The sequence below is a fragment of the Myxocyprinus asiaticus genome, chromosome 22 (genome assembly GCF_019703515.2).
Source record: "Myxocyprinus asiaticus isolate MX2 ecotype Aquarium Trade chromosome 22, UBuf_Myxa_2, whole genome shotgun sequence".
NCBI lineage: Eukaryota > Metazoa > Chordata > Actinopteri > Cypriniformes > Catostomidae > Myxocyprinus > Myxocyprinus asiaticus.
Window position 1 is genome coordinate 27,090,971 of NC_059365.1, and position 60,948 is coordinate 27,151,918.

The 60,948-nt window shown below is 37.9% G+C and overlaps 2 protein-coding genes and 1 pseudogene across 2 annotated transcripts; all 3 read right to left on the reverse strand.

Annotated features, from left to right (window-relative positions):
• The window catches only part of LOC127412666 (dystrophin-related protein 2-like), a 222,590-nt pseudogene extending 198,904 nt beyond the window's left edge, over window positions 1-23,686 (reverse strand).
• A 982-nt stretch (window positions 23,687-24,668) lies between these two features.
• LOC127413285 (centromere protein I-like) lies at window positions 24,669-54,321 on the reverse strand. The gene is made up of 20 exons (XM_051650288.1): window positions 54,074-54,321; window positions 52,150-52,287; window positions 51,156-51,274; window positions 50,943-51,050; window positions 50,390-50,438; window positions 50,218-50,264; window positions 49,991-50,080; window positions 49,762-49,893; window positions 49,189-49,314; window positions 43,713-43,833; window positions 41,874-41,968; window positions 41,520-41,637; window positions 39,786-39,850; window positions 39,411-39,520; window positions 36,001-36,136; window positions 35,081-35,205; window positions 27,381-27,429; window positions 26,035-26,253; window positions 25,044-25,085; window positions 24,669-24,909 (listed from the first exon to the last, which is right to left on the reverse strand). Exons 1-20 carry the CDS (start codon window positions 54,234-54,236, stop codon window positions 24,802-24,804), a joined length of 2,160 nt encoding a protein of 719 aa, XP_051506248.1. The 5' UTR covers window positions 54,237-54,321; the 3' UTR covers window positions 24,669-24,801.
• Window positions 54,322-57,616: 3,295 nt separating this feature from the next.
• Window positions 57,617-59,908, reverse strand: LOC127412943 (novel acetylcholine receptor chaperone-like). The gene is made up of 2 exons (XM_051649676.1): window positions 59,658-59,908; window positions 57,617-58,867 (listed from the first exon to the last, which is right to left on the reverse strand). The coding sequence occupies exons 1-2, from the start codon at window positions 59,775-59,777 to the stop codon at window positions 58,505-58,507; spliced, it is 483 nt and encodes a 160-aa protein (XP_051505636.1). The 5' UTR covers window positions 59,778-59,908; the 3' UTR covers window positions 57,617-58,504.
• Between the last annotated feature and the right edge of the window lie 1,040 nt (window positions 59,909-60,948).

The following is a 60,948-nucleotide window of genomic DNA, read 5'->3' on the forward strand; positions in this document are numbered from 1 at the left end:
GCCTTCTGCGCCATTAGCACTGTGACCTCCACAGTCTTAGATCAGATATTAGGTGCGAAACTGGAGGGGGGAAAAGAGGGCCTTATCACGTGCCATTGAGGTGCCTGGTTTTAAACCATCCTTGATCGTCCATGGCCATTCAAAAAGGTCAAAGACAATACGACAAAAAAGGTCATGCTTTGACATAATCACACAGGTGAATCATTTGGAACTGGTCTGTTGAACAGCTTGCAAGCTGTTCGCAATATAAAACTTTAAGTTAGATGTGAGAGAAGGTCAAATCTCTGTGCCCTGGTAAATATGGCAAAGGTTACCTGGAAAGATTGTGCAATCTCATAATTTTTCATACAGTTACATTAGCCCCAATAATAACTTTGAACCCTTGCGAGTTCACTGTTTCCATAGGAACATAATCCATATGAGCAATCAGTGCTCTCAAAATAAAGTAATAGGCATGATCAATCACCACAACACAATGCAAGAGAAGATAAAATAGGAAATAGCTGAAATAATTATGAAATGTAAATAGATATACCAAACGCATCCCTTATAAATCACATATATATATTTGAAACTAGGAATACACCAATACAAAATCTGTGTACCGATATGATATCCGATTATTTACATTGTTATAAAACGTCTGCCAATACTGTTACCAATACCGATAGTTTGGTGATTCTGCTTTTTTATGCTGCCTTGTTTTAAATTACTAATAGTTAATTAATTAACAAGTAACTTGGAAAGAAATGTAAATAATAACTTTATTTTCTATGTCTCTACATGTCTTCCCCTGCTTAGAGTAACTGGTCTCAATTATAAACAAAACAATCAAATTAAAAGCACATTAGCTCACATTAACATTCTTAGCTCTGAATAGCCTCATGTTCAAGCTCAGATTAAATTGTAAGATTTCTCACATTAACTGAACTGAATGAGGAACAAACACATCATATTCCTTGCTGTGTTTACCTTAAGGTGAGTAATCCAATTAGCTTTGTAAAGGTTTTAACAGTAGTTCCACCTCGTGAAATTCTAGCAATGCAACGCTTAAATATGCAACTCTGCTGTCATTGTCACCCAATTCAAAGCAACTCCACACAAGAGACATTTTCTTTCACACACAGCACAAGTTTTTGGCTAATTTTGCGACGCGTTTTTCCACCCCCTCAAGTGATGTTACATTTGTGAACGAATCTGTCTTTCTGAACAAATCTTTAAAGAGAACAAATCATTCTCATTCACCTCCATACACTGACTCACATTTCTCGTTCACTGAGGTCTCTCCCTCATGAAGCCAATGAGCTCAGCATGAGACTGGTTTGGTGGCTTTTCATGTCTTTAAAGACTGACTATAGCAAGAGCCAATAGCATTTGAGTGTGGACTGTGAAGAAGCATATCAATGGTTTCACCCGCTGAACGAATGCACCCTTCACTGAACCAGTCGAGTCAGTCGTTTGAGTCTGAATGAAATGAGACGTCTCATTCATGAACAAACTAAATGTAGTGGTATACTCATTCGCAAACTAAATGAATGAATCACTTAGTCGTTTCGTTTGTGAACTAAGATCCGCTGACTGACTGAACGAGAGGAGGAGGCAAGTAGTTCATTCAGTTCGGCATGTGAGTCAATCGCGTTCAACAAGGAGAGAAAGGGTTGAAATGCACTACAACCTATAGGTATGAACATAATCCTTAGTGTAAAAATCACTGAAAACAATTAAGTTAAAATGACATGAATTACAAATGGAATGTTGTGCTTTGATGAACATTGTAAGATATTTAGGCTTTTCTTGAACTTGATGAAACTGACAATATTCTGCCTTTGCTCTCTTGTAATGGTCAATAAAGATCAAACACGGTAAAGAGAGACGCAACTGAACTGAAACTGTAAAACTTAATATAATCATACGTTGATTCTGAAAGCAACATTTACCTTCGCATACCATTACAACTGATGCAGAGGCAATGGTAAGGTTTGTTACGTTGGCAAGCAAGTCGCCTCTGAACAACAGTTTCCAGTCTCACTCTAATTATTTCTATTCCTCCTGTTTTGTATTTTTTCCTCTTTCTCTTCTCTCCTGCTCTACTATGTGCTTTCAATGCATTCTCACTCTCACTCACACTTGCCACTCACGCTTTAGACAGCGCAATCTCAACAACTTGTGCTCTTTCTCCACTTCCTCTACTAAACATCTCTCTCTTTCTATCAGTCTTTGGAATTGCCAGTCAGCTGTAAACAAAGCTGACTTCATTCCTGTCATTGCTAGCTAATCAGGTCTCAATATCCTGGCCTTGGCTGAGACCAGGGCTGAGATCGGAATGGAATACTACCATACTACTCTTACTACTGTATATCTGCCATTTAAAGATATGGTAGAAGTAGTAAGAGTAGTATGAGTAGTATGCTATTCCGAACTCAACCCTGGATTAGAGCAGAGGACACAGCTACACCCTCTGCTCTCTCCACCAAATTCACTTTCTCCCACAAAGACTGGGAGGGGTGGGGGAAGAGGTTTGCTTATGTCCAACACATGGAAATGTATGCCTCTGTTCTCTCTGTGTAACAGTAACTCCTTGAACAGTAACTACATGCCATTACTATCACCCATCCTTTAAAATGTATTTTGAGTTATATATCATCCCCCAGGCTGGCTAAGAAACTTCTTGGAGGAGCTAGATGTGCTATTATCCTTCTTCGCTGAGGATGGCAGCCCACTTGTGGTCCTCGGTGATTTCAACATTCACCTGGATAAACCACAGGCCGCAGACTTTCATAATTTGCTTGCCTCGTTTGACCTCAAATGCCTCACAACTGCATCAACTCACATATCAGGTAACCCACTGGATCTCATCTAACAAGTAACTGTAACACTGACCATGTTCTTGTTACTCCACTACACACTTCTGCTCTTTTCTTCCTTAGGTTTAACATAGGGGGAAGTGATCCAATTAAGCCCACCCAAACCTAAGTTTTACATGTTTTCTTATAAAAAATGTTCCAATAAAATGAGTATTAAATCAAAGATTAATCTCTCATCTAAACACTCATGTAGTTACTTCATTTAATTGCAAATGTGAAAAGTCTGGAGAGGGCTTATAAGGAACATGTGTACCATTTAAGCCCACATGGGTTTGTTAATAACCCCACTATGCTTTTTAAAATGTAAATGCTTCATATTTTACTAAATAAACAACTCAATTTTTGATTATTTTTGTAGATTTAGACCTGAAACATCATAACCAGTAAATGAAATCTTTAATTTCTGAATCTGGCAGTCCTTATAATTTAGTTCTTTGTCTTTTCACTTTTCTCCCTGCAATGAAAACAGATTCAGTATGTAGTGCTGACAAGGAGTTGCGTTTAATATGAGGTTCAATGGGTTATTTGCTCAGTGGGCTAATTAGGAACAATACAGGTCAGTGGAAAATAAGCCTAAATAATTTAAAGTAGAGTCAAGGTAAACACATAATATTTTTTCATGAATAAAAACGCTATATTTTACAACATATAGCATGTTTGTTATTGTTGTTTAAACAAATAAAATAATTATTCCGCTTTTAAATTTTGAGGAAACAGGCTTTTCAAAGGCACTGTTCCTATGAAAACAAAGTTATATTTCTGGATTATAATTATAGACAGAGCACTAAATCTTGTTTGAGCTCAATAAGCTTCTTAAATATTTTCATTTAATGTGTTTATCTTTGTGAGCATCCTGCACTTGCTCCAGAAACTCATGATATCCATCTTTTCAAATACTAAGTATTGTTGTTAAATACAAAGAAAATAAATAATATCAAGTATCATTTGATCACTTAATTAAATTTTTTTTTATCATTCCTCGCCTGGTTTGTTCATCTGATTCCAGTAGGGCTGAAACGATTAGTCGACGTAACATTTTCACTGTCAAATAGTCATTTGATCTCATTTAACATAACATGAGATCACATTAAACTCTAATGATGACGTGCAAGAGCAGCACTGCAGTTTGCGCCTGACTGAGAAGAGGAAGAATTACAAAGCTCACAGTCCAGATGCCCTTTAAACTTTCCAAACAGCTTCAGGTGATGTAGACAGGGTTGTGAGGGTTACTTTTGAAATGTATTCCACTACAGATTACAGAATACATGCTGTAAAATTTAATTTGTAACGTATTCCATTAGATTACTCAAGGTCAGTAAAGTATTCTAAATACTTTGGATTACTTCTTCAGCACTGGTAGATTTTTTTCACTTGTTTTGACTATAAAAACTCTGCCAGTACAGTAAGACAAAATACACATGTTAAAAATACATTCTCTGAAAAACCTAAATATCTTATGCAGTGTTGTTTCTAAAACAAGATTAATCAAATTGATCTTGTTTTAAGGATTTTTAGATATTTTTACAGGAAAACAATACAAAAATTATTATCAAGAATACAATTTTTGCCCTAATATCAAAGGTCTTACTAGAAAAAAAGAAATTATGATCCAGCGTGAATTTTCTTGATAAAACAATATGATCGTGCCTTGTAACGTGCATGTAAAATGGCTAGAAATAGCATTTTAGCTTAGCGTAAAGCTGACAATTTACACAAGGTTTATTTCTATTTCTGCTGCTCCAAACTTACTTCAAACTTACTTCTCTGTCTGCTCGTATGAATGTAACACATCATAAGAAAGTGTTTCACCGCTGTTCAAATGCACTTTGGATCGCATCATTTATATGCATAAATGTTTTCCATCTGAAAGGACTAAATATTAAATGAAACAAATTACAATAAAATGCAAAGTTATCTCTTCAGTAATCAAAATACTTTTTGAATGTAACTGTATTCTAATTACCAATGATTTAAATTGTAACTGTAGTGGAATACATTTACTTATATTTTGTATTTTAAATACGTAATCCGATTACATGTATTCCATTACTCCCCAACCCTGGATGTAGATCACAAAGTATGAGGGAATTAAAATGCAAAAATACAAAATGAGTAAATACAGAAGCACTCTCATTGTGGAATAAGTGGAGCTGGAGCTCTTTTAAGGAAACACCCCGGCATCATTAATGCAGTTATATTTAATGCGTTATAGCTTTATTAAAGTTCAAATAATACAGAAGCAGATCATGTAAATAACTACAAACTCCGAAACTGGCATTTCTCTGTGCGGTCAGCGCCTCTTCTATGAGTTGCGCAAAGTGTCCCGATCTAAGGCGGAGAGATTGAGACTGCACCCGGCTGATGCACACTCTGTTGCAGGGATGCTCATCCCTCGAGCGCGCACGCTTAATGCAGCTAGATTATAACGTGATGGCTCACGACTTATTGAATCATAATATATGTGTCACTGTGCATTTCTTATCGTGAAGAAAATTGGCAATACGCAGCTTTATTAATAAGAGAGTGTTTGTTTTTTTGTGAGTTAAAGATGTATTGAAGTGAACAGAAAGGTGAGAGAGGTAGTCTTCGCCCCATTATACACTGCAACAAAATACGTTTTTGATTTGTTTTTGTTTTGGCTTGTTTTCCAATATAAATATCTAAAACTCCTTTAAAACAACGTACATCTTCTTTAGCAGCTTTACTGCAGAAGAAAAAATTGTAATCTGAGAATGTTGAACATAATATTAAAAATACAAATATTTTAAAATATCTAAAAATTCTTAAAAAAAAGATGCATTCACCTGAGAAGCAGCATATAAGATATTTAGACTTATAGAGAATAGATCTTGAATAAAGTATATTTTGTCTTTACTGCACTCGCAGAAGTATAACCAAGTGAAAAAATACACTTATATACAAAATACTCTTTTATTTAAGATATATTCTCTTAAAGCAAGTCTAAATATATTATATGTTGCTTCTCAAGTAAGTGTATCTTGTTTTAAGGATTTTTAGACAATTTTAAATGAAAAACAAGACAAAAACACTTGATAACAATGGGATTTTTTTGCAGTGAATTTCTTTACTGAATTAAACTTAATAGAAAGCATTTTTCCCACCTTTAATTCAGTGAATGTCATTTAGAGGTATTTTTAAAAGATGATTTTGTCCTCTTTATTGTTTGTAAGCACATTTAATTCAACCTTTTAAGTCGGGGCACAAGCTGAATAATCGGTTAAGAGCTGATGATTAATTGTTGCAGTAATCGTTGAATAGTCAAATAATCGTTCTAATAATCGTTAGATTAATCAATTATCAAAATATTAGTTAGTTGCAGCAAAATGTTTTTTGCTTTTTTTGACATCATCAAAAATAGTGAAGTTTTGGTGCCACTTCAAAAATGGCCGCCAAACAGTGGTAGCACATATTCCCAAATAACTCAAGAATGAAACATTTGATTGGCTCCAAATAAAAAGTAAAAAGATACCAAAAATATTTTGCATTTCCTCTACAAAAAAAAAATAGTTCTCTTGCTTTCTGTCTTTTTTATATATGAAAATAAAACAGTAAGTGGGTTTATGTGGTACGTGGGCTTAATTGGGTCGCTTCTCACTATATCTGCCACCTTTACTGCCACATACTTCTCCTTTCGACAAAGCCTCCGCTCTCTCTCACCTACCCGTCTTCCATCCTCTAACCATTTCTCCTTGCTTGATGTCTGTGATGCTACTAATATTATATGCTCCACTTTAACATCTTGTCTAGACAATATCTGTCCCCTCTCCTCCAGGCCATCCCGCGCCATCTCACATCTCTCCTCTGCCCTACTCTTCCCCCTCCCACATCCTCTCTAACAGCTAATGACTTTGCCACTTTTTTACAGACAAAATAACAAACACCAGCAGTCATTTCACCACACCACAAACCCACGGACACTCATCACCAACACACAACCCACTTCTCCCCTCTTTTTCTCCAATCACTGAGGATGAGGTCTCTAAACTTCTCCTCTCCAGCCACCCTAGTACCTGTTCCCTTGATCCCATTCCCTCCCATCTTCTCCAGGCCACACATTATTAATATTTTTCTCCTCACTGTTACATTTCCCACTACATTTAAGCAGGCTCGGTTAATCCCACTGCTTAAGAAACCCGCACTAGACCCTGCACTCTTAGAAAGTTACAGATCGGTCTCTCACCTCCCCTTCATAGCAAAAACACTTAAACAAGTAATGTCAACCAGGTCTCCATATACAGTACATGACATCACTGGAATCTGTAATTCAGGCACATGGATTTTTTCTATCATTGCTATGCTGATGACACACAACTCTACCTCTCATTCCAGCCTGATGATCCTACGGTAGCTGCATGGATTTCAGACTGCCTGGTAGATTTCTCATGCTGGATAGAAAAACACCACCTCCAACTCAACCTAGCAAAGACAGAACTTTTCATTGTTCTATCGAGCCCAGCTATACAATCTTCACCATTCAGCTAGTCTCGTCAACGATCACACCATCCAGGACAACCAGAAATCTTGGTGTTCTGTTTGAAGATCAGTTGAACTTCATGGACCACATTGCAAAGACAGCCCGATCATGTAGAGTTAAACTCTGTTCAACATAAGGAAGATCAGACCTTTCCTATCTGAGCATGCTACACAACTTCTTGTCCAAGCTCTTGTCATATCTAGACTGGACCACTGCAATGTTCTTGTGGCAGGACTTTCTGCATGTACAGTCAATCCAGAATGCGGTGGCGCGTTTGGTTTTCAACGAGCCTAAGAGAGCGCATGTCACACCTCTCTTCATCAAACTGCACTGGTTGCCATTGGTTGCTTGCATCAAGTTCAAGGCATTGATGCTCGCTTACAGAACAGCCACTGGTTCCGCGCCCCCATCTACACTAACTATTTCAAATCACTATAGAAATTTGAATGGCACCACGTGGTGCTATCTCACTGAGGCACAAAATCATTTTCTCTGACTTTCACTTCCACTGTTCCTTGCTGGTAAAACAACCTTCCGAGCTCAACCCGAGCACCTGATTCTCCAACTATTTTCAAGAAATATCTACAGACACATTGCTTTCATGAGCACTTGACCCAATCCTACTAATGTCTTCTCTCTTTATAAAATTTTTTTTTATTCCATTCTTGTACTTATCTGAGCATTTTAAAACATTGTATTGCAGCACTTTTCATATTATTGCCTCATAACAAATTGCTTTTGCTGTATTCCTCCTTTGTAGGTTGCTTTGTATAAAAGCGTATGCTAAATGAATAAATGTAAATAAATGTAAATATATTAAAGAAAGAAATCTCCTCTTAGGAGGTCTATTTGTCCTCCACATCAAAGAATGATGAACATCTTGATGGGAAATGATCTGAAACTATCCAATTTTAATGAATGCTGCCTCACCCCTACCATTCCAGCCCAGAAACTAAACAAAGTATGTGACATATGCCACTAATGAAGAACGTTCTCCTATGCGGGCTTCAAATAAAATGAGACAAAATTAATAACAGTAAGGCGAAGTGACCTTTTCAGTTTGATAAATTGTATAGGCCTGTGGACATGGAAAGCCTGGCTTTGATAAATAATCTCTTTCCTGGTTCCGGGGCTGTATCGACCCAAGAAAAGCACTGCACACGTATTACCAAACTTGAGTTCTCACTGATAGCTGCTGTCTATCCCAGCCACTTCTCTGAAGTATTTTCTTTCTAGACCCATCACATATATCATTGCATGCAGGAAGACATTCTCATTAGGTTGCAGAATTAAGCTTACATTTTTACTTCATTTCATCTAACATGAGCTCAAACAACTTCTCTTTGCATTTCACCATTTTGAAATTAGTATTTTTGAACTCTACATTTCTAAAGCTGCTACATGTTCTGTTTTTCTCTTCATTATGAATTCCCTTTTTGATGGGTACATTTCAATCACCAACCTATTCATAGAACTCATGACTGACTGGAGTGGGAATGAGATTGGGCACTTGACACTTGGCAAATAAAGATTTTACCAAGCCAGAGGTAAAATTAATAACTTATAAGTATTTTTTGCGCAATATGATATTTGAAGATCTATAAATGCCAGCTACGTAGGGACGTTTTGTCATTGCTTCTTTAATTGCAATAACATTGTCTTATTGTCTTTTAAAAGGGCAGCTTCTAATGGCAAAAACAGCATACACACAGCTTTTTACAGGCCTCTGCTGAGTTCACCTTCTCTACACAAAGGTCTATTTTTCTTATTTCCACAAACACACAGTTATGCATTGGTGGTTGACAAGTGACATTGAACTTTAAGCAATTATACTGTATATTGCATTCACTTAATTCATCTATCACAATCTAGAGGTAAGAAAGAGAAGACCACACTGATTCAAAGTAACAAAAAATCAGCTGCACCTTTTACCTAGAGTTAAAGTATTTCAATCAATTCACCTGTGAACATCAATCAAAATGCTCCCTGCTCCTTGACCTAAATGCAAATAACGTGAGAGGTGAATGAAAGAAGATCCTGCTCTGCGTCCAGCTTTTTCAAGTGCTAAGCAATTACATTCACAGTTTACTGATCACTTGATTTAGCACACATCAGCCTACACAAATTGTGGACAGACCATTTCAGAACATTTACACTTTACAACAAAAAGCTCTGTGAAGATCAGTGTAATTCAATTGCCACGTATACACAGTAGCTACCATGTTTACGGGAAATATATATTCTGCAAAGATGGTCAAACACAGACATTGCTAAATGCAGGGGACCATTCAGACAATTTAAAAGGAATGCACTGCAGTAGGCTGCTCTAATGCACTAATGTTATTGATTGCAAGTCATGGTACGAGTTTGAGTCACAGCCTGTAACAATATCATGCAGTAAGCTAAGATAGGAGAGTGCTGCAATCTCTAATACACTGGCTCTAAAAGCCCCACCAATACCACACTAATGCTTTTCTCGCAACCACTGCAGCGTAATTGGGTGTTAGTGGTAATTTGAAAGTACCCCTTAGTGTATAGAGAGTGATGAGCTCATCAGAAGACCGTTTAGGAACGAGTATGTGTATACCATAGGAGCATGATTCAACACTATGGCAAAAAAGTATGTGGACACCCCCTGCTTATGATAAAGACACAATTTGTCTTTATTGTCTACTTTTTGTTAATATCTTGTAGTGTAGGCAAGCTAACTACTTTCTTTAAAGGGGTCATGTCATGAGGAATTATATTTCCCTTTATATTTTGACATATAAGAGGTCATTCTACTTTAAAAACATACTTTATATTTTAGAACTCAAAACTTCATCTCCAATGCAATAAAAGCATTTATTGAAACCAAGCTGCAAAAATGCCTCATTGTCTACTTCTGCGACTTCCCTACGTCACTAGGGGGCTCATTAATTCATGACCGCCTCTACAGCAACAACATCAACACCTACTTTAAATCATTGCACCCTTGGCCCCGCCCACTGGCGCTTCAGTTTATAAACAGAGAGAGAGCAGGACAGACAGGCCTAGTATAGCATACTAACTATTTTTAAACACCAAAGAGAACCCATCTGGACAACTAGTTTTTTATGTGTCTTGCCTCGTTTTTAAAGATGCTATGTTTCATTTAGCTGCACTGCCTCTTGCTGTTTTGAGCAAAACTGTGTTCAGTCAGTGTGAATTGCTTGTGAACCAGTCATAATACAATTCAAGCTTTGCAAAGGAACTGTTATTGAATGATGGGGCAGTTAAAAACACTATTGGACACGATCGCAACCTTAAGTAAACCGTTTCATTCATGAATATTTCATATGGCATGACTGTTTGATAGTTTATGGTGCTGCTTGTGTGAAAAGGTTAAGGTTTTCAGATGTAATGTGTTTGATGTGTGTTGTGTAAACCCTGAAATTTAGTTTTATAATCTTGTGGAGCTTTGTTCATTCTACTGATTGAGTTTCAAATATGGCTGTATTCGAGGGGGCTGCACCACGTTAGCCAATCAAAACGGTGGTCATTTACGCTGAAGTTTAAAGGAGGCGCTTAGGCCAAAACCGAGCGTTTCAGACAGAGGGTCAGAGACAGGGTGGGAAATTATCATATATTACAAAATTATGAGTGTTTTGGTGCAATAAAAACTTTACTAACATTATCAGAGGGCCTCAGGGAAGATATTAATTTTTTTTTTTTTTCGGCCCCATTGCCGAACATCACTGCCTGACCTCACTGATGCTTGTGTCTAAATGGGGAAAAAAAATTGTAGCCATGTTTCAAAATCTAGTGTTCAGCCTTCCTGGAAGAGTGGAAGCTGTTAGGGAGGACCAACTCTCTATTAATGGTAATGATTTTGAAATGAAATCCTGAAATGTAATGTAATTGAGCTGGTGAGAAGTCTAAAAGCTTTGAACTGTCAAAACACAACACTCGAGTGTACATCTTTGGTGTGTATTCACGGTTATCAGTTCCAAATTACAACCGTCCTTTGTCAATGTTAGAGAGAAATGAGAACCTATAAATATTTATTTAGGGAGGTAACACTGGATTCTCCTCTAATTTCCCATGGTGTGCCAGCATGCTGACAAAACAGGAGAGCAAAGGTACATATATCAATACAGCTCCAGATGACAGGGATGAAGAAATACTGCCATTTCTCAATCTGCCACAGCAGTGTCAGGCTGATCAGCTTTCCTGGATGTGTGATATCTTTTCAAAGCACACATCTGTAATACTGAGACAGTAGGATCTCACTCTATAAACAAGCAGACAGATAATAGAAAAAGACAGTCCAGAATTCAAGTGCAGTTACCCGATCAAACACTACTCTTTTTTTTTTTCTTTTTGAACTAAAGTTCTCTATTATGCTAAAAGAAGAATTTGTTCCCAAAGGGAATCAAAATATCTGCCTTTTATTTTCTTCCTTTTACATAGTAGTCTTGAGTCTGCAATTGAAAGATGTTGTTTGAAGGAAAAATTTCATTATGTACACTAATACATAATGTAGGCTACTGCTGAGTTTTTTGTATTTTATGCTGTACACTGCCAACTGATGTCTTATAATCTAGGCTACATCCTCAAATTTATTCTGAACTACCTTGCATTTGCTTAACGGCACAGTTACATCACATATTTTTCTTTATTTTTCTCTTTGTTGTAGGTCACATTTTATGGCGTGTTTAAAATGACAATGCAAGAAATTTGACTTTTTAAAATAAAGTAGTCATTTAGTAGATGGGTTATTGACAAAAGGGTGGTCTCAGGTGATAGAAATGAGAAATCTTTTTTAAAAATCTAGTTTAAAACACTTGTCAAATTTGTAGAAATGTAATCTTTGTGTCCATGTTGGTTTCATAACATTTTTGAAAAACAGCTGTTGTAGATGTTCTAGATTTACTGAATTACTTTAAAATGTCACGTGGCGTAACTATCAAGTAAAAGATATTAAAATACTTTCCTTGCACCTTGAATACATAGGTGTTCATAACTTAATCATTCATTTTTTAAAAATTCAAAACATATTTTATAAAAAAAAACAAAAAAATGAAAAAGATTATCCTGCACTACTCATGCCATAAATTATTTTTTTCTAGAATATCAGCTTTTAATGAGACTTTGATTATATTATTATTATTCTTTTTTTTTTTTTTTACTGTCAGTAACACCACATGATATTTTTTTTTTTTACTTGAAGCAAATATCAAAATGACTTTAAAATCGTTCATCATACAAGAGGTGTATTCAACTAATTGTTTTGTGTGAATTGCACTTGTAAATGTACACTCACTGAGCACTTTATTAGGAAGACCTGTACACTTACTTATTCATGCAATTATCTAATCAGCCAATAGTGTGGCAGCAGTGCAATGCATAAAATCAAGCAGATACTGGTCAGGAGCTTCAGTTAATGTTCACATCAGCCATCAGAATGGGGACAAAATGTGCTCTCAGTGATTTGGACCATGGCATGTTTGTTGGTGCCAGTCGGGCTGGTTTGAGTATTTCTGGAACTGCTGATCTCCTTGGATTTTCACACAAAACAGTCTCTAGAGCAGTGGTTTTCAACCTTTTTTTTGATGAACGCCCCCCTACTTCATTCCCCCAAGTGCTCTGTGAATGTATTTTTGAATAATTTAATAGACCTGGACAAAAAATTATGCCTTTATCCATAGAGAAATTAAAGAGACAATAGCTTGCTTAAGGGCACAATGGGGGAAACTCTTAGCTTGTTTCATGTAGGATCAAACTAGCAACCTCCTGGTCACCATCCCTGCGCTTTACCCATCACCTCCCCACTCCACTCCACAAAAAGTAGCTTGTTTTTCTTTCTATACCTCTTTCTTTTACTCAAACACACACATACACAAACACTTAAAATATTACTTTTGGTATCCCTTTTTGATAATTTTGTATCCTGCATCTGGTGGAGACATGCATCGTGCCCCCTTATCAATCCATATTACGGCATGCCAAGATGTCTTCCACTCTAAGCTGGTTTTCAGAAGCTCTGAGCACAGGCCCTACAGTAGAAGGCAGTAAATAAAACACATAAATGTGTCACTGCAGACAACCAGCAGACAGTAGCCCATTCAATGTTAATAGGAGAGCATTGGTTACCCGAGTTTAAATAATGGCCTCCTGCCACTATCTCTGGGGTCAAGTTCCCTAAGTGGCTGGATTTATAGAGTTAGCAAATTGCTTTTCTATCCTCATTCTTTACCCCTCTCCCTGTCTGCTCATCCTTTCTTTCAACATGGTGCGTGGATGATGGAAAGTAACAGGGAAATGATTGGCCTGTTTTTCACTACTGAAGAGCAGGACCTATCTCAAGGCCGATTTGGCATTTCCTTTGACTACTGGTTCATACACCCTATCACAGCCAAGGTAAATAGAGGACATGGAATTGCAGGCAAAAACATCAAAACATAGAGAGGAGGAAAACAAGACAAATAGCTTATACTATATATCCAATAGCCCCTTTCCCAAATAAAGTCCTGGTCCTTTCCTGTTAGGAACTTCCTAGATAAGAACTCTTTTTTGCGATTAACATTTTTTATTGATTCAACCATTAAATATAAATAGCAGAACACACATATACAGAATCAATATCCCCCAGTCTTCTGGATACCCCCTCTTCAAGAGCTGCCACTCTGGCTATCTCCAAACACCACTCCTGAAACGGGGGCGCTCCAGCCGACTTCCAACTCCTCAAAGTGATCTGTCTGGTGATCATAATACTAGTTAGAACCCAGTTTTTCATGTGCTTATTCTCCAAATTAATGACTGACCCATCTCCTAAGATACAGAGTCTGGGGCAAAATAAAATTTGAGAGGCCAAAACCTTGCACATAAAACTCTGAATCCTCATCCAAAATTCTTGCATCTTAACACATCCCCAAAAGTCATGGGTTGTGTCTCCTCCTTCTGATTGACATCGCCAGCAGGTGGGTGTGTCTTTAAGACCAAGCTTATGCAATCTAGAGGGGATCCAATAGACTCTATGTAAAATCTTAAATTGCATGAGGCGAACCCTTGAGTCTCTAGATGCAGATTTGACGTTTTTTAGAATCCCAGCCCACTCTCCCTCCTCCAATACCAAATTTAGATCTTTCTCCCATAATCTCTTAAGAGAAGTTGAAGTTCCATCCCCCAGACTCTGAATTAGTAGGGAGTAATACACTGATGCCTCATGACCTTTTCCAAAAGCAGTAATCACCACTCCCAGAGTATCTGCCGCTTTAGGAGGGTGTAAACCACTCCCAAAAACAGTAGAGCAGGTGGCGCAGCTGTAAATACTTATAGAACTGGGATCTAGGAATCCCAAAAAGTTGAACCAAATTTTGAAAGGATCTCAACACTCCATTCTCATATAGGTCACAGAGTGTAGTAACCCCCCTCCCAATCCACTCTGACCAGCAAAAAGGGGACTTGTTGATGCATAATTTGGGGTTCAGCCATATGCTCGAGGCAACATTTAAAAAAATTTCAGAATTAAACAGTCTGGACACTTTTGTGCATACCAAGTTCAAGTGCGAGGTAACGGGATGTAACTTAGCTTCTCCGAATAATTTGATAGCAAGGCTCTGCAGTGGCGAAATAGGGACAAGAACGTCCTGTTCTATACAGAACCAGGGAGGGGCTCTCTCAGGTGGAAGCGACCAATGAGCCAAATGTCTGAGACCGAATGCATAATAATAAAATAAAATCTTGGGTAGGCCTAGCCCACCTTTGTCAATCGGTCTATGAAACTTATTGAATTGTAATTTGGGATGCTTACCATTCCAAATGAAGGACTTTGCTATGCTATCAAATTGCTTGAAATAAGAGAGGGGGACATCTACAGGGAGAAACTGCAGTAAGTAATTGAATTTTGGAATACAATTCATTTTAATAACATTAACCTTCCCAATCATCGATAAATGTAATGAAGCCCACCTGCCCACACCGCTCAAAAACCATTTATTAAGGGGTCAAAATTAACTCTTAACTAAATCACACAAATTTGCTGGAAATAAGATACCCAAATACTTAATGCCCTGTTTGGTCCACTGGAAAGCACCCGGCTTGAAAGCCATTTCTGGGCAGTACGCTGTCAGAGCCAAAACTTCGGATTTAGACCAATTGACTCTATATCCTGAAAATTAGAAAATAAATTAATAATTCTGTGGAGGCAAGGCATAGGTCTATTGGGGTCAGAGACAAATAATAAAATATCATCTGCGTAAAGCAAGAGTTTATGTGCCATACCTCCCGCCACCACCCCTGGAAAATCATCCTCCTTTCTTATCATGGTTGCTAATGGTTCCAGGGCAAGACAGAACAATAATGGGAAAAGAGGGCAACCCTGCCGGGTGCCCCTATCCAGAGTAAAATAATCTGAAATTAATCCATTTGTTTGTACCGCCGCTACAGGGTGTCTATAAAGTAACTTAATCCATCCAATAAACGTACTCCCGAACCCGTATATTTCCAAAACCTTAAAAAGATAATCCCATTCTACCATATCAAATGCCTTTTCGGCATTAAGTGAGATGGCAGCGACCGGAGATTGTTCATTCGCTACTGACCACATGATATTGATGAGACGCCTAATGTTATCAGAAGAGCTACGGCCTCGAATAAACCCCACCTGATCTATATGTATAAGAGATGTCATAACTTTACTTAATCGATTAGCCAGAATTTTTGACAAAATTTGAGTATAAATCTAACTGGATCAGGGAAATTGGACGGTAACTTTTACACTTGCTTGGATCTTTGTCCTTTTTAAGAATCAGACTGATCCGGGCTTGTGTCATGGTTGCTGGGAGCTTTCCATTCTTTAATGATTCAGTATAAACTTCTAGCAAAAGTGGAGCCAGTTCTGTAGCATAAGATTTGAAAAACTCAGCGGCAAAGCCGTCAGGCCCTGGAGCCTTGCCTGTAGGTAAGGCCTTAATAACCTCGCCAAGCTCCTCCAAGGTTATCTCAGAATCAAGATAATTTTTTTGCTCAGTCGTCAGTTTAGGGAGATCTAATGGTTCCATAAAGTTTCTAATATCTTCATCAGTAGACGAAGATGTGGAACTATAAAGATCAAGATAGAATTCTTTAAAAGCATTATTAATACCAATGGCCGGGGTAAATATTTCACCACCAGCAGATTTCACTGAGGGAATGGTAGAAAAAGACTCTCTCTGCTTTATATATCTAGCCAAAAGTTTTCCTGCTTTGTCCCCCGACTCAAAGTATGACTGTCTTGCCCTGAATAGCCAAAACTCCACTTTCTGCGACAAATTAGTATTATATCTGTATTTCAATCGAGTAAATTCTCTGAGGCCATCGGATGACAAACGGCGCTTCAGCTCTGCCTCAGCATTTTTAATATTTCCTTCCAACTCCACAAGTTCTCGTGCTTTGGATTTTTTGGTGAAAGTGGCATACTGTATGATCCGGCCCCTAAGAACCGCCTTAAGTGCCTCCCAAGCCACGCCCACAGTGGATACTGAGGACCAGTTGGTCTCCATATAAACATTGATTTCAGTCTTTAACATTTGTTGGAATTCAGGATTTTGCAAAAGGGACACATTAAGGCACCAACTATATGATTTCTTTTTCTCCGTATGTGGCATCACCTCTAAACTCACCAGGGCGTGATCAGAGACTAAAATGTTTCCAATTGAGCAATCCGCAACAGATGAAATGAGGGACTTGGATATTAAAAAAATCTATTATAGAAACAATCTTATGGACTAATGAAAAAAATTTATAGTCCCTATAAGATGGGTTCAAAAGTCTCCAAATATCTGCAAGACCAAGATTTTTACACATCCTGGGGAAGCATCAATGTTGCTCTAGGCGGCTTACACACTTTTGCTTCACTATGATCAAGGACTGAATCCATCAAAAGATTAAAGTCTCCTCCCAATATTATATCACGAGGGGTGCCAGCGTCTTGCAACATCCCTTCAAGATCTATAAAAAAGCCCTGATCATCAGCATTAGGTGCGTAAATATTAGCCAAAATCAACCTTTGCCCTGAATTACAGCTAAAACAATAATTACTCTTCCTAATTTATCTTTAATCTGTTTGAGACATTTGAATTGTAGATGTTTATTTACCAATATAATGACTCCCTTGCTCTTACTTGAGCCAGCACTAAAGAAAACATGTCCACCTCATATCTTCCCAAATTTTCTGCTTCCTGCGGAGAAAGGTGTGTTTCTTGAAGAAATACTATATCATATTTCTTACGTTTAAGAAAAGAAATAACCTTCCTTCTTTTTATGGGATGCCCCAAACCATTCACATTCCATGTGGAGAGAGATAGTATACTCATATTAACAACTGACATATTGATATAATAAAAAAATAAACTGTGTGTCAAAAACAAAATTATACAGACCACATTCCCCATTAGTAAAACAATCAAACCCCGAACTTCCCCCCGAACAAAACAAACAGAAAAAAGAAAAACGTGTGCATTAACTCCACGCACGAGAGCGCCAACCGGCGACGATCCCTCTAAACTCAAAAGGTCCATGAACGCCCACGAGCCCCCATGACAACTTTGCCGTCGGATTGCTCAATTTTGCCTCACAAATTTGTGAAGCAAAATTACATAACAGAAAATACTTTGTAAAATAAACCCCAGCCAAAAGGAAGAATGAACACAGAACATGTAGATTAGTTCACAAAATTGTTTTAAAGGTGTGATCCTCCGCAAAACAAATTTCAGCTGATATAAAACCGTTCAGTTTCACGGATAGACAAACGAATGTTCAGTGAGCCAGCCATTATGAGTTCAGCGGATGACGTAATCATTCCAGTGTCCCGTAAATGGAACAAGCTCCAGCCGGAGCCAACACAAAAAGAAACAAAACCGACATCCCAGTTCCCCGGATGATCAAGTCAATTCACTCGGAGGCCGCATAGAAGTATATATCATGACTTAATCAATCCGTCAATTTTATAAAAGACATCCTTTGTGTGAGCATGTATATATTTTGCGGTCATCCGTAGTGTCCACTCTCAAACTGGCCGGGAACTTCCATGCAAAAGTAATCTTCCGTCAATGCAAAAGCTTCTTTAAGGAAAGTGTTATTCACAAAACAAACTCCAGCCGCTAGGCGGAGCAAACACAAAAAGAAACCAAAATGACGCCCAGCTTCCTCAAAAGCCAGAGTAAAAACAGCGACTCGACCCACTCACATGAGAAACATCCAATGGTTTACTCGCCCATTGATTCTATAAAAGACATTGCCTGATTGGGAAAGGTAAATACTTTGCGACCGTCCTTCGTTTCTATTCTCAGTTTGGCCGGGAACATCAATGCAAAAGTGATCTTATGCTGATGCAAGAGTTTCTTGCATTCCCTGAACCGATCACGTTTCTCTCTTGTAGAACTCGCAAAGTCAGGGAACAAGAAAATATTATGATTCCTCCAAGAAAGCTTTCCTTTGCTCCTTGCCTGGCGCAACATGAGATCTTTATTGGATGACCTCAGAAATTTGGTCAGGATCTCCCTCAGCAGATCTCCGAGCAGGGACTCTGTGAGCTCACTCGATTTCCAGCTTGTGGCCTGTTATGTCGAGCAGACTCGGGAAGAGTTCGTCTAGAAATTCACCATATCTCTGCCCTCCTCATGCTCAGGAATTCCAACAATTCTGACGTTATTCCTGCGGCTTCTATTCTCAAGATCTTCAAGCTTTTCAAGAATACGTTCCAGATCAACTTTGGTCGCAGGCGGATTAGCGGATAATTCCCTCTCCGAAGACTCCAAATAATCGATTCGTTTCTCAGCATCTGATACTCTTGTAACTAACTCAGAAATTTTATTTCCATCGCCGTAATCAATCGACGTATTACAGCAAGATCCTCCAAGTCAGCAAGAACCTTCATCAGCATCACCGATATGTTGGACAACTGACGCTGGATGTCTTCTCCCGCCGCGCCATCCAAATCGAGTCCCTGGTCTGTAGGCCTGTTGGGGCTTTCATCCTGAGCACATAAGTGTCTTTTAATGTCTCCAGAGCCCGATGATTTTGACTTCTTTGCCATGTTTTACCTCAAAGAGCAAATGTGTAACTGGGTGTATCGAATTTCACCAGATTATAACATGAGAATAATCACAAATTTTGCAAAGTGCGCAGAGCTCGTCGTTTACACGTCTGCTTCTTGCATGGCGTCACGTGACCTCCCCTAGATAAGAACTCTTAAGAGGAATAGGAAACCCAAGGAAACATTCGCACACACAAAAGGAACCCTCGTAGTGACGTCATCTAGTGTCGACCATTTGTCTTCTGACGCTGTTTGCATGCACCATTCTATAGCAGTAACGACAAAAACAACACCGATATAGGACGCCAGAATTGGAGCTACACTTTTGTTAGGGCTGTTTTACACAAACTGTGTCTTCAGATTAGTCTTCACACTGGGCACATGAGCTGCGCGGTGCTGCATCTCACTTTCCTCATGTAAATTAGATTTCATGACGAATACGTTTAGAACAGATTTCAATTACCCACTCTTGATAATCATCTCATTATTTCTTATTATTTATGTCCGTTGTAATCCAGAAATGACCTTATCTTCTGTGTTTTCTGATGAAAACTCAAAGTCTCCTGTTGAAGTCACGCAGCAGATCTGCTCACCCATCGCACAAAAATAATATGTAAAACAGGCAATACTCTTTGGATACTTTTTATTCGGAAGCTTCACTTAACAGATGCCATTGACTCTGCAGTCGTGTGAACACAGCCTCTTTGACTGGCCAATTTTACAACTGCATATAGCGCAGGAAATCTGTCAATTAGTCCATTTGTTTGAAGGAAATAATGTCATTCGAATTTGTCAGTGAAAAATCTTCCATGGATTTTAAGACTGCTTGCTCTGTCAGTAGCAGGAACATGTCCCACTGTTCACCGTTAGATTCATAGAGATGCAAACGCGGCTGCAAGAAGGAAAATTTGCCTCATTTACATTCAATGCGTTAGCCCTTCTACTTGGAGCTATGAAGGTGCAGACTGCTGAAAGACAACCCCCAAGGTGAAAATAACACATCTGAAGATATGTGAAGATATTTGAGGTAGTCTACAGATATTTTAAATTATTGTTGTATTTTAATGCATTTATTTCTTAAATTCATATACATTTTGTAAAAATGGGGGAAAGTATATTTCATAATTTAAATAAATTTTTGTCTTCATTTATATAAATGCTTCTCTGAAGGGGCTGACTGCACGCCATTGCCTAAAACGGGCTTTAATGTGACATGGGCTGTACCTGATGAACACTAACACCCTGTCTATACAGGGTGGCTTAAGGCTGTCTACACTGGACGCGTTGAAGCGAACACATAACCGTTATTTGCCTTGTTGGCAGGAGTAGTGTCAGCGCGTGCAGCGCAAAATGGAACAGGACATCCATTTACTATCAGCGTGATGTGACGCGACGCAACAAACGCTTTCAGTGTAGTCAGCTTACTTGATTAAAATGGGATCTACTTGCTTTAGATGCACCGTTCGCATCTGGTGTAGACAGGGTGTAAGACTTAAAGGGACAGTTCAGCCAAACAGTAACATTCTCTCATCATTTACTCACCCTCATGCCATTGCAAACTCATTTGACTTACTTTCTTCTGCGGAACACGAAGACATTTTGAAGAATGTATGAACTGTTTTTTGTTCATACACTGTCAATGGGGTCCAAAACTTTCAAGCCCCAAAAAGGACATTAAGGAAGCATAAAGGTCATCCATATGACTCGAGAGGTTTAATCCATGTCTTCTGAAGCGATGCGATCGGTTTGGGTGAGAAACTGACCTAAACTTAAGTGATGAGAAAATGATAATTTCTTTGAAACTTCTGCAATTAGTTCAGCCTGAAATGTAGAGGCACGTAATGTAGAGACTCGATTCAAACGTTGCATTTTATTTGCGCAGAACCAACGCCTTAAACTTACCTAATCTTTTGCCATCTTGCAAGCATGGTTATTTCCTTCAGGACATGCAAATCAAGTTTATTTAAACCATCTTGAATTATGCTACGAAGAATCAGCTAAACCTTCAAACTGAGCATTAAATATGCTCATAAAAGTTTCTCTCTCACTGAATCTGTGTTGCCACAGAGCGCTCGACGAGTCTGCTATAATTCTTGACATTTCTAGATCACTTCTCCGAGGACAAACAAAAAAACAAGGTATACAGCTTTGTGTACAAGGTGCCGTATGAGCAAATAAATAATGCAGTCCAAAAGTACATGCTGATGATGAGCGGGAAAACAAATCACCTAATTAATTAGTTACAATATAGTGACACACGATGCTAAACATTGCACCAATAAATGTTCCTGTAAACACATTTCAAAATGTGCCCAAAGCAGTGTCATTAGATAGCACAGGGTGTTCCAAAGTAAATGTTTTGTTATATGCAATCAGATTACACACTTTTAAGGTAGCATGTTCATCACACATTCAAGGGAGGGAATGAATATGTATGATCTCGAAGAAGAAGAGAAAAGAGAGCGAGAGAGATGTTCTGTGGCAAAGGATAAGGAATAGACTTTGAATGATTATAAATGTTTCAATGGAGACAACTAGGAATGTGGATGAACTAATAAGATCTGGGGATAGGAGGGGGGGGTTCTAACCATGGTGAATAACAAAGATGATAACTCTCTTGATCATTTCAGCAGAATCAGAATCACAGACCTCCTCCCTCTTCCACTGCCAGCATCATTCAGAGTTCATGAGCCACAACTCAAATTAGCCTAGACTCTTTTCCTTTTTCTGAGGCTGTTCAGCTGTCGGCGTTTCAAAGAACATCAAAGGCCGAGTCTCAAAAGAGCTTTTAAAGAACCTTCAACCTCATATTACATCACTGTCATGTGATTTGGAAATTCATGAATGTGCTTTGGAGACAAATGTTAAAATCAGGCACGTTAGTTAATCAGTGAAGTTAGGCTCTGTGTTTATCTGTAAAGAACAGGAAGAAAAGGGGACTGAATACCAATAACTGTGGAGAAGAAAAGCGGCCGATCACAGTGAGAAATAGATCTATTTCCAACGGCCGTATGCAACAATGCATTTCAAATCAGATGATAAAGTCAGCGGTAGCCAACTGTCAAATCAATTAAGCATCAACTGCGCGCGCGAGTAAATTCCCTCCTATTTAATACAGGATCGGATATCCGATTCACCAGCTTGACAGGACAGATTAAAGGGGCCGTTCAGAGCGAACGAGTCCTAGCAAATAATAATAAATTAAAAAAAAGCTGGACGAAGCGCAATGAATATAACAGAACGCGGGTGTCTCGAGACCCGTTTTTAGGAGATTAAGTTGTTTTTGACTTGCGGCACAACGGTCAAAGACGTCCATCTGACACATAGAAAACCAATTTAAAAACCAGCAGACAGACGCAAAAACGCATTCGCTGTGAACAGCCCTTGCATATGCGCCAATTATAACGGACATTACCGGCCGGAATTATCGCTCGTTTGAAAATTTAAACTAGTGCAACGCTGCACGTCGCACTTTGCATTTACAGCAAATAAAGTCTTACCTTTCACTCTCAAAGGAGAGAAACGGCGAAAGTGAAGCACTTCAGATTTCCATTTTACGCGAAAGCTCAGCTGGCAAGAACGCGACGGGATGACAGTGATGAACGGGCAGACTGTGACGAGCGGAAAATCTCTCATACATTAACCAGGACATCAGCCGTGAAAGGTGGATCGCGTGCGTTTGTTTGTGTAGTTCCGCGCGCTAGCAGAAATCATCGTTTCAAGTTGTGCACCTGCCTCGATTCCTGCATAACGCATCAGTTGTAATCCCAGACTTGAGCGCGTAGTCTTCATTCACTTCAGATGAAGTTTGCTGGACGGCATCTTGACGCGCTCGGCACGAATGAGAGGAAACGCACGGATCTCCAGAGCCCGTCATAAACACGGAGATTTGTCACGCAGAGTTGAAAGCGCTCGCATGTATGAGCCAGGTCGTAATATGTAAAGCCGCTTGTAGTTTGCTCACAAAGGACTGCTGCTGAAATTTCCTTGGACATGTACTTGGACCAAGTTACCGGAGGAATGCTCGCAGTGTTTCTTTGGGGAAAACAATGGTCTTTTAAGGAGTACAGCGATGAGGGGGGATTTTGAGGAAAGCGGATTGTATATCCTTTGTACACAAAAATAATTATAACCAGGTTGAGGTCTTTCAAGCAAAATCACCCTTTTAAAAGTTGCTAATTATGCTTATGATAAAGGGGTAGTTCACCTAAAAATGACATTTCTCTCGTCATTTACAGTACTAATATGACTTCTGCTGAACACAAATATTTTTAGATGAATATCTCAGCTCTGTAGGTCCATACAATGCAAGTGAATGGTGACCAGACCTTTGAAGGTCCAAAAAAACAGAAAAAAGCAGCATAAAAATAATCCATAAGACTCCAGTGGTTAAATCCATGTCTTCTGAAGTGATATGATAGGTGTCGGTGAGAAAAAGAAATATTTAACTCAGTTTTTACTTAATCTCCACTTTCATTGCATTGCTTCAGAAGACATATATTAAACCACTGGAGTCTTATGGATTACTTTTATGTGATTTTTAGAGCTTCAAAGTTTTGGACACCATTAACTTGCATTGTATAGACCTACAGAGCTGAAATATTCTACTAAAAATCTTTGTGTTCTGCAGAAGAAAGTCATACACTTCTAGGATGGCATGACGGTGAGTAAATGAGAATTTTCATTTTTGTGTGAACTATCCCTTTAATAGCACATTATCCACAAGAGTAAAACACTTCTCAATATTTTTCACCAAAAAAAAAAAAAAAAAAAAAAAAAAAAAAAGTTTGTACAATCAGGCTCTTTGTTTTAAAATTCATTGTTTTACAGTGGATATATCTGAAAATAATATGCACACGTTGTGTCTAATGTTAACAAAGACTGAACTAGCAGGCATTCATTTACAGCCAAAACAAGTCTATTTTAGAGCATGAAGTCCAATGACTGTACAGGTGGATCCTTCAATTAAAGAGAAATTGAAATGCCTGCAACAGAGAATTGTATTGTAGATGGCAATAAAGCATTATAGTCATGAAGAGACTAACCATAATTGTTTTTTTTTCCTGCAAGTATAAAAAAAAAAAAAAAAAAAAATCAATGTTTTTGTTAGGTACAACAGTTTTCTGTGATAAAAAGCAAAAAAAAATTATGCTAAAAATATACAGAACACTAGACAAGACTTGAAAACAACTAAATTGTATGAGTAATAAATGCACATTTACAAAGTATATAATGAAGTATTTACAATTATACTGGTGGCTCCTCTCTTCCCTCTTACTGAATATGATGATAAAATATATACATGTCTTTTAAGAGAAGAGAAATCAAAAGGCCTTGGTGGGGCCCCCTGACGCCTGCACTTCATGCCAGCATCAAGGCTGACTGTGGGCTGCTTGTCATCTTGACTACTCAGAGGAGCCGCCACGACCAGTGTTGGTCTGAATAAAGTTGCTGAGGCCATCAAAGCCTTGATTAAAGAGATACTCCATATACCAGTTCCAGTACTTTCCAGCCTGTAAACATGACAAATACAGTTACTGTGTGGAATATTGCAACAGGAAATGAATTTAAATAACACGACCAGAAATAAAAAGGCATGACAGACAAATGTCAAATAACTTAAAAAGGAGATGATGTATTTTAGTACCTTTATGGAACCAAGATCCACATCCTTCCTCTCTGGCCAACACTGATAAAGAGAACACATAAATATTCATTATTCCCTCAACTTAAATCTCAGTGGAACACTGCTGAATGTTACAGTCGGACCAAAAAAGGTACTTTTATTATTAACGATGAACTCACACAGCTTCCATGAATAATAAAATGTGATTCAGCATTAATGGATCCTCTATAAAAGATACAAAGAGGCTGCAGGATCCCCAGAAGTGACACAAGGCTTTACACTTGATGTAATCTAATCATCTAATTAGCTTGCACAGCTGAAGCCCATTCCATTGCTCTGAATGAGACAACAGTCAAGCATCAGTTTCTGGGTTTCCTTCCAAAATGTCACAATAAGTTCATTTCTAAAAATACAAATTGTTGCACGTTTCAATCCACTACGTAATGCTGATTATCATGAGGGAGCTGCCTCGTCATGATGGAGCAGCTGAATGACCTCTCCCTGCTTTGGAGACAGTTTTATTTGCAAGATTGGAGCAAGTATCTAATTTTATTAAATTCATCCACGAGACACCGCAGAATAAGTGTAATATCCGATATAATGTAGGCTGATATAGCTGCGATGCCCACACACTGCCAGTCTCCGCATACCTGGGAGCACCAGCTCTCAAAACTGTTCTGGCGGATTGTGAGGACCCGCTTTATCGACCAGCTGTGGGTTAAACACTTCTGAAAGACAAGCACTATGTTCAAAGAATTGTGTGCCAAGGTCGGACCTTTCAGTGGGCTAGACACATCAAGCTATCGCACACTCATAACACATGCACGAGTGGTCAAAACATGTCATCGTTTTGTGAATAAACTATTTTAGAACGTTTATCATGTGCTTCCATTCAGGATTTCTTATGCGCTATTTCAAAATGTGCATCAAAATATTTGGATGGAAACCCACCTACTGTAACATTGAGATCTTGTGCTTTTAAATGTCACCAGTGTGAGAATGTGTCACTCACCCTCTGATGAAATTCAATGGCGTAGCTGAAAAGTGCTGGGTGGTGGATGAGGTCGAAACGACACCAGGGTTCTGGTACTTTGCTTAGAGAAATTAGATCCTTGTCGATCTCGAGGTCTGAGCCAGGAACGCACCACCAGGAATTCCACATGGAGTTCACCATGGCTTGAAGATTACGATTAAATTCTTTGTATGCGTTTCTGCTTAGGTGAAATGTTTGCTGTAATATAAATGAAAAAAGAACGAATTAAGTCAAGACTCACCAGATCATATTATCTAAGACACTACATAGAATATTTGTACTTTAAAACTAATTTGTACACCACAGGACCATTTAAATTCTCTCATAATTTACTCAACCTCATTCCATCCCAGATGTGTATGACCTATTTACTTCTGCTGAATACAAACAAGGATTTTTAGAAGAATATCTCAGCTATGTCCATACAATGAAGGTGAATGGTGGCCAGAACTTTGAAGCTCCAAAAAGCATATAAAAGCAGCATAAACTCCAGTGGTTAAATCCATGTCTTCCGAAGCGATCTGATAGGTGTGTGATAAACAGATCAACATTTTAAGTCCTTTTTTACTATAAATCTACACTTTCACATTCTTATTTTGTTTTTGGCAATTTGCATTCTCTGTGCATATCGGCACCTACTGGGCAGAGAGGAGAATTTATAGTAAAAGAGGACTTAAATATTTATCTGTTTCTTACCCACACCTATCATACTGCTTCAGAAGATATGGATTTAACCACTGGAGTTTTATGGATTACTTTTGTGCTGTTGTTATATGCTTTTTGGACCTTCAAAGTTCTGGCCATTATTTACTTGCATTGTAAGAACCTACAGAGCTGAAATGTTCATCTAAAAATCTTCATTTGATCTAGGATGGCATTATGGTGAGTAAATGATGAAAATTCTTATTTTTCGGTGAACTATTCCTTTAAATAACATCTGTTGCCACTCAAAGGATCCAAGTTGAGTGATGGTGTGAGACAAGAACCACCTTGTTAGTGAATAAAACATCAGCCCATATATTTTGCATGTCCTAAAGGCATAATGCTGTGATCAAATCATTGCTACGTCAGTGCCATGTCCATGTTCTGAGGCCTCCTTTAGTCTCACTGGGATTCAATCTAGAACACTCCACTTTCTTGTTTCATCCCCAGCAGGAAAGGTGAGGAATACAGAAAAAGCCTCCAGGAGCTTCATTGTAAATTTTTAGAGCACAGCTTGAAGGTCTTTCTAATTTACCCATTATGAGTAAATTATTCAGAAACAAAACCCTTGCACACACACATCTGACTTTATGACTTCAATGTGTGCTTACGACACTCATTACCTCTCTCTGCTGCTCTTGTTTCTTAGCCAAGGACAAATTCTTCCGATACCTGAGGAAAGGAAACAACAGGCTTTTTAATAATAAAGTTAACATATGCTAAACTCAGCAAAAAAAGAAACATCCCTTTTTCAGGACACTGTATTTTAAAGATAAATTTGTAAAAATCCAAAAAAAACGTTACAGATTTTTATTGTAAAGGGTTTAAACAATGTTTTCCATGCTTGTTCATGAGCCATAAACAATTAGTGAACATGCACCTGTGGAACGGTCATAAAGACACTAACAGCTTACAGATGGTAGACAATTAAGGTCACAGTTATAAAAACTTAGGACACTAAAGAGACCTTTCTATTGACTCTGAAAAACACCAAAAGAAAGATGTCCAGGGTCCCTGCTCATCTGCATGAACGTGCCTTAGACATGCTGCATGGAGGCATGAGGACTGCAGATGTGGCTAGGGCAATAAATGGCAATGTCCATACTGTGAGATGCCTAAGACAGTGCTACCGGGAGACAGGAAGGGCAACTGATCGTCCTCGCAGTGGCAGACCACGTGTAACACCACCTGCACAGGATCAGTACATCCGAATATCACACCTGCGGGACAGGTACAGGATGGCGGTAACAACAACTGCCCAAGTTACACCAGGAACACACAATCCCTCCATCAGTGCTCAGACTGTCTGAAATAGGCGGAGAGAGGCTGGACTGAGGGCTTGTAGGCCTGTTGTAAGGCAGGTCCTTACCAGACATCACTGGCAACAACGTCGCCTATGGGCACAAACCCACCTTCGCTGGACCAGACAGGACTGGCAAAAAGTGTTCTTCACTGACAAGTCGCGGTTTTGTGTCACCAGGGGTGATGGTCGGACTCGCGTTTCTTGTCGAAGGAATGAGCGTTACACCGAGGTCTGTACTCTGGAGCGGGATCGATTTGGAGGTGGAGGGTCCATCATGGTATGGGGTAGGGATGGGCACGAATACTCGGGTACTCTGACATGGCAGCAATGATCGATCATGAAAACGATAATCGATGGTGATCAAGCATGATGTGACTTTTCACTTAATTTGAAATTCAGTTACAATTACCTGACAACAATACACAAACAAAAAGGGAGCTTATTTTTAATTTTGAGATTGATTACATTGTGGTTTTGAGGGGTACATTGATTGTCAGAAACTAATAGCAACCAAACCGATACAACACTGCAATGCTATCGTTACGATAATCAAAAGAGCGTGTAATTAACCATGTTTTGAACACCTGTCTCTGCAAAACGTTTGCTAAACACATTTTATTGTAATTTCATGTAAGAACTTTGACTCGTTAATAGATATTATTTAATAAAAGTAAACCTCCCTGCCCTGCGTGAAGTAACACGCAACTGCATCTCGACAAAATGGGAGTTGAAAATTTCTGCACGAGTTTCCAAGTTAGATGTCAAATATAAAGTGTCCTTCCATTGCACTTTCCCCAGTTGAAAGTTGGAAATTCAGACACAGAGTTGAATAGAACACTTCATGAATCACAGCAAGAACAATACAGAGCATCGCGGCTTTCCACACAAGAGTGAACATTTGGGGGGACACACACCAGGCGCGTGCGGCAGTGGACTCAACGCGCTGAAGCAATGCATTTACAGCAGGTGAGTGTTTCAAACAGCTAGACAGTGCAGCTAAATGGAACACAATGCAGCATCTTCAAACTGAACTTCAATTTAACACGCATATTAAAAATGCAATGGTTATGGCGTCTCCTGTTATTTGAAAATAGTTCAGACAGTCACTAAAAAAACTGGTGCGTACTAAGATTACTACGGTAACCTGAAGTAAGAGCAGACAGACGTGCGTTGGGCACATTCAGAGTTGGACAGCGAATCTTCACATAATGCTAAAATATGATGCATTATATTTTGAATCTTTTGTACATTTTGTAACATTTTATAACAGCCTATAATAATGAATAGACGATACACTGGAACAACAAGGCACAATGCAACAGCCAATGACGTTTGTCAGACACGTTATTATATATACAGTTTTGAACACGTAATCGCCCCGAGTACTCGACAAGTACTCAAGTAATTAGTCCAAGTACTCGAGTAGACAAAATGACCAAAATGCCCATCCCTCGTCTGGGGCGGTGTGTCACAGCATCATCGGACTGAGCTTGTTGTCATTGCAGGCAATCTCAACACTGTACGTTACAGGGAAGACATCCTCCTCTCTCATGTGGTACCCTTCCTGCAGACTCATCCTGACATGACCCACCAGAATGACAATGCCACCAACCATTCTGCTCGTTCTGTGCATGATTTCCTGCAAGACAGGAATGTCAGAGTTCTGCCATGCCCAGTTTAGAGCCTGGATCTCAATCCCATTGAGCACTTCTGGGACCTGTTGGATTGGAGGGTGAGGGCTAGGGCCATTCCCCCCAGAAATGTCTGGGAACTTGCAAGTGCCTTGGTGGAAGAGTGGGGTAACATCTCACTGCAAGAACTGGCAAATCTGGTGCAGTCCATGAGGAGATGCACTGCAGTACTTAATGCAGCTGGTGGCCACACCAGATACTGACTGTTACTTTTGATTTTGACACTCCCTTTGTTCAGGGACACATTATTCCATTTCTGTTAGTCACATGTCTGTGAAACTTGTTCAGTTTATGTCTTAGTTGTTGAATCTTTTTATGTTCATACAAATATTTAAAAGCAGTTGAAAGTGAGGATGTTTTTTTTTGCCAGCCCTTCTATATATTTTGGCAATTATTATTTCTGGATTGTGCATTTGAATTCACATCATTAGTTTTTACAAAGTGTGTTACTATTATATAAACCATCGGTTTCTCATTCCAGCGTTTTCATGCTTATTATATGTCGATGATTTTAATTTGATCAATAATTGGCCGATACAGCTCAAGTCAGAAGTTTACATACACCTTAGCCAAAGACATTTAAACTTTTTTTTCACAATTCCTGACATTTAATTGTAGAAAACATTCCCTCTCTTTGGTCAGTTAGGATCACTATATTTTAAGATTGTGAAATGTCAGAATAATAGTAGAGAGAATTATTTATTTCAGCTTTTCTTTCTTTCATCACATTCCCAGAGGGTCAGAAGTTCACATACAATTTGTTAGTACTTGGTAGCATTGCCTTTAAACTTGGGTCAAATGTTTTAGGTAGCCTTCAACAAGCTTTGTTCAGGGACACATTATTCCATTTCTGTTAGTCACATGTCTGTGAAACTTGTTCAGTTTATGTCTTAGTTGTTGAATCTTTTTATGTTCATACAAATATTTAAAAGCAGTTGAAAGTGAGGATGTTTTTTTTTTATACTGAGTTTATTATCATAAAAGAGAAGCATGAACTTTTGTATGATTCAATTGAGAAATTAAAGAGAATTCAAATCAGTTTGAAGAAAATCCCTATGCATGTTGATACCTGAATAAACCAGGTTATTTTCAACCTAATGTCTTATAGATGACAACTTAAAGACTTGTCCCTTGCCCTTGTCAATCAGGCAGCTCACTTGCACTGAATTGAGTTGGTACTTCGAACTACCAATACGGTAGAAAGACTGGTATTATTTAGGGATGTGCAAAACTACCAATTTTCATAATCGACTAGTTGGTCAGTTGTTTGAATGACTTGTCGGTGTTAAGGATAATTATGTATAATAAGACTCTGTTTACGTGACTTATATGCCTTTTGAAGGGATATACAGACACTAAGTGCAGCACTTTAACATGGTGACTAATAGATAATCAACAAATAACTAGGCTAAATAACTATAACATCATATTGCACAAAACTATCAAAGAAAGAAAAGTAAGAAATAAGAAAGGCTCCAATACAGAGCAGCAAAAAACGCTTATGCACATACTGAATGCAGAATGACTTAAATTTACAAAAAAGTACAAAAGCTTTCACTGTTCTAAAAATAATTTCCACTGATAGGCCTGTCACGATTATTAAAGTCGTCTGATTGCAGTTATTTGATCAAACCGCGATTATTTGAGATAACCGCAATTATTGTGCCCTTTCAATTTACCACACGTTTTACAGTCCAAATAAGGGAATGAATGGCTTGTTTTAGTGTAGAAACACAGATGAAGGAACACAGAATCTCAAAGGTCTTTCTTCATGTGAAATAAGGGCTTGTGGGTTTAATTGGAGAGCCTTAAAAGGAATGTGTGAAAATGAAGAATTATGGATAGAAATATTTTTCTATTGCATCTTTAATATCAAATAATATAATAGCTATTCAGGTTGCCTGGGTTCCAACAACAACAGTGTAAATGCAAGATCTTTTACCAAGATTAAAGCTGACCAAAAAGAGAACAGATATTTTAAGCATTTTGAAATATTTTGCATATGAAATGATAAAATATGAAAACCTGATGATTTATACGAAAAAAGTTGTCGTCATTGTTTTGCACTACTGGTTTTGCAATTTAAAACGCAGCCTTTTAAAAAAATTGAAAAGCCATATTGCAATTTCAATCGAAATTGAATCAATCGTTCAGCATTAATGGATATCAAACCGATATCTCAGAAGTCAAAGTCTGCTGGTTTCAAAGTGTTTTTAAAGTTTTCCCTCATCGTGTAGCATTTAGGTAAGTGCCGTTTTCACAACGGTCATGTCCGTTTATGGCGGTTTTTCCACATTAACTTGAGAAAGTTTTATAATAGTTAATATAAAATTTTTATATTAAATGTTCTTAAGAGTGCCAGCCCTTCTATATATTTTGGCAATTATTATTTCTGGATTGTGCATTTGAATTCACATCATTAGTTTTTACAAAGTGTGTTACTATTATATAAACCATCGGTTTCTCATTCCAGCGTTTTCATGCTTATTACCGATATGTCGATGATTTTAATTTGATCAATAATTGGCCGATACAGCTCAAGTCAGAAGTTTACATACACCTTAGCCAAAGACATTTAAACTTTTTTTTCACAATTCCTGACATTTAATTGTAGAAAACATTCCCTCTCTTTGGTCAGTTAGGATCACTATATTTTAAGATTGTGAAATGTCAGAATAATAGTAGAGAGAATTATTTATTTCAGCTTTTCTTTCTTTCATCACATTCCCAGAGGGTCAGAAGTTCACATACAATTTGTTAGTACTTGGTAGCATTGCCTTTAAACTTGGGTCAAATGTTTTAGGTAGCCTTCAGCAAGCTTCTCACAATGTGTTGCTGGAATTTTGGCCCATTCCTCCAGACAGAACTGGTGTAACTGAGTCAGGTTTGTAGGCCTACTCGCTCGCGCATGCTTTTTCAGTTCTGCCCACAAATTTTCTATCAGACTGAGGTCAGGGCTTTGTGATGGCCACTCCAATACCTTGACTTTGTTGTCCTTAAGCCATTTTGCCACAACTTGAGGTATGCTTGGGGTCATTGTCCATTTGGAAGACCCATTTGCGACTGAGCTTTAACTTCATGGCTGATGTCTTGAGATGTTGCTTCAGTATATCCACATTTTCCTTGCTCATGATGCCATTTATTTGTCAAGTGCACCAGTCCCTCCTGCAGCAAAGCACACCCACAACATGATGCTGCCACCCCCATGCTTCACGGTTGGGATGGTGTTCTTAGGCTTGCAAGCCTCACCCTTTTTCCTCCAAACATAATGATGGTCATTATGGCCAACAAGTTCAATTTTAAGTTCATCAGACCAGAGGAAATTTCTCCAGAAAGTAAGATCTTTGTCCCCATGTGCACTTGCAAACTGTAGTCTGTCTTTTTTATGGTGGTTTGGAGCATTGGCTTCTTCCTTGCTGAGCAGCCTTTCAGGTTATGTCGATATATGACTTGTTTTACTGTGGATATAGATACTTGTCTACCTGTTTCCTACAGCATTACAAGGTCCTCTGCTGTTGTTCTGGGATTGATTTGCACTTTTTGCACCAAACTACGTTCATCTCTAGGAGACCGAATGTCTTCCTCCTGAGCGGTATGATGGCTGTGTGGTCCCATGGTGTTCATACTTGCATACTATTGTTTGTACAGATGAACGTGGTACCTTCAGGTGTTTGGAAATTGCTCCCAAGCATGAACCAGACTTGGAGGTCCACAATTTTTTTTTCTGAGGTCTTGGCTGATTTCTTTTCATTTTCCAATGATGTCAAGCTAAGAGGCACCGAGTTTGAAAGTAGCCCTTAAATACATCCATAGGTACACCTCTAATTCAGTACACCTCCAATCAGAAGCTAATTGGCTAATTGTCTAAAGGCTTGACATCATTTCTAGAATTTTCCATGCTGCTTAATGGCACAGTTAATCTAAAGTAAACATTTGACCCACTGGAATTGTGATATAGTCAATTAAAAGTGAAACAATCTGTCTGTTGGTACAATTGTTGGAAAAATTACTTGTCATGCACAATGTAGATGTCCTAAACAACTTGCCAAAACTATAGTTTGCTAATATTAAATCTGTGGAGTGGTTAAAACATTTTATGACTTCAACCTAAGTGTATGTAAACTTCTAACTTCAACTGTAAATATTGGAAGCCAGTACCTCGGTGCATTCCTATTTTTTTACTGCAACTATTTATTTAAGCAGTGTCACAATCAGTAAAAGACTTATCCCTTTAAAACACCTCACAAATATGGGAATAACACACAGCAGACGATTTCATGTGCGACAGAGCTCGTCTTGATATGTATTGCTGATGCAGAGCCTTGCTGTAACACCACTTAAAATACTAAACCTAAAGCATTAAAGAGACAAAACTTCTTGCAGACGGTTTTACTGTGCTGACTGTTACTCACTGTTAAGCACAGTAAGTTAACATCATGCAAAAACGCACCTCTAAATTGCATCTCAATTAATTCAACTCCCATTAAAACTATTAGTTAGTTACATTTTTATTATTTCAGAATTGACTTGGTACCGAAGTACCAGCACTTCTGCCATCCTTTCAATTTTTTTTTTCTCCCCAATTTGGCATGCCCAATTCCCAATGCGCACTAGGTCCTCGTGGTGGCGTAGTGACTCGCCTCAATCTGGGTGGTGGAGGACAAATCTCAGTTGCCTCTGAGACCATCAATCCACGCATCTTATCACGTGGCTTGTTGAGCGCGTTACCGCAGAGACGTAGTGCATGTAGTGCATCCACGTGCCCCACCGAGCGCAAGAACCACATTATAGTGACCACGAGGAGGTTAACCTAACGTGACTCTATCCACCCTAGCAACCGGGCCAATTGGTTGCTTAGGAAGCCTGACTGGAGTCACTCAGCACGCCCTGGATTCGAACTTCCGACTCCAGGTGTGGTAGTCAGCGTCTTTACTTGCTGAGCTACCCAGAACCCCCTGCCATCCTTTCTATTAATTCTTTACAGTGGCACAGTACAAATTTGTGTGGTGAAGCAGATGAAAGTATCTTCTTACTTCATTTCACCTATTACTTACAGGAATTATACCAAGGCAATGTAATGCATCTAAAGGTTCAGGCTGTTCCCCTTGGATTAGCCAGCAGCACACGTGTCCCATTGCCATGGGAACTGCTGAAGGCGATCAAGAGTAACTTACCCTCGCCTGGCTCACTAACCCAAAAGTACAACAAACTGTTCCTTGAGATGTCCAACCTTAGCTTGGAACATCTGAAGCAGAAAATCTCCAGTATGAGGCATAAGACTACAGTGATACAATAGCTAAATGAGCTTTTTATAGCTCACATATCATACTTGTACATGATGTAGCCGAGCCGATCCACACTGATAGAGTCTGTAGCTAAGAGAGCTGGGTAGAAAACGCCAGCCGGAGGCATGATGATCAGAGGCAAGCTGTACTTCACAAACATGTCACACACCTAGACATGAGAACACAGAGAAAATGTCACTATTAGCACCAAGACAATTCAATTAGTGTTTTTGGTGTATTATTTAAAGATGATGTATCATGAGCAACCAAAATATTCTTGATCTTTCGAGGTAAAGAAGTTAATTGTACTGTTAAAACAATGTAACTCTCAGAACTTAAAACTTTCTCCCCAGTCTACAAAGAAGCAAAAATGGCTCGTTCTGGAATCCTTAGGCTTCTGATATCATAAACAGAAACCTGAGGATTAAGATAAGGATAGATACTACTCATAAGAACTAAGAGTTTGAGATAGAAATAAAAGTTTGTTTGTCTTTTACACCATGACAGCTTCTATGCCAATTTGAATTTCAAAAAATCTAAAATCCCTTTTTAATAAAAACCTTGTAATGTTACTGGCTGTGTATAAGGTTTTGTACAATTCGAAAATGGAGTGTTCGGAATACGTTCTCCATTACTGCATAATTTGGAAAACGATGACATTAGGTAACTGAAAACTGAGTTTTCAAACAAAAACAGATTAATGTGGTTGTGGCCGTAATTCAAAGGGTCAGACAAAGCATAGAAAATGGCCATAAAAAGATTATTATATGTGGACCTCAAGGAACAAGATACAATTATTTTAAATTTATGATTTGACCCCTTTAAACAAAACATCTAAGTATACTAGGCAGAAAATGATTATCCACAGCACACACAGTATCTTAGTGAAACTCAGGCAGGAACTTTAACAGATGTAATTTTGCCAAGAAGTGTTTTCCATTAATTAAGTTATTACTGAGTGTACCGTCTCATAGAAGGCAAGTGTCTGGTTGAGGAGCAGAACATGGCAGTTCTCCAGACGAAGTCCCTCAGATGCCAGCAGTCCCACAAAGCGTATCAGCTCCATGACTGAGTCCATGAACCCAGATAAGGTCATAGTCCTAAGAAGAGACACACAAATCTTTTCACTCACATTTTTTGAAAACTTACACAAAATAACATTAGTTTTCCATGTAGACTGTATTATATTTCTCACCAAAAAGAGAGAACAATAAAACAGTTTTAAATTACACCTACTATACACCAGATGTGCCACTTTGCTACACTTGGCACTCACACAAATCTTGCAGCACTGAGACCCAAAGCGAAAAGGGAATAATGAGTGTATCGCAATGATGCGTGGCACACCGACAGAGTCAAATAGGGTTTTGCCCTTGTTCATAATTTCTCCTTCAGCTGTGCATCTAAGTAATGTAAAAAATAATAACCAAACCAGCAGACAGGTTGAAGCAATATATGGTAGGCAAGGGATAAAACCCCACTGCACTTCATTACACATCATTCGACAGAGCACTTTGAGGGAAAACGAGGTTCAGACGGAGCCTGACCACAGAAGTTAATTGAACTCTTTTAAATGTAAAATATCAAGAAACCCACTGTGGTAAACCACAGGCAAGGCTTTTAGAGTACAATCACTGAAGTGTGGTTGCATTTCTTTGGATTATTTCGGTAACATTTCTTCCAACCCATGAGTTTTTGACAGCGATTCAAAACTCGAAGGGCACTCTGTAAAGTTTAAGTCACATTAAAGACAACAGTATCTGCTACTCATTCTTCAACTTCTGTAAAGCAATATATTTACAAGTGAAACAGAAAATTCTGTAGGAAATAATGTAGGAAGAGACTTGAATTTTATCCGTAAGGATTTCAGTTAGACTGTAAAAAGTTAAACATATTTGGCTTTGATATGATTGGTTAATATTTTTTTCTCACCCATATGGCCTTGTCAGCAGAAACAGAAAAGTTTAGAGGTGGAGACAAAATAAATACATCTCTTTAGAATAACTGAGGAATCATTCACAACAGGACAAAGGACATTAAGTAAAGTGCAATTAGATTTTTATATTGTCTTTAAAGGTGCATATCGTAATTTTTTGTTTATGTTGTGCTGACACCTAGTGGTGTAGATGCAGCATCATGCAAATGTCTTGTGTTACTGTTGCCACGGTAAAAATGCACTATTCGCTGTCAACCATGATTAATTTACTCCGCATGCAAACGTGTCAGAAAATAGGGGACAGGCCTGTTATTAAATAATCGTCTGATCGCAGTTATTTGATCTAACTGTGGTTATTTGAGATAACAGCAATTATTGTGCACTTTTAATTTCAATCATATTTTAATGTCCAAATAAGAGAATTTTTAAGCGAATATAGAAATGCCATGAACTGCGCGTTGTGTTATTCATTTGAACTCAGAGTGTCACTGGGCCGTAACGCGGATGTCGACCGGAAGTGCGCGTGAAGCGTTCCATACGCACACAGGCAGCAGAGGCTCGCGCCAAACTCCCGCAAAAATATTAACTTTGATAGTGAACGCAAAGCGCTTCGGTTTCACTTTAATTAGACGATTGTGTAATGGCAAATGTTCCTGGTCAAAGCGGGTTCATAGACAGTGTTAATGACAAGCACGCATGCATTCTTTCTGTGGAGTTATAAAATGCTGAAACTAAGGGGCCGTTTACACGACGTTTTCAACTAAAAACTGAAAACTTGTGTGTTTTGGCTGTTCGTTTACACGACAGCGGCGTTTTCGGGCCTGAAAACGGAAACTTTTGAAAACGGGTTTCAAAATGCAAGTTTTTGAAAACGATGCCGTTATCGTTTCTGTGTAAACATACAAAAACACGAATTTGTGAAAACGATGACGTCATGCGCATGCGTATTACGTGTTATATAAAGAATGTTGGATGGATAGGCATCAATTTGAGATGTATAATTATCAATATGAATACTGGTGTCTGTGCAAATAACAATAATCAAATATTTACTCATTTGGAGTGTTTTGTATGGAGTGTGAACATTGTACATTAGGCAGAACCTGCAATTTGAAAATCTTGAAATTAAGATATGGATTCAGATGGGAAAAATGTATTTGTATTTTAAATGTTATTTATTTACATAATTTTATTTGATGTACCTTTACCCTGCAATTCATTCGCCCACCGCTTATGTATATAGCCTATAGACAGAGATGTGATGCCATGTACAGTATTCAATGATATGCTTAGAATATGAAAACATTTGAGGCAGTGAAAATGCTTGTGAGATCCAGTGTACACAAGACCTCTCTCTCCGTCAGAAGATAGAGTTCTGTCTGATATCCAAAACCAGTCAACATCAACAGCTTGATATGTTAACTTACTCTCCTACCAGCCCAAGAATCAGCAGGGGGAATACAGAAGGCAGGAGACGAAGTGATGGTAAAAATGAGCAGAGTTTATTGAATAATCTTGAGAGTTCAGTCTATAGGCATGCGCGCGAGTACTTCAAAACAACGCACAAGACATTCAAAACAACAATGGCGGACTACAGGACTGTGTTTGTGCTGCTCAAGATTTTGAGTTTATTGATGCTTCTCCAGCAAAGTGTAGATTTACTGCATCACTACAATGACCAGCGATCGCCATCTTCATTGTTTGTATTCACTGCTCAGAGCAGGTGCATAGTGTTTCTTTACAAAGTGATATCGTCAACTACTGGCCTGGCACGCATAATACAGTGTTTTTAGTCGTTTTTGCGGATTCGTGTGAATGGGGATCATTTTGACAACGTTGTCGTCTGTAAGCTAAACTTTTCAAAAACGCAAAGGAAAAACGTTTCCGTTTTTAGTACATCATTGTCGTGTAAACGTACCCTAAATCTCAAAGGTTTGCTTCATGAGAAATAGAAGGACTCATGGGTTTAATCAAAGAGCATTAAAATGATGTGTGGAAGTGAAGAAAATAGGACAGAAATATTTTACAATTGCATAATTACTGATATATATATATATATATAATATAATCCAATTTAATTAATTTAAAACATTGAAGTTAAATATGTAAAACTGACATCATGCACGAAGCACACAAGCACCTTAAGAAATGACCTGTTTAACAATTAATCGTCTGCCAAATTTCACAATCGTGACAGCCCTAATGGGGAATGAGAAATATTTGGTCGATCATGTGATCTTAACATGTAGGCACGTATGACACGACTATGTAAATTAACACAGCTTTTATTAGGCTACTGATATGAGTCTTTATCTCTTGAGAGCAGACATGTTTTTCAAACATTTTTCAAAAGTACTATTAATTTCTCGGTGAAAAAACTTTTTTAATGAGGGAAAGAAAATTACTGAGAACACCTTTAAAAGCTTTGGGATACTCACATGGTGCTGTTGCTGTTGAGGCTGATGTCCAAGCCCCCCTGCACTGCGCTGACTGAATGCCATGTTAGCCACTTTACCAGCATGCTGTTCAGACACTCAATGACACTACACTGTGATGATGATAATGCAGAATGGCACAATTATATAAGGACTAAAAGAAAATCAAAACCTGCTTTTCACCACTGTGAGTGTCCTCAAAACAGCACTCAAACAACATCAGATGAAATATAAAGACGCTGTGGCCTCATGTGGAATGATCAATTCACTTATGTCGGAATTGTTTAAGCAAGCTGGCTCACACACTAATGCTCAACTTGGGTCTGACATGGGGTGGGGGGGGGGCAAATGAAAAGGAAATTAAAAATGCATACAAACCTTGAAAAACACAGTGGAGGTAAAATAGAGCTGCTTCAGTGGTTCAAAAAGAAGCTTTTTCATGTCTGTACACAAAGAAACAGGTTTGAAGAAATGCACTACAAGAGCATTTTTGTTCTCATATTTTAAATGTCTAGGGCACTTTTGATGGCGTTTTTACCCAGAGCACTCATTTATTACTGACCCTGGTTCAAGTTATGTTTTTTAAAGGACAAATAACATTGCATTAACTGCATTAAAGAAAAAGTTCACCCAAAAATGAAAATTCTCTCATCATTTACTCACTCTCAGGCCATCCCAGATGTGTATGACTTTCATTCTTCTGCAGAACACAAAGATTTTTAGAAGAACATTTGAGCTCTGTAGGTCCACACAATGCAAGTCCACAGTGACCAAAATTTTTAAGCTCCAAAAAGAGATTTCTCCTTTGAGATCATGATTTCAAGCTCGATTACACTTCCTAGCGCTCTGCACATGCGTCAAGAACAAGAAAGTGTAATCATGATTTCCAAGGAGACTGTTGATGTCAAGATTTATAGTAAAAAGGGAGTTATATTTTGATCTGATCTCATCCAAAACCATTTGGATCACTTCGGAAGACATGGATTAAACCACTAAAGTTTTATGGATTACTTTTATGCTGCCTGCATTTGCTTTTGGAGTTTCAAAGTTCTGGCTACCATTTACTTGCATTGAATAGACCTACAGAGCTGAGATAATCTTCCAAAAATCTTCTTTGTGTTCTGCAGAAGAAAGTCAAACAATAAGTCAAATCCTGGATGGCATTAAAGTGAGTAAATTATGAGAATTAAAATTTTTGGATGAACTATCCCTTTAACCACAAAAATCCACAGGACAAAATGAAAGGTGATTGATTAAAGACATAAAAATCCTATGTCCAATTGATACATTTTTTTTTTTCCAAATTATTTACATGATATGCCGATTAATCAAATGAAATCGCATATATCAATGTCTGATGAGAAAAGCCCCAAATAAAGATGATTCAAAAGACATTATATTATTGTGAAAGACGAGTAAAGCATTGAATAGACATTAGACAAAGTGCACGGTTCCCATGTTTTGTGACAAAAGTATTTCCATGACATTTCCAGGACCTTTCCAGGGTTCTGAGATTACTGGATCCATATTTAAAATAATTTTGATTCAGAGTGATTGCCAATGATTCATTTAGACTGATTTGTGAACTGTTTTGAATAATTATTTGAAATGACCAGACTAAAAGAACGATTTGCAGACAAACTGGACATTACTTTGGCTTACAAGCAGATTTTACTCTACACAAGATCAATATCAAGCTCGTGAAATATTATGCAGAGAAAAATTAGAAAAATATGTATTCACAATAGAAATTTCCATGACATAAGATTTTATAAATTTCCATGATTTTGCCAAGCCTGGAAAACAGTTTTCTTAATTCTGATTTTTCCATGACCATAGGAACCCTGAAATGCATTTAGAAATCAATATAATACTAGGAAAATGTAATTATTAAAATATTAATGCAACTTTAATGTGTTATTTTTAAATGATTAATAACATGTGAAATTGACAGCCTTAATAATACATAATCATTAAAGGGAAAAGGCTTATTGTGCTACTGTATAGCTAACAGCAATTGTTTCCAACCAGCATCTGCAAAAAGTTACAAGGAAAAAGTGCTCTGCTCTCGTATTACTCAGAGCCTGCAGCAGAGGTAAAATGGAAACTTACAGAAGCTGGGCATCAACGGGATGTCACTGAGAAGATCCAGGATCTGCGGCCGGAGCAGACAGCCATCCCACACACTCAAGAACTTATAAAGAAAACTCTCTGTGCTGGAGAATCCCTCCTGAGAACAACACACAAATCCTGTCAGTATGTCGACAGGAGGATTTCACAAGAAGAGCAAACAGAAGCAATTTTTCAGGAGCACACGAGAGGAATGAAGCAAGAATTGATAGATGTGCTGCACTAGGCTTCATAGAATAAACTGCCAAATGTTTCTCATATTGAAGATCCAACCCTTGATGCTATCAATGCTAATTTCCTACAGGGTAATATGTATGTTCTATGTTTAGCTCTTACCTGCAGGAACTGCTGTGAGCAGAGGATGGTGCTCAGGAAGCGACAGGCTTCGGAAGTGTTGTCAGAACTCCCATCCACAGGACACAGTAAAAACTCTGCCCACAACACAGGAGAATAAACTGTGAAAAATAGCTACTGCAGGTTGACAGGGGAACATAAAGGCTGTCTGATAAGGTTCAGTATTATGGTATGCAGGGTTCCCACACTTTATGACAAATACATTTCTGTGACTTTTCAATGACATTATTGGTTCGTTTGTGATTGTGATTTCTCATGCCCTTATCAGTTTGTTTGTGATTACAGCATAAGGATTTTAAAAGTAACTTTGAGTCCGATCGATTAGCTAATGAATCACTGATTTGTGAACCTGTTTGACCACTTCACTGAAAAGAACCAACTCAAGAGTATGGCTTTCAATGAGAATGGCTACGGCTTTCAAGTCTCTTTTACTCTACAAAAAAAATTGATATCTAGCCGATTAAATAATTACAGCAAAGCATAATTATATAAGAATATATATACACTGGCGGCCAAAAGTTTGGAATAATGTACAGATTTTGCTGTTTTGGAAGGAAATTGGTACTTTAATTCACCAAAGTGGCATTCAACTGATCACAAAGTATAGTCAGGACATTACTGATGTAAAAAAACAGCACCATCACTCTTTTAAATAAGTCATTTTTCATCAAATCTAGACAGGCCCCATTTCCAGCAGCCATCACTCCAACACCTTATCCTTGAGTAATCATGCTAAATTGCTAATTTGGTACTAGAAAATAACTTGCCATTATATCAAACACAGTTGAAAGCTATTTGGTTTGTTGAATGAAGCTTAACATCGTCTGTGTTTGTTTTTGAGTTGCCACAGTCTGCAGGACAATATTAGGTCAGAAATGGGAAAAAAGAAACAGCTTTCTCTAGAAACTCGTCAGTCAATCATTTTTTTGAGGAATGAGGGCTATACAATGCTTGAAATTGCCAAAAAACTGAAGATTTCATACAAAGGTACACAGCAGTCTTCAAAGATAAAGGACAACTGTCTCTAACAAGGACAGAGAGATGTGGGAGGCCAGATGTACAACTAAACAAGAGGATAAGTACATCAGAGTCTCTAGTTTGAGAAATAGACGCCTCACATGTCCTCAGCTGACAGCTTCATTGAATTCTACCCGCTGAACACCAGTTTCATGTACAACAGTAAAGAGAAGACTCAGGGTTGCAGGCCTTATGGGAAGAATTGCAAAGAAAAAGCCACTTTTGAAACAGAAAAACAAAAAGAAAAGGTTAGAGTGGGCAAAGAAACACAGACATTGGACAACAGATAATTGGAAAAGAGTGTTATGGATCTTAACCCCATTGAGCTTTTGTGGGATCAGCTAGACTGTAAGGTGCGTGAGAAGTGCCCGACAAGACAGCCACATCTATGGCAACTGCTACAGGAAGTGTGTGGTGAAATGTCACCTGAGTATCTGGACAAACTGACAGCTAGAATGCCAAGGATCTGCAAAGCTGACATTGCTGCACGTGGAGGATTTTTTTGAAGAGAACTCTTTGAAGTAGTTTAAGAAGTTCTGAACATGTTTTTCAAATTGTAATAGTAATTTTTCATGTTATTAATGTCCTGACTATACATTGTGATCAGTTGAATGCCACTTAAGTACCAAGAATAAAAGTACCAATTTCTTTCCATAAGAGCTAAATCTGTACATTATTCCAAACTTTTGGCCACCAGCGTATTAAAAAAAAAACAACTTTTTTTTTTTTAGAATTCTCTTATATTTTTACATTGTAACACAAACCCTTTAACCAAAATCATACAAAACTGTATGGGAAATGTACCCTCTTGCAATGAGTGTCCAAGCCAAAAGTTGAGCCGTAGGAAGGCAGACTCATCCTGTACACAGTCCAGGTAGTGCAGAGCCAGAGCTGATCCCAGCAGAGAACCCATCTGGGCAGGCAGCTGAAAAGGAGTTACGACCTCAGCGTTAAGCACCAAAGTGCAATGCAATTTGAATCCATGCAGAATACAGACACTTTATCATAACCAAGAGCTGTCAAAATAACTTGACAAATAAACCAATTCAGTCCTACTTTTGTTAGCCTTTGAGACCTGTGCTAAATTTGACAGCTTACAAACACTTGAGATAAAATGCACAATTCAACCATTCTACATTCTCTCTAATGATCAGATACACTTTCCAACACTGTACTCTGTCACTCTACAAACAGCTGCTTCTCAATTTGGGATTTTTGCAAATAATAAATAAATAAAATGTGGCAGATTGACAATGGATATGGCTGAGTCTTTCTGTAATTAACAAGCAGATCGTTCATTTGAGAAACGACTGGTTTTAATGATGGGGGAGCCACAGCAGGAACAATCAATGATCCTTCCCCATGGCCACGATTTCTTTTTTTCCACATGACTGACTCCACTGCTTATTGCATACTCTATCCTTCCCTCCTGCAGGACCTAAAATAACCCAAAATTGGTTTAGGAACAAACTGATGGGAACAGAGGCTCTGCAAACTGGATGGCAAATTTTGTGTAGCATGTAGCATAAATGTCTGCACACCTTTAAAAGAGATTTACTAAGATTTATATCAGTTCAGTGGATCTGTCAAGGATTGCGAGGGGCTTGTTGATATTGAAAACATTTTATGAGTAGTCAATTGAGAGAGTGCTGCAGAATATTGTCTAGTACTCACAGGGATAAACATGTTGATGAATTTTATACAGCTCTGACATTTTTGGAAAAAATCTATAAATTAAAATACTCCCTAATCTATTTAAATCAGTGTAAAGTTCAGTTGCTCTGAAAGATTATGCAGAAATATAATAAACAACCAAAATGATGTGGCTCACTCCACAATTCACACTCATTAATCTTGTAAAGGCTTAGCTCCACCAAGTGGCCACACCAGAGCAGTGCAGATCTCTCTTTAATGCAATGAATAAATAAGCCATGGTGGAACTTGGGGTTTTGTGGCTTTAATTTAACATCTGTTGGAAATGAACATCTAGCCAAAAAATGACTTTTTTAGCAGATAAATACAATTACAGTATTTCTTTTCCCAAAAAAAAAAAAAAAAAACCTGACGACTCACCTTGCTTGCATGCAGGGGTGTTTACAAATTTGTATCCAATGCAATGCTCTCTAGAATAAGAACTTCCCAGTTCAACCTGCCTACTTGCAAGAGCAAGCAGCAAATCATGTTCTGAGTGTCTTCATTAGGTTGCAAAAGATGTGGCTGTAACTTACAAAATTTTTATAGTGTTTTCATTGCTTTAATCCATAATACAAGCTGTGAACTACGGTTTTGCTCGGCTGTGAAAAACTAAAGGCTATGAGCTAGGGATGCACTGATGTATCGGCCGCTGATATTTATTGGCCAATTACTGACCAAATTAAAAGCATCAGCAAATATGTTTTAAGATGAAAATGCTGATATGAAAAAAACTATGGTTTATGTAAGGGATAATCCATGGCTAGGTGTGTGTTATACTATTTTAAATGCGTAACGTGGAGGCAAAGAAGCACCCGATGTGAAGCGGAAGTTCATTTAAAAACGTTTAACGCACACCTAGCTGTGGATTATCCCGCTTATACCATGGTCACTTGGGTTTAGTGGCTATAGGCGGCAATGCAGCACAGCAACATAACATACACAACACATTACAGTTTAAATTGTCTTGCATCGCCTTGCCGGACAGCGAAAGACGCATTTAATAGGTCACGATTTCCTTCTCTCACCCTCTGTGCAAAACAAGCTGAATTCCATTATATTATGTATGCTGGTGAAAGTTGTTAGGAAATAATGTTATGTTGCTCGGGTTACAAACACCGCAATAATATCGAAAAGTGATTAAAACTGACCAGAACTACCTGTGCATTCAACGGTTTGAACCGCACACATTCCAGCCAATCAGAATCAAGTAATCAAACAGACCAAGGTATAATCATTTTTTTTTATTTTTTATTATCCTCTTTTCTCCCAATTTGGAATGCCCAATTCCCACTACTTACTAGGTCCTTGTGGTGGCGCGGTTACTCACCTCAATCATGGTGGCGGAGGACAAGTCTCAGTTGCTTCCGCTTCTAAGACCGTCAATTCACGCATTTTATCACGTGTTCATGACACCGTGGAGACTCACATCATATGGAGGCTCATGCTACTCTCTATTGAGAGTGAGAACCACTAATCGCGACCACGAGGAGGTTACCCCATGTGACTCTACCCTCCCTAACAACCGGGCCAATTTGGTTGCTTAGGAGACCTGGCTGGAGTTACTCAGCACACCCTGGATTCGAACTCGCGACTCCAGGGGTGGTAGTCAGCGTCAATACTCGCTGAGCTACCCAGGCCCCCCCGTATAATCATAATTAATTAGTAACACACTTTGTAAAAACTCTGAATTCAAATGCACAATCCAGAAATAATAATAGCCACAGTATGTAGAAAGGTTGACCCTCCTAAGAACATGTACTATTTCATTTATAATCATTTTCTTTCTCACTTTGAGGAAAAACTGTTGTTACACATGTGACAGTTGTGATCTTACCTATATAAGAGGTAAAACCATCAGAAATGTTTTGAAACCAGCAAACGTTTACTTCTTAGACACTGGTATGGTATCCATTAAGTCTACACGATTAAGATTAAAATCACAATATGGTCTTGCATAATTACTAAATCTTGAAAGCTTAAAAATAGAATACAGTCAGCGATTCAGTCAGTATTGTGCAAGCAAGCGGCTCCCTCTAATGGTTTGGACAGCATTATCCATTACACTACTATAGAACTTAAAAGGGCATTTTGTTCATTTGGTAACTTTATTTTTTTATGATGTGGTTGAAATTTCCATGGAATTGCTCAACATATGAATAATATGAATTTGTGATCTATTATATACAGTATAAACACGTAAAATAAAGAGTTCTGTTGTTATTAACTGCAAAAACAAAAGGACAAAAATAGTTTTAGGAGTACAAAATACTATTTTTTTCACATCAATCATCATGCTTTAATATTTAGTTATTTCTCAATATTTTTTTTCATCTTCTATTTATCTTTCATTGTGACTTTTTTTATTTTTATTTTGGCCTGTCATGTGTTAAAGGAATAGTTCACCCAAAAATGAAAATTCTCTCATCATTTACTCACCTTTATGCCATCCCAGATGTATGACTTACTTTCTTCTCTTGATCACAAAGATTTTTAGAAGAATTCCTCAGCTCTTTTGGTCCATACAATGCAAGTGAATGGGTGCCAAAATTTTGAAGCTCCAAAAATGACATAGGTCAGAATAAAAGTAATCCATAAGACTCCAGTGTTTATATACATATCTTCAGAATTTATATGATAGGTGTGGGTGAGAAACAGTTCAATATTTTAAGTAGTGCCCGACCAATATATCGGCCGATATTAGCCTTTCACAGCTATATCGGTATCGGTGAATATTTTACTGATATGAAAACTTTTTTTCAGAACATATAATGCAGAAAACAATGCTTTAGAATTGGTGTCATTACGTAGTTTGTCCAGCAGAGCGCACTCCGAATCCATTGTTTACAGAGCTGACTCTGAACTGATGGTGGCTCTGCAGACAGGGCGGAGTTCAGCGGTGTCTTCACGGTAAGTTGCTAACTAGTTTGTGAAATACATACTGGAAAGTTAATTAACAATGACCCCAACATTTTCCCTTTTCAATATAACATTAACCCTGTCCCTGACAACCATGTCACTCATGTTTATCATGTTAGCCAGCTATTTTTCTCATCTCGGCAGGTGTAAATGCTTCTTGTTTTACAACCTGCCAATAATTGACTTGCAGTATTAAAATAGTAAGCATTTGACTGATACTAAACAGTACTGATGTTTGTTTAGCTATTTATTTTATTTTTATTTATTCTTTATTTTAATGGTCAGCATTTGACTGATACTAAACAGTACTGATGTTTATTTAGCTATTTATTTTATTTGTATTCTTTATTTTAATGGTCAGCAACTGACTGATACTAAACAGTACTGATGTTTAAGCTATTTATTGTATTTCTATTTATTCTTTATTTTCTCAGTGTTCATTTCTAGAATTTGTTGACAATGTATAATAATAATGTCAAATATTCTTTGATAAAAATATTTAAGAAAGCAGCCTGAGTACCTTTGCATAGTCATATTGGTGCAAAATCAGTGAACGATCCACACAGAAAAGGTCCGTTTTCATTACAGCTCAAAATGAATTTTCCCTCTCTAAAATCGGTATAGGTCGGGCTCTAATTTTAAGAACATTTTTGCAAGAAATTCTTCTCCCTGCCCAGTAGGGGACGTATGCATTAAGAATGAGAATCACCAAAAACAAAAGAAAGTGGAGATTAACTGAGCAGGGGGGAGACTTTATTGTAAAAATGTACTAAAATATTGATCTGTTTCTCACCCACACCTTTCATATCAACTCTGAAGATATGGATCAAAACAAATCAAATCCAATCACTTTATTGTCACTCAACCATATACACAAGTGCAACAGTGGGTGAAAGTCTCAGGAGTCGGAGCTTGCAGCACAGCAGCCATGCTTGGTGCCCTCTACATATATATCATACATACAGATTTATCCACTGGAGTCTTATGGATTACTTTTATGCTGACCTATGTGATTCTTGGAGCTTCAAAATTTTGGCACCCATTCACTTGCATTGTATGGACCAAAAGAGCTGAAATATTCTACTAAAAATATTTGTATTCAAGATGTGTGTGAGAAGGGTGAGTAAATGATGAAATAATTTTTTTCAGTGAACTATTCCATTAAACAGATCCAATCAATGTTCAATAAATGTTTTTTTTTTTTAAAAGTATTTTTAGAACAATAAAAAAGTTTTTGTACCTCTTTGTAAATGTTAAAAAATATATATATTTCTCAGTAAAACAGCGATCTGATGACAAAAAGAATATCAGTATTGGCCAAAAGTTTTGTTAAAATCGATATTGGCCAAAAAATTTAATATCGGTACACCCCTATTTGCAGGACAAGCCCTTTGATATGTTCTGCTCCAACTTCTGTTTCAATAGTAAATACATTGACACAGAAAAAAGCATTTCATGTGGTTTTTAGGAAACAAAGCTTTGAGCTGCTAACTGCCAGGCCATAAATGATAAGCCATGGTGCTCATGTGGAACACTCAACTTCAAATTCAGCCTGCATCATGTTCTTAATTTTAAATTTCAATGTCCAACACGCCACTGATCCAAAGTTATCTTACTTCAGCTCTACAGAGGACAGTGTTGGGAGTGTGAAAAATGCTACGTGCATTACCTCTATATTGTGAATGTTCTCGAGTAGCTGTTTGAAGGAATAGAGCTCCTGCAGACTGAACACTTTCCGTTTGGAGTTGCTGTCGAACGCTGAACTCAGGGGAGGTATTTCAAGGTGATGCAGTTTCTATGGAAATCACAGAGTAGAAAGAAACCCCAATGTATTAGATTGGAGTTAATGATAAAAGAATGGACAGGGTTCCCACAATGTTTGACCAATGAATTTACATTACTTTTAAAGGGGTTTGTCCTTCCTCGACAAGGAGTTTAGTAAAATTTATAGAGATTGTACTCAATGAACAATTTCCAGCTGATATTTTATAATATTTTAGAGCTGAGCATTACAAGAAAAATAATGATATTCTCTATAGAAATTTCTATGACTTCCTAAAATTGTTTTCATTTCAATGGCGTTTCCAGGCCTGAAAATTACAATTACACTGCAGTACACTGACTGTACTGCTACATTTAATTTGTTATAGCTGCCCATCCCTGTGATCCAGACCATACTATTATTGTTGAGAGGTCAGTTTTCTGTGAAGCTCTTAACAGTATTACACTGATGATATCATACTCGCTTTCTGGATGATTGTTTCTCTTTCACTTCCAAACTCAGGCTCTGGTCAACCATCACTGCACCCATGTTTTTCCTCTGTACAGCACAAAGAGACGCTTTCCAGGTGGAATTGTGATTCTTGAAGCCAGTCTAAAAAAAAAAAAAAATTCCAGTCTTTTGAGAAACACGAAACACCTGGCAGTGAATAGTGTTCTGTTGGTAAAAACAGTGGCAAATACACTTTTACCTTCACTCTCGATGGAAGAGAGAGCGTCACCAAATCTGGGCGGAACACTTTGTAGAGTGCTAGAAGTTGAGTGAGGAAAGGTTGTCTGCCCTAATAAGTGATAGAGAGAAAAAAAGATCATTCATATCATGAATGCAAAGCAGTCACAGTCCAAAATGTACCTGGTTTAACAACTTTCTGAATATGTATCCAGTCTATATATGTAATATTGCATTTAAGATCTTTACCATTTTGGCCTGCATATCCAGCAGTTTCCTCACTCTGTATGGGTGGACTGTCGAGGACCATAATAAAACTAAAATGAGTTATGTGCTGTTTGCATACTGATGTAATATGACAGCATTTATATTCAGAATTCACGTAACGACACAATTTAAGGCACTTAAGTCAGGAACTCACCATGTTCTCTCATGGTTAAAAGGTACAACAAGTGGCAGATAAAAGGGCACTGAAAGGAAAAATAATTAGCTTATTAAATCGCCACTAAAGAACTCACTGTTATGAATTATAAAATGTACGTAGGCTGGAGGATTAAAAGCTGAAGTGTCATTTCTTTGACCAACCAACGGCATACAAAGGGAGTGTTCTGGAAAAACGACTGAAAACAATCATTATTTTTGCTGTTCTGTTAGGTGCCTAAAGTCAAACATAGTCATGCCCAAAAATAAGACCATCGGTTGAGCTGATGTTGCGGTGTCAGGCTAGTTGGGATGCTCAAACAAACAGATGCTGTTTGAACAATGTTTTGATAGTCACACTGTTTACACTTTTGGGGAAATTAACTTACCAAAGGATTGCTTATAGTTATCTCTGCATATAAAGCTGGGATAGCAGAAAGAATTTTTAAACAGAAAAAATGACACTTCAACTTTATAGTGTAGACAATTTCTTATTTAAAATAATCATTTGCACATGTGATAACACTGGGAAAGCAATCATAAAAAGAACTAACCAGATTTTCTTCGGTCACAAAGCTGAAAATAAATCCATAAATGGACCTCAAGTTGTCTTTGCAGTCAATCAGGTCAAAAACAGTAAGTACCCAGCGGACAAAGAGAACCTTCAAAGAAAAAGTTATTGAGACTCAACTGAATGTTGAAATTTAATGTACATGGCTAAATAACAGATATTTCGCCAATGACCAGATACAACAAACATCTCTTACCTGTGCATTCATTGGCATTTTTCCTACACAGAGCCACGACACTCCTCTCACAATAGCCTCCTGTGGCACCACAGTGGCAGGAATGAGAAATTTAAGCACCCGGGTACAGTTTGCAGTTCCTGTTGGATAAATTGAATCAACCATCAATGTGATGAACTACTAACGCAGACCCCACACAGGGCACTAAGCAGAATGAGACAGCTGAAATGTCAAAAGGGATAGTTCACCCAAAATTGAAAATTCTCTCATCATTTACTCACCCTCATGTCATCCCAGATGTGTATGACTATCTTTCTTCTGCAGAACACAAAGATTTTTAGAAGAATATTTCACCTCTGTAGGTCCATACAATGCAAGTGAATGCTGACCAAAACTTACTAGCTCCAAAAAGGAGATAAAGTCAGCATAAATTAATCCATAAGACTCCAGTGGTTTAATCCATATCTTCAGAAGTGATCTAATCTAAACAGACCAATATATAACTCCTTTTTCAATATAAATCTTGACATCAGCAGTCTCCTTGGTAATCTTGATTTCAAGCTTGATTACACTTCCTAGCGCCATCTAGCGCTCTGCAAATGCATCAAGCACTACAAAGTGTAATCGAGAAATCATGATCGTGCCTAGAGACTGCAATGGCAAGATAGAGTGAAAAGGGAGTTATTTTTGGTCTGTTCAGTTCGCTTCAGAAGGCATTGATTAAACCCCTAGAGTCATGTGGATTATGCTGCCTTTTATGCTGCCTTTATGCCCTTTATGGAGCTTCAAAATTTTCATCATCATTCACTTGCATTGTATGGACCTACAGAGCTGAAATATTTTTAAGCAAAAAAAAAAAAAATGTAAACATCTGGGATGGCATGAGGGTGAGTAAATGATGAGAATTTTCATTTTTGGGTGAACTATCCCTCTAATCGCAATCTCATTAGTATAATCATGTTGTAAATTAACCAAATATAAATGAAGTAATCTATGCATTCTCCAGTTATTTTACCTGCATTGAGGCTTAAAGCCATGTCCAGAAGCATTGTGATAACCTCTGAAGAGAGACCATGACTGAGAGCCACTGTCTCCACAACCACCAGGTTCCTCTCCAGTTCATCATTTCCTCGGACTACTGTGGCAGCTTCCACTGTTCAATACAAAAAGACATGTCTCAATGTACGTAGATGTGATACAACACCTTATCAAGACAGCCTCTCTGCTTAGACAAACAAGATCTAATAAGATTTACAGTTGAAGCCAGAAGTTTACATACACCTTAGCCAAAGACATTTAAACTCATTTTTTCACAATTCCTGACATTTAAACGTAGAAAACATTCCCTGTCTTAGGTCAGTTAGGATCACTATTTTAAGAATGTGAAATGTCAGAATAATAGCAGAGAGAATTATTTCAGCTTTTATTTCTTTCATCACATTCCCAGTGGGTCAGAAGTTTAAATACTATTTGGTAGCATTGCCTTTAAATTGTTTAACTTGGGTCAAATGTTTTGGGTAGTCTTCCACAAGCTTCTCACAATAAGTTGCTGGAATTTTGGCCCATTCCTCCAGACAGAACTGGTGTAACTGAGTCAGGTTTGTAGGCCTCCTTGCTCGCACACGCATTCAGATTGAGGTCAGGGCTTTGTGATAGCCACTCCAATACCTTGACTTTGTTGTCCTTAAGCCATTTTGCCACAACTTTCGAGGTATGCTTGGGGTCATTGTCCATTTGCGACCGAGCATTAACTTCCTGGCTGATGTCTTTAGACATTGCTTCAATATATCCACATCATTTTCCTTCCTCATGATGCCATCTATTTTGTGAAGTGCACCAGTCCCTCCTGCAGCACAGCACCCCCACAACCTGATGTTGCCACCCCCATGCTTCACAGTTGGGATGGCGTTCTTCGGCTTGCACGCCTCACCCTTTTTCCTCTAAACATAACGATGGTCATTATGGCCAAACAGTTCAATTTTTGCTTCATCAGACAAGAGGACATTTCTCCAAAAAGTAAGATCTTTGTCCCAATGTGCAAACTGTAGTTTGGCTTTTTTATGGTAGTTTTGGAGTAGTGGCTTCTTCCTTACTGAGCAGCCTTTCGGGTTATGTCGATATAGGACTCGTTCTACTGTGGATATAGATACTTGTTTACCCGTTTCCTCCTGCATCTTCACAATGTCCTTTGCTGTTGTTCTGGGATTGATTTGCACTTTTCGACCCTAACTACTACGTTCATCTCTAGGAGACAGAACGCATCTCCTCCCTGAGTGGTATGATGGCTATGTGGTCCCATGTTGTTCATACTCGCGTACTATTGTTTGTACAGATGAACGTGGTACCTTCAGGCGTTTGGAAATTGCTCCCAAGGATGAACCAGACTTGTGGATGTCCAAAAAAAAATGTTTAGGTCTTGGCTGATTTCTTTTGATTTTCCCATGATGTCAAGCAAAGAGGCACTAAGTTATAATTATAATTTTTAATGAAATTCTACAGTGAAATTCTTTTTTTCACATATCCCAGCTAAGCTGGGGTCAGAGTGCAGGGTCAGCCATGATACGGCGCCCCTGGAGCAGATAGGGTCAAGGTCCTTGCTCAGGGGCCCAACAGTGGCATCTCGGCAGTGCTGGGGCTTGAACCCCTGACCTTCTGATCAGTAACCCAGAGCCTTAACCACTGAGCCTATATATCTAAGTACAAGAAAAAATATCCAAGTATTATTTTATTACCATCTCATTTCATCACTATACTGCCACTGTACTTTTGTGTAAAAGACCACAGACCAAAAGGAAGATTATTTATATGAAAAAGCTTAATAATTGCTTACAATACCAAAACAATTCCCTGTCTCATAGAACAGCAACATTTTGCCTACTGTAAAACTTTTTGTTGTTGCTGTTGTATTATGTTACTGATCATCTGCAGCACTCACTCACCCTGAGACAGATACTTCACCGCGAACCTGAAAGGATCCGCCTCGCCTTTTCTTTTTTCTTTTTCCGCCAAACGCAAACTCCTGTTGCTCGCAGAAGACACGAATGAGTCTATTTCTCCCGACGGATCACAGCCTGTCCCCGTCAGGTTAGATAAATCGGTCATTTTCGACGCTACATGTTATTGTTTGTTCGTCTCACGCGTGTTTGTCACAGTCGCTGCAGAACCCCGTTTAAATAAAACGCCAAACCTCCAGCGACCGTTTAGACATGCGCACTGAATCACTTCCGGTGCTGCCAGGAAAGCGAGTGGATTGGATACGATTAACATAAATGTAATTTAAACTTTTATTATTTAAACACATTATCCCTGTAATCATCTTTATTTCCATTTCTTGATAATTGTGTGTAATTTTTCTGTTGTTTAAAAAAACATCTATGGCTAATATGGCTAATGTTGCAGGCTAATAACAGTTATTCCTGCAGGGGGCAGGATTTTTTTTTTTTTTTTTTTTTTTTCAAAACAGGAAAAACAATACCAAAATGATTATCAAGAATACGATTTTTGCCCTAATATCAAAGGTCTTACTAGAAAAAAAGAAATTATGATCCAACATGATTTTTTTTAATTAAAAAAATATGATCGTGCCTGGAAACGTGCATGTAAAATGGCTAGAAATAGCATTTTATCTTAGCGTAAAGCTGACAATTTACACAAGGTTTATTTCTATTTCTGCTGCTCCAAACTTTCTTCAAACTTACTTCTCTGTCTCCTCATATGAATGTAACACATCATAAGAAAGTGTTTCACCGCTGTTCAAATGCACTTTGGATCGCATCATTTATATGTATAAATGTTTTCCATCTGAAAGGACTAAATATTAAATGAAACAAATGACAATAAAATGCAAAGTAATCTCTTCAGTAATCAAAATACTTTTTGAATGTAACTGTATTCTGATTACCAATGATTTAAATTGTAACTGTAGTGGAATACAGTTACTTATATTTTGTATTTGAAATACATAATCCCGTTACATGTATTCCGTTACTCCCCAACCCTGTGTGTATGTATATATATATATATATATATCCAAGGGAGCAGCCGTGGGGGACATGGGGGACACGTCCCCTGCACTCCTCAAAAGGGTTACTTTGGGCTGATTGAGTGACCATCCAGCTAATCAGAGGTGAGTTTCATGAGTCGAAACAACCCTTACGACATAATTGGCCATCAGTAAGACAGTCTAATCAACGCAGCTCCGTTTCTCTCTACAATATTGCTTTCAACAATACTCATTTATCCATGTTTTTTTTTTTTATCGGCATTGATGTTTATCTAAATTAATAATCTAGAGACGAGGAACACACAAACGAGAGTTATTTATTGGCATATCGTTCTTGATTGGCAGCATTACGTGAAATGCACTTCAGAAAAAAACAATGAAAAAAACAAAGGACAATACTTCTTTTAAGCACATATTATAAGTGGAGTTTATATCAACACCTGAGTCTTCATTAAGTAATGCTTTTCACATTGTGTTTGAGAGGTAATAGTTTGATCGGTTGTTTTTGCCAATTTAAGCAGATTACTAGATCTGTGTTAAATATGTAAAGCTATTTTTAATATCAGCTCCTGTTTTTTGGTGTGCAGTCGACAAACTGTAGGAAAAAAGATAGATCTGCTGTGTTCTTAGAACACTTATGCATTTTACTGAAGGGAATAGGTATGTAGACATGCTTTTTTATACATGAAAACGTACAGGCCTTATTAAAACTCATAATTATTGTAAACTATTATTGTTGTCTTTTGATAAAAGTCATGCTCAGCAGCTCACAAACTGTAGGGAAATTATAGATTTGCTTTGTTCTTACAATGCTTAAAACCTCTACTAAAGTCTCTTTGTAGATTTGTAGACAAACATTTTAAAGGAAATTTTCTTTTGATCGTTGATTCAGTGACTATCTCATTTCACACAAGACACTCATTTGTCACCACCTTCTGGCATCACCAGAAACGGTCACTGAATCATTAAATGAATCTGAACCAATTTTGGTGAACAAAGTCGAAACACTTGAAACACTTGGATACATTCAAATCCCACATTGCACAAGCACAGAGTAAAAAATAAAACTGAACATGCACAATTGTCATTATTGTAATTGATTAAATAATCTATTGAGGACCAGCTTGTACTCATTCTTTTATTGTCATGTGTGAAACAGAAGCAAGTGTTCCTCAAGATGCTCTTTATTTTTACAGATAATTTTGCAAAATTCTGCAATTATTTTGCAATACTTCAATCTTTAAAATACTACAAATATTAAAAGTAAATAATACATATATATTAATATAATACTTATATAATACTTATATATTAATATATACTGTAATATTAATAATGCACTGTAAGTGTTGGGTCTGTGCCAGCCACCTACTGACAGCTGTTCAAACGTTCCTATTGTGCCCCCTATATTAATTTATCTTTTTGTCTCATAGCTCATTATGTTTGTTCTATTTCAGTTAAACATGAAATAAACCTTACTTGTTCGAGATAATTTATGCTTATTATATCAAACTAGTAATTAGATTTATTTAATAACTATTAAAAATAAAACTCTAATCACACTGACTGTGAATGTTTAACATCAAACTTTTATCAAATAATACTGCTAAATGTATAATGCAGTACAGGGGCAGAAGGGATTTGATAATAATTTAAAATGCATTGTTAAATGAACCCACCATATCACAGTAGAAAACCATGACATCGAGATAGATATGATTTTTGCAAACATTTGTGAATTTAATAATACAAATTAATTTGTTGATTTTGATTTTTATGATATTAGACAAAATGAACAAGATAATGAGCTTACTTGCTTTGATAAACAGAGATGCTTGTATTTAAAGGGTTATACTGAAGTAGAAAAAAAAACCTCTTAATTATACACATTTAATAACATTAACGTAAATACAGTTGAACATTTTCACAATTCTTTGTTGTGGGTTCAACATTTATATTTTTTAATTTGTAAGACTGATCTGCATTTCAGTGAGCTTAAAAATTTAATATATCATTACAAAATGTATTAGCATAAATATGGTTGACCAACATTTACAGTCTGGTTTGGTCTAGATATCAAGATGTTTGTACAGCTAATACTGCTGGTAAAATATGTTTGTTTTTTTTAAACTGCCATCCATGGTAAAGTGTTGATCTCAATGGTAAACTGCATAGAGGTTTTATTGTCAGCATCTGCATACACAAACATATCAAGAGTACTTTCTCACTGTCAAAAGTGCAACATGACCCATACAGTACTTTGTGAACTAAGAATGCACAATTCAGTTCTTGGACTTGCTTATGGCATCCTAGTAAAAATCAAAATCCATGTTCTCTAATAGATATATAGGTATTTATATTCAATACAAACAGCAAATTATCATTCTAAAGAAACTACAACAGAAGAAAATAATTAAGCATAAAAATTTGCTTTAATTGTTTATAATTACACAAAATTATCCTAGTAATCTAAACTGGAGAAAAATAAATAAATTTGTATATTTCTAGCTCTTAAAAGAAGTAAGAAAGCATCCGATTCCAAGGATAAGATTTTTATTGGACAATTTCAAGTGTCAGCTAGAAAAACCAGATTCAGTAAAAGAAACAAAACTTCAAACATTTCCTCGTGTAATTAAAAAAAAACAGATACATTACAATAAATAATACGCAGAACTTTTACATAAATAAAGTATATCAAATGTATCTGAACAAATGTGGTCTAGGTGTTCATTTTTGATGATTATTATGACAGAATTAGAGGACCCGGAAAAGGCTTTGATTCATGGGCAAGGTCAAACTGAAGAATAAAATGTATCTGCAGATCATGTGTGAGCTCTTAATGATCATTAAATCATATTAAATGATTGGTGGGAATTTTTATACTCTTAACGATTTTAATGTTTTAACAAAAACCCTCAATGTTAGCATAAATGGATTTGTATAACCGGTTTCAACCTACAGTAGTTCAGAAAGTAAATAAAACATCACAAAAGATAATGTCAGCATTTGAAGCTACCTGTATCACAATATGATCTTAAAAGTGGCATGTCCTATAATATTGTTCAATGAAGGCATTCAAATTACAGCAGGGAATGACAGTAGTTTAATATTTTGCTGCAGAACAACAGCCAAAACAGTTCCCACAATGGTGATTGTCCAAGGTGAAGATTTGTATTTAAATAAGAGCATTCAAATCAGAAGACATGAGGTAACATAAACTAAGAACTGATTTGTGGACTGCTGACATGTAAGTGAGGGACAGAAATCACCTTTTGGGGCTACTGTCTTTTTTTCTGAGCACAATCTCAACTATCCAGAGAAACATATAGGGATCTGCTGCCAGGTGCTCAGTGTTAAAATTGTGGAGCTAAGAAACTTTGACTTTGTTCTTTTCCTGAGCATTGATCTGCTCCTCTCGTCTCTCCTCCCTCTCAGGCCGGTCCTCACCCTGGCGAGCAATGAGCAGCCGACAAGTCAGCAAAATGCCAAACACCAGGGCATGGGCATAGCGTTTTAGAGGATCTCCAACCAGCTGGTGGAAGAAAAGCACTGCTAGCATGACCAGCAGCAGAATAAAGTTGGCCACGTCTTTTGGTCTCCCTGGCACTAGGGTCAAAACCACTCCACATCCCACTTCAAGAGTACCAATAATCTTGCGCAGAAGTACAGACGAAACGCCTATTTTTTTCAATGCTGGAAGGGCCTTGGCATAACTCTTGTATGCTCTTTTCTGTAAAGTAAACAAAAAAACAATGTCAAGATCTTATATAAGAACATTCAAGGACACTTACATTTACATACCACAGAGTTGGATGCAGTCAAATCTACTGTACAAATGGCACAGGCCCACTGCTTCTATGACTTTGAATGCCAGGTCTCATTTTATCATAATCACATACAAAATTACAAAAGCAATTATCTTTATTTCAGTTAAAGATATTTAAACATCTGAAAATATTGGAATATTTGAATGTGCCTATGGCATCAGCACAGCAGCTGCTGCACCTGCAGATGGAAGATCACATTTGCTGGAGGTGTCGCCATAGCTTTATCACGGGCTGCTGCAAAGGATTGTTTTGACACCAAAATATCACCACATTTTTAAAGCGTTTGTACTAGCTATTGTGAAGAAGTAAATATGATGCGTAAAGATCGCATTGTGATGTCACAATTGGCCTATTTGAAACAATGTTGCGGCTGTGCACATTATTCACCGCTCAACTGCTCCAATTGTTTCATTATTTTACACAATCCCGCTAATGATCAACAATCGAATTAGGCCTATGTCCTTATCATATTTTAGATCATCGCTAGAATAAGGTCTGATTTATATTCAACTTAATGATCAAGATGAAGAATGAAAAGATTGAACATGTAGACGCACTGCCTATCATGCTATGATACTATAACGCTGCCCAGACCTTCAACAGACAATGAAAAATACCCAGTTACATTGGTACCCCATCCTGAAATGGCTTCATTTGCATATTACGGGTGCTACTAAAACGACGATCGCTTACCATCTCATTGTATGCATCTTTGCTTAATCTTGGCGTGAGTTTAATCGTGCCCATGAATACGAAAAAAAGACCCAGTGCGAAGGATAGGGCGACAATGGTTACTGTTCTTGGCGTGGCCATCTTCGGTAAAGTCTCCTTTCGTCTGGCATCCGCTGCCCCGCTTCTGCTTTCTTCTCTGTCCTTCTGAAGATGCTGAAGGGGGTGAAGGACTCCAGTACAGTCAAATATGGCCAAGTAGGTATAGCTGCAGACCGGAGATCTCCAAATGGGGGCGGAATTACTCCAAAAGGAGGCGGGGTTATTCCAAAAAGGGGGGGGGGGTTGCTACAACTCCAAAAGGGGGCGTCACTTCCACTCACGAATAATGTTAGGGAAAGGGTAAGGTTAGGGGCTTCCTATATCTTTAAAGGCGATTTGGAGCTCACACCCCTCTTTGGGAGACTTTTGTCTCTGCGGAACAAAAATGGGCTTTTCCCTATCAGTGGGCGTTTTCAAACCATTGAGATTCCTTACTTTTTTCTTTTTGGATCGTTTAGAAACGCCCATCCTGGTCTGGAAACGCCCACTGATTACTAGATTGAGATTCCCAACTTTCATTGGATAGTTTAGAAACGGCCATCACGTTTGGAAACGCCCACTGATTACTACTTTGAGATTCCCTACTTCCATTGGATAGTTTAGAAACGGCCATCCCGTTTGGAAACGCCCACTGATTACTACTTTGAGATTCCCTACTTCCATTGGATAGTTTAGAAACGGCCATCACGTTTGGAAACGCCCACTGATTACTACTTTGAGATCCCTTACTTTCATTGGATAGTTTAGAAACACCCATCCTGGTTTGGAAACGCCCACTGATTACTACATTGAGATTCCCTACTTCCATTGGATAGTTTAGAAACGGCCATCCCGTTTGGAAACGCCCACTGATTACTACTTTGAGATCCCCTACTTTCACTGGATAGTTTAGAAACACCCATCCTGGTTTGGAAACGCCCACTGATTACTACTTTGAGATCCCCTACTTTCATTGGATAGTTTAGAAACGGCCATCCCGTTTGGAAACGCCCACTGATTACTACTTTGAGATCCCCTACTTTCATTGGATAGTTTAGAAACGCCCATCCCGGTTTGAAAACGCCCACAGATTTGAAAATACCCATTAATGTACTTGCTTTTTGGAGAAATGCCTGCAGCTATACCCTTCTCAATATGGCTGCATGTCGCCCAGGTACAGTACTAAGAATCACCACTAGAGCGCGCTGTAGAACATAAAAATGATGCACCTCGG

What these genes read in the sequence shown, in the direction of transcription:
- LOC127413285 (XM_051650288.1), bottom strand. Translation starts at nt 54,236, where the DNA reads ATGACCGATTTATCTAACCTGACGGGGACAGGCTGTGATCCGTCGGGA. An exon ending in AGAACATTCACAATATAGAG is followed by an intron (nt 43,834 to 49,188) that starts GTAATGCACGTA and finishes ACTCCTTTTCAG; the next exon opens with CTGCCTGCCCAGATGGGTTC. An exon ending in AACAAGAGCAGCAGAGAGAG is followed by an intron (nt 26,254 to 27,380) that starts GTAATGAGTGTC and finishes TTTATATTACAG; the next exon opens with CAAACATTTCACCTAAGCAG.
- LOC127412943 (XM_051649676.1), bottom strand. Translation starts at nt 59,777, where the DNA reads ATGGCCACGCCAAGAACAGTAACCATTGTCGCCCTATCCTTCGCACTG. An exon ending in AAGATGCATACAATGAGATG is followed by an intron (nt 58,868 to 59,657) that starts GTAAGCGATCGT and finishes TTTACTTTACAG; the next exon opens with AAAAGAGCATACAAGAGTTA.